Raw genomic sequence first — 70738 nt, forward strand, 5'->3', positions numbered from 1 at the left:
TGCACCTACCGGAGTCCTGTTTTATTGATTTTCAGTCCAAGTTATTTAGCAATGCCTGATTTATAGCTTCTTGAGCCAGGCTTGCTCTGATCCGGTGGAGCTTAATTGCGAGTGAGCCAACCTGTGTGAGCCTTTCTTTTTTGAACCTGAGCCTAAGCAAGCCCGAAGTTGAAAGGAAATTCTGCGTAAGGGGGGGGGGGGGGGGAAGGGGGAGTCAGGTGGAATTTTGTTTACTTTGTACAACTACGCAGCTGGTACGTGTAAGTCACTCAGATGTCCAAACAGGAAACCCGGAGAATATTGAGCTGAAGTCATTAAATGCAATAAATGGGAATAGTCGATTGCAAAAGTAATATCTTGGATTAATATCGTAAACTGTCCACGTAGAGCAAGCGCCGCCTCACAGTGCTGGCAAAATGCCCGGAGCCTGGCTTGTGTTCTTTTTGAAAGAGTAATTTAGTACCATACGCAGCTTCCAAGCATATCAATGTCTCTAGAGCCAGTGTAGAAGCAGTTGGTAAGGTGGTGGCGCGAAAACAGGTGCCAGTGTCGATAGGTACCTTCAAGTTCAGCCTCAACTGTCGCCAGAAAGCACTAAACGCAGGGGCCCGTTCACTTTGCTCCAATTCCTGGGCGTGTGGGACTGGGTAACACAGTAATATAGAACATGACATAGAACATAACACATAAGTTAACACAGTGCTTGTTTGTCACCAAAGGCCTCCCAGGCTGGAGTATATTAAAAGCCACATTGGAGCGTTCCTGAATTTCTTCACCCCAACTATGTGCGAGGCGATAATCATCCCCTGTATCTCTCAGAAAAAGCTACCGTTTCAATGTGGAATAAAACTATTTTTCCATAGCTCGCATCGATATGAAATCAAGTGCAGCATGACACGTGTCCGCTTCCAGCGATAGTGGCGATAGTGTCTGCCTACATTTGTTTTCGCCCTCTAGAGGGCTTAGAATATGAGTGAGAAATTAATACGCAAACAAGTCTTTTCACTTCATAAAAATTTGTGCCATGGGCGAAGAGATAGAAGGAGCTTTTCTTTCAGTTAAGGGCATCGTTCCAACTATGGTGTTTCATGACGGCCCACTATGCATGCTATAAAAGTTTAGACGAATGAAAGTGAACTCCACTAATTTGCCACTTTAGAACTTCTTAGCATAGAGTGAATAAGTTCGTGCGTGAGTGAGCGAGCCCGTCAGCCTGTGTGACTGACTCACTCTGTCTGTGTAACTGAGTTTGGCTCAGTCTTTGTAACTGACACTGTGTGTGTCATGGCATGTGCCGGATATTGCATAGATAACACTATATATATTAGAACTATGTGATATTTAAAGTTTTTGAGCAATTTATTAAGTCCTGTGGGGGCCATGATAACCTGTTTGCCACATTTTGAACTTGTGAAAAAAAATTATGAACACGCCTAAATGTTGCGTGTAGACGCATACAATTGTTTTTATTTTCATGCCATGCGACCTGCAAACGAAGGCGATATTTGAGCCCTGTCGAGCAAGGAAAGGTGAATAGGATGTGCAATGCAAGTTAGGACACATATCTAAACGTTCTAAGGCATTTATACCCACTAAGTTGTACTTACACATACCCATTCCGGGGGATTACTGAAGAATGGGCGCATGCCTAGTAACACAAAGACAGCGACTCAGCAATGAGATAATCAATATGTTTTTAATCACGGAATTCGTTGCATATCTTGCGTTACTCCGTTAAGAGTTCCATGTGTTTCATAGATACTTATTGTACATCGCATACGTGCGCATTCTCTCGATCTTTATTATTTTATTACGCAGAGCAGAGTAACAACCTCTGGCACTAATTTAGTCGTCGAAGTTAGAACGTATGACCTGGCCCAGAGCGAGCAAACAACTCGAGATCCGTCTGAAATATGCAAGGCAATAAATGTGCCCCGGTTTACGTTGAAATTTTGCCGTGATTGTGACTCGCATCGTCTCTTGTTGGAATAAACTTTTTTTAAGCACCCTGTTTAATATGTGGCCCTGACCAATTTCTTTGCACCAGAGAATGAAGTGTGTGCATACCTTTGAGTTCATCTGTGTTTGCACACGTTAAGCTGAAAGGACGAACTTTCATCATTGACGGATTGCTTTGATTTGGATTCCGTGTCTTTCCTGTGTTTCTTTTTTTACAATACGCTCTTCTAAGAAAGTTTGGTAGCGAATGCTGTAAACACGGGTGCTTTCGAGCATATTTTTAGTATTCCAGCAATTGCATATAGCATTACCAGGCGAATTATATGGCATATAAAAGAAAGAAGCTGGAAGTGCTCGAGGCAAGGTTGGTTTATTCAGCAGACCTACATGAGTGGCTCTCACGTTCAATATTGTAAAATACATTTTTTTTATTGAGAACATTTCATAGTCCAAATGCTCAACGGAATATCCGTGTCCAAAATATTCTGGAAAAAGGCTTCCAAGATGAAAATTAGGTAAGATAATGGTAAAGATATGTGTCTCATTAAACGCACTGCTCACTTTCTCACTGCTTTAAAACGAACACTGTTGACGTTGGGAAGTGCACGAAAACTGTGCTTACCATAACCTCGTTCGGTAGCGGCCAAGACACTTATACATGCCAGAACAATGCCCTTTACACTCATTTCAAAAGGGAATACACTGCACAGAAGTGAACTGGAACACACTGCGCGATCGAAGCGAAGAAAAGGCAGTTTGCGCACTCCTGTGGCGATCTGTTGCACCTACATACGCCATTGTTCGTAAACATTGACGCACACTTGTTCATTCGGGCTGGGCGGTGCAACGTCTGCACTTGCACAGCAACTGGGTAAGCACTTCGCTGCTGGAAAAGGAGGGAATCATTTTCTATACGCAATATATTACACTTTGCGCTGCATCGTCTTTCTTTTTTCTTTCAAGAGAAATACTGTTGACTACCCCACGCTGTGGGCAAGAAAAAATGAGCAAGAAGTTTAGCTTAAGGAAAAACTTGCGAGCGAAAACATGTCAGGCGAATAATGATCACTTCTTATGGTCCATGGCCGACGCTCTTTTACATTCGAAGCAGCTTATTCTCTCGCGATCACGACCTACGTAAAACAATTGAAAACAAGGGCACTGGCGTTTTCGTGGTCTGAATATGGATGTATAACGACATGTGGTAGGGGCTCGGGAACGGGCAGTGGTGTGAATTTGTTGTGGGCTTGAATTGAGCAGAATTGTGACTGCCTGAGGTAAACCTCGCTCCGCATTTATTTATGTAGTTTACAGCGGACACAAAAGCATATACAAATATGTGCATATAGATGGAAAGATAGGTGCGGGCTCGAGTGTAATCCCTCCGGCTACCCACGACACGGCACCAAAAACATGTCGTGGAGCATGTGCGAGGAAATACATATAGAAAAGAGACAAAGGAGAAGTAGGAAGCGCGCAGCAACTTATGTAATCCCTCACGCAGTCACGATATCCGGCAGCAACGCAACAATGGGTTGAAAGCCCTGCTGGCATTTGCCTGGACTCGTGTTCCACCATTCTTTAGGCCTCATGCGCAGCTGTTTGGAGCCGGCCATGTGGCGCTATCAGTGACAAGTGACGACGAAAGGCTTATGTTCTCAGCGCGCAGACACAAAACGTTTTACTCGGCGTCTCTTAAGAAAAATCGGAGGGCAGCGCAAATAAAAGGCGCTTCTCTGCTTTGTTGTGGTCTACGGATACCGCCCTATGGCGGCAGAAGGCGGACGTTGTTTTATCATTGTGGCTATAACGCATGCCTGCTAGAGTGCAGGATCAGAGCTGTCAGGAGCGTGCACTTCTAAGATGTAAATAACGGTTCGCACAAAAACTCACAAACAACTAAAGGGCACGAATAAACGTTTTTATAACTTTCAGCCAATTTAACTTTACGATCAGCACGCTGATTGCGCTGTTGAAATTTTCTTGGTGTGTTTATAAGTTTATTCATAAGAAAGCGTCAAATGCCACATTGAACGACAAAGCTGGCATGTGTAGTCTATAGCAGCCAAACGGCGCCTAAATTCTCATTGCCTGAGATGCCACGTCACGAGCATGCCTCGATGGAGCAAAGCAGGTGAAAGGAGACAACTGCTGGCCTAATGGCGCGCCAGCTGTTACGTGAGGGGAGAGGGCATCGCCACGACGCCACGTCACCATTGCTCTCGGAAGCTGGCGCACTGTTCTTACCTTCTCTTACCTCTCTCTCTGTCACCCCCGCTGAGCTTAGCTGCTGCGCTCGCCTGCCGGCCTTGATGGCCACTACTCCTTCATCTGCCTCTGGTCGCGTGGCACATGGGCGACATGCGGGGTTAGCACCGCAGGCAGCTGCTGCTTGCGGGTTCGGGCAGCCCGTACTGCTATGGCACATTACTCGTAGCGCAAAACTCGAGGGACCGCTCAGCGGCGTTCAATTGGATATTAATATTTTTTCGATCGCAACTCATAAGAAATGGCAAGGTGTCGTCGGTTTTTTTTTTTTTTCTTTGGCAGTCAGCTTGGTCAGCACCTACGTGATTGAGGAGTTTTAAACAGCACAAAGAGAAGGAAACAAAGAACCTACTTTAATGGTCATGTGTTTTGTTAGAACTTGCTTAACATCCCTGCCTTCTGCCTAATTCCGCCTTGAGAACGCATACAGCTTTCATCATTAGCTGATCGCGTTGCCGGCTAGGAGTAATGTTTACAAGATGTGATAAGATGTGATGAATTTTCGTAATATTGCCATTAGCTATAGCGAGCAAATGCTAAGAGAGAAGTTACGACTGAGACGCCTGGTCTGAAAGATGCGCATGCTTGCAAAGAAGTGAACACTGATGACGCAATGTTTAGGGGATGCACGCCATCTTGTCCAGCTCTCTGTGTTGCCGACGCTGTGAACATCTTGAATTGTAATTTTGTGATAATACAACACAGACTCGTAAACTACAGATAAGACTCCTTTGCCTCATTTGGATTAGGTCACTTGTAATGTGTTCGGTTTTTGTAATCGCGAAGAAAGCCTGAGTAGTTTGTCGTGCCGCTTAGAAACATCAGTGAGAAAATTCAATGCACTCCATTGTTCCCTTTTCTGAGTCACTAAGCTGATAACCAGCATGCAGGTCACCACCCTACACAAGAGCGCTTTGTGTACGTGAACTGTGCACTGGCGTAAGTTAATCGTCGCAGGTGGTCAAAATTCATTCGCCGTCCCCCACTTCGACGTGCCTCGCAACCATGTCGCCATCTTGGCACGTAAAATAGCATAATTTGGAGAAAAAAAACTTAGTGGCTGTTTACGCGTAGCTCGACAATATTGGCGTCATCAAACCAGCTACTCGCAGCTTGCCCGTGCTAGCCAAACCACGCATAGTAGTTTAGCAGATGCAGCGGGACATCAGCTGGCACTCTCCAAGCTGAGGCGCTAATTGTAATACGCTCGCTTCACGCTAAATATTGCTGTCGACTTTTTCTTGTTTTGTAAAGCAGTAGCTCGCGTTCCCACGCAGCCCTCCTAGTACGCACCGCGTGCATTTGCATTAAGCACGACTCGCCTGCCGGGTGGCGCGCAGCTTTAGGTGTCAGTGCCGCCTCTCTACTAACGCACAAGGCCTTATGGACAGTATGTTCAGCGCAGTCAGTGGCGCTTTCCTTGTACACACTGTTAATACCGGTGCCACAGAAGGTAATAAATTATTCGCAGTTGAATTTTAACACCAATGCTCACTGCCACTAGAGTGATAAATGAAGATACACGTGCTTGTTTACCTTTCTCGAGTGACCGCTTTTTCACCGGCCAACAGAGGTTAAATGTTATCGCTAAGCGCAGGACGCGTCTACGTGTATCGGAAGTTTCTCGAGCGTTATCGACGGTTATGTCCGCTGCCACCGGACCTTCTGTAATCTGTTGGTATGCGCGACGCGAATTGCGTCATACTTTCTGAAAGACACGCGGGCACCAGCGATTATTCTGGAACCGTCCGCGCGCGACTCACGCAGAAAAGCCGACGCGCTTGCCCTGCTGATAAAATTTCTGCGATCGCCGACTCTGTTCGACGCTGTCGTTCTGCTTTGAGCGTAACTTGCTTTTGTGGGCACAGGTTCGCCCAATAGGGAAGTTCGTTAACTCAGAGTTTATCCGCAGTGTTCTTCCCCCGTCACTACTGTGGGACAATATGGCCATCGCTTTGCCGCTCAAGCCACGGTGGCAGGCGGCAAAGTGTGCATTCAGCTCCTACGGACCCTGCAAGAAGACGGAGCTGCCACTGCGTATCCGGTACACAAAGACAGACGTCGGCCAGCGTTGTAAATCTCGGAGACCCACGGCAGAGTGCCAGCGAGTCACGCCCCGTTCACTGGATGTCGCCGAAGTTTTCATGTCGGATGGCCGAGCCAAAAGCCGCACCTAGCCCTCATCTTACCGCTTTGGCTTCTTCGGGGGATTGTTCTGTTCTTTTTAAATAAGGAGCCGCGAAGTAAGCCAAGAAAAGACTAAACGAAAGGTAAACCAGGTTTTCTTCTCTCAGATGTGGATTTTACTAAATGTTTGTACATATGTCTAAGAATTTTTTTTGCCGCCTCCTTACCGCTCCTTCAATCGGGCACCTTTAGTACTGTCACATGCAAGGAAAGCTACATTTGATAAGTGAGAAGCGTATTGTGGCGAAAGTAAGTCTCGCACTGCCGAAAGCGCCATTTCACCGCTTAGTTCTTGTGTGCTTTGCCCCAATGTTAGTCGCTTCACTGAAGCACCATGCACGGGAAAGTTAATTGCAGGAATTACGGTCGCGTTGTCTTCTACAAAAAGATCACTGTCTTGCGGCGATATTGTGCCAGTTATCTATAGAAGATACAAAACGCACCTTGGATCAGACATAGAAGCGGCAAGTAAACAAATTTTTACAGCGAAGAAGTTTATGCGGACCCTGTGCCGTTGTTGTTGGACCTCGCTAAAAAGGGGGAAAGGGGTTTGAGTGACCCGTTTCCCTTACCTTGGGTCCATTATACGGAGTTTTGGATTACGGGTTTTGCACATTCCATCCCTGCTACAACTATGGGAAGACCACGAGTAGTGTGTGCTCCTGAGGAAGAAGCTGCCTATTGTGAGCGTCAGCGAGAGTTGGCTCGTGAACGGGCTCGTCGTCTAGGGCCGACTCCGAGCTGCGTGCCAGCGATGAGTTTAAACAGCAGCGCTCCTAAAGCATGTTCTCCACGCGAAGCCCGCAACAGCGAAAATAAGGTGAACGAATGGTGAAACAAAAGGCTTACAATATAGACTGCTTGTGAAGTTTGATTTGCATGGTGTAGCACTCGGTGGCGACTGAAACAGCTTCGCTGTTCGACCGTTTTCACGGACTGCATAGAACGGGCGACGATTTTTTTTCTTTTCATCTCTCTCTATCTACGTGTGGTCTTGTTTCATATGTTCATTCGTGAGAATTACGCGTGCTAACGTGGACAGATTTTAGTCAGGTAGACCTCTCCTGGAGTACGTCACACTGGTCTCGCAACGTCCTAGCGCGACGTCACCGGCACACGTCTAGTGACCCTGTTTGACAGAACACCGCCTCCGCCAACTTTCGGCGAGGTGCAGTCGCGCTGTACATGGTGCGCGTGTGCGCCACGTGAACGCGATTTTTTTTTTGCTTAATTTTGTGAAATTCCACTCTTGTCAGAACGATTAGCAGTATTGTGTGCCGGTGAACGTCGGTGTATGGTAAAGGGCGTGATGTAAAACTAGACGCTGGCTTTCTTTAATTGCAGAATTTGTAACATGGTGGTTTATGGCGGACAGCGACATGAGCTTTTCTTCGGAAATGCACCACCTTTTTCTGGTGATAAACTTTGCGGCAATAAATAGCGACAGTATGAGCTCACCTTTGCGTAGGGAAGCGGAGCACATTGCTGTCTGGATGTAGGTGTGGTGTAATGCGCGATTGGTAATGCATAATGTTTGCGAAAATGTGGACGTGCTGACGTATACTAGTGGTAGTATTGGTGACCAGGCATCGGCAGAACTTCAGGACCCATCATTTTTGCACAGGCGGGAGTGAACGAGACGAGATTATCAGTGAGCGCGTTTATCGAAGTGCCGTCGGCGCTGTGTGAAGAAAAAAAAATTTTTTTTCAGAATAATCTGTCGGTCTAAAGCATGACTAAATGAGCTCCTGACATTTCTATTTTTGCCATTCCCGGAACAGCGTACGCCCTGCCAGAAAGAACTTACACCCGTGAGCAAAAGTATACGGACCACGGGGCGCGTGCCAAACTGCATCGACGCGGCGCCTGCTGTCGAGAGGGCCGCTAGAGCAGCGGTGCGCATGCGCGTCCCATCATATCTGCTGGCCTGACATGTAGCTTTGCCTGACGTCGCTGTGGTACTCGTAGACTAAACGTCCACTGGGCATGGTTTTCGCTGCTCCGTCGCATCTTGGCCATTGTTTTACGCAGCGGCTGCGGCTGGGCTGGCACGCGCGTCCGCGGCGCTTCGCTTTCATTCTTTCTTTGGGGGAATTATCGCACGCCTCATTGTCTTCTCTGACGCCTTTACATGACTCGCACAAAGTGGCCTTCTGCGGCTTTGTGTTATCTCGAACTGTTCCAATGCTTGCGGCCGCAGGTAGAAGCAAGGTTTTGCAATCGGTGTCCGCCGTCGCGTTAAGAAGTAGAACTGAGCTGCAGGGGCTACTATGTTCCTCAAGCAGCAGGATGCTAAAAGGAGAAATTAGCGGCACCGTAGTGCCTTTATTTCTTCAAACCCTTCAACAAGGCTTGAACAAGAAATGGACGCGAGGGTGCCACTACAGACAGCAGCGGCAACGCTGACACATGCGCGAGAATATACAATCAGCTGCAGCTGTGCGGTGCACGCTGCCGTGAAGTTCCTATTGCGGTTACCTTCATGCGAATCGGGTCGGGGTGACCGACCTGAATCACTGGTCGGGATCTCCTCATGGCATATACACCCGTGTACTTAGATTTAGGTGCACTTTAAAGAACCCCAGGTGGTCTAAATTTCCGGAGTCCTCCACTACGGCGTGCCTCATAATCAGAAAGTGGTTTTGGCACGTAAAACCCCATATGTTATTATTATTACTCCTCATGGCATCGCGTTACGAGCAGATACCACGGCTACTTCGAGGCGTCATCGCCGCCTATGGAAAATTGACAGCATAGTTAAATCATGCATACAGTTGTGAAAATTATAATCTACGAAAATAACAGCAACACGTTGGCTCGTCCTAAGTGCCCTCAAGACCGCAGTCTGTCGATGGTCACCCCGACCAGTGATTCAGATCAGTCACCCCGACCCGATTCGCAAGGAGGCAACCGCAATAGGAACTTCACGGCAGCGTGCACCGCACAGCTGCAGCTGATTGCTGCACAAAAGAATACGCCTCCATAGAATCCTGCGGCCCGTCCGCGGGAGCCCAGGAGGAATAGCGTGCCGTGCGCAGCCGGCGTGTGAGGAGAATCGAGGAGGAAAGCGCCGTGAGGAGGGGAGTGTCGCTACTTTCAAATTATCAAGGGGCTTTAGTTTGGCACTTGCTCCCGTGGTCCGTATACTTCTGCTCACGGGTGTACGTACTGTGCACTCGTCCACAAAATATCGCCGGTTGCCTGAGCGCGTGGCGAAACGACCCTCCTCCCCTTCTTGCGGCGAACCGCTGGTTTCGAGATCGACGCCTGCGCGCATGCGCGGCCCTCCGAGACTGCAAGCGTGCATGTTTCCGCGCTTCTTCCTTGCGCGCCGGCGATATCTGAATGTAGCCGCGAGGCTCCTGCGTTATTCGCTGTGGCGGCTTCGCCGAGCACAACTATGTGAAGCGTGTTTTGAAGCGTGAGTTTGCGCGCGCCGCTGCTGCCGCTTTTTGTCGAGTCACCGGCGATGTCGCAAAGGGCCCGGTGGCGAACGTAACAAGCTTCGGCGCTTCACCTTTTCGTGGCCAGTCTTCGTTGCTTCTTTCTTTTTACGAACGGTAGCGTTCTCACGCAGGACAGCGTGGCAGAAAACGTGCTCTGTACAAGTTGACAGGCAAGACGGAAATGAACTCATGATTTCCGTTGTATAAAGTAAGTTTGGCCCTTCGAAGACGCCACAGCGCAAATAACAAGAGGGGCACCTCGCGGCTACATTCGCATATCACCGGCGCGCATGGAGAAAGCGCGCAAACCTGCACGCTTGCAGTCTCGGAGGGACGCGCACGCGCGCAGGCGTCGGTCTCGACACCAGCGGTTCGCCGCGAGTAGGGGAGGAGTGTCGTTTCGCCACGCGCTCAGGCAACACGCAACATTAACGCGATAGCGTTAAGAAGCTCGCGTCGCAGAAAAGCCGGTGTCGTCGTTGGCGTTGGCCGTGAGCGATAAATCCCGGGAGGCATTTCATGAATAAAAAACAACTTGCAAGATGGGCTGTGTGGGAATCGTACCAGGGTCTCCGGAGTGTGAGACGGAGACGCTACCACTCAGCCACGAGTTCGGTGCTTCAAAGCAGTCCAAAAGCGCCTCTAGTGAATGCGGTGTTGCCTTAGAAAAGAGCTGTAGAATGTTATACTGCGGTTTATATCGGTAATTAGGAACATGTAACTTACAGAAGTCGCAGTTACACGAGTAGCGAGGTGCGTTTCCGATACATTTCTTCTGCGCTTTCCGCACACGCAGAGCCATCTTGCGGCAAACACAAAAGACCCCCCTCCCCCTCTCAATGTATGGCGCTGCCCCGACAGGTGGCGTGCCACGCGCGCATTGAGGCTGTGTGGGGACCGGTGCGAGGCGCGTCGCGGCCCGTACTCCCTCTCCCCTGACGACGCTTCGCCGTGCTCCCTCACGGGTTGCAGAATCAAGCGTCCTTCCTTTGTTTAGATCACTGTCTATCTCTCTTCCCGTGCCGCTCACGACGTTTCGCTGGCGTACATTGTTTCCCCCTCCGAGACACCGAGTTCTTTGGTTCGTTCCGCTTGCTCAGGCGCACGTTTCGTTGCCGAGCGGAACGCTGCGTTGCTCGACGCTCACCGCGTGATTGGTGGGTGCAAAGTCCGATGCAGGGCGCCTCGTAAGTGATCGCTGCGCCGTAGCGCATTGTCTTACACCACTTGGCGGGTCGACGGAAACGCTGTTGCGTTCCACTCTTGAAGGCGAAACTTAAGTGTCCTCGATTTTTTTATTGAGCGAGTGTACAGGCGCTTTAAGCATGTTTCTTGCATTGCCGAAGCTGCCTGTCTACGCTTCGCTACCGGGATTGCACAAAAGTCAACCCACTAACCTTACCGCGCTTTATAGCAGATATAATGGTTTTTAAGATAATGCAGTGAATTTTCTTGTTTAATTTTTTGTTCTTATACTTGTCTTTAGGACACAAAACTTATGCTGTGACGATGCATAAGAAGACGTAAAACTGGGTCTTCTAAAATTAAAACCAGCAAAGGGAGGCCGCAAGCAAGGCGAAGTTAACGCGCAACGAATTCAGTACGATCTATATAGGCTTCGTGCAATCGCATCCCGATTACTATGAGGTAAAAAAATTAAATTGTGGTGTTTAACATTCCCATTCAGCAGAGTGCCTTATGAAGAACGCTGTAAGCGAAAGCTCCGGATTAGTTTTGACGACTTGGGGTTTTTCACCGTGCGCCTAAAGCGCAGTAACGACTGTTTTTTGCCTTCCGCCCGCACCGGAATTTAGGCACAAAATTTTCGATCGTAGCCGCTTCGATACAGGCAGCGCTCCTATGCCGAAAGAACCGGTGGGCTGAACGTTTTTTGCGAACCAACGCCTACTTGTGAGGTGCGGCAGGTGGTAGGGGCGCCGTCAGTGACGTGACGCCGTTTGCAAACAGGAAGAGCTCGATTCTTCGGCGAGCTATTTGCGCGGGTGCGTCCGTTTGCATACACTGCTAAACCTCGCTGTTGTCTTTTTGTGAACACAGTGTTTATTGCGTCCTGGGACACTGGTTTGGCGGAACACAGTGCTTCTCACCCTTCCAGAACACTTTGTAGAATCCGGGCCAGCATACGCATTCGCCGTCGTCGCAAGTCATCGCACAGATGTCCTGTCGAGGTCCATTGCACGTGGGCGCACAGTTGGACGTGCACAGCTGGAAGTTGGAGTACCGCGGGCACTGTGGTGGGCATCCGGCTACGGGAACGCACGGTCTTTTGCCCCAGGGGTCACTGGAAGAGAAGGCAAGGACTTATGTGTGAGGATGCGTTCGCCGTGCTGCGTGAAACCAAGTCGGAAGTGCGGATGATCGCTAAGTCAGTGTATCCTACTTGCAAGTTAAGCCTGTGTGAGAACAGAAAATTTCACGTCTGTTTGTATCTGGCGACGTTAGATTCATCCAATGACATTGGGTTGGGCGTAGTGGTGCACGTCGGAAATTACATTATTTGCATGGAAGTTCAAAATTTCTCTGCAAACAATAAGGCGCTCAAGGCGCTCTTTTTGACTATCAATTACTTGATTCATAATCAAAATATATTTCCCCGTAACAGTGTAAACGAAATTGCGCAAAAAGCTTGGGAGAAAAAGGGCAAATAAAGAAGAAATTCAGTTGTTTCCTCTGTACCGAAACATTGCATTGCTTTTCTACAATAGGGTATTTGGGAGGGTATGGTAGAAGAGCAACAATAGATAGTCGATACATAGGTTTATATTGTCCGATCTGCCAGTAAACGCAGGCGAACTGGTCGTTCCACCGAATTGGCGGGAGACGTGTACGTTAGCGGCTTGACAATAGGTGTCACCTCGTGGCGCAGAGCCGAGCCAGACAAATGCAGAGCTGATATTACTTCGACCTAGAGTACTTTACTTTACTGCTTGTGTATATTTTGGTAGCAGCAAATTGTGACACAGTATTGCTGCTGCAAATATTAAGAACAGCAGCGAAAGAAAGAATACATTTGGTTACTGCCATTTTAGCCCTGTGTTTCAGGGATGGAGCTCTGCGCCACCGTATGGCTGCAACGCTCCGGCCACTTGCGTTTGCGTCTACGCCAATTGCGGTTATACTCCCAGTCCATCTGCGTTCACCGCAATACCAGATAAGCTAAAACTCTCTAATAAACTAGAAGTACTGACCCCATATAGGCGCACAACAATACAGGTTCTTGCGCTTGGAGGAGAGAGAGAGAGAGAGAAAGAAACAACTTTACAGAAATTATCATTGCGCTTGGTTACTGCGGGTGGAGACCCTCTTCCAGGGACCAACTTGCTATTGCAAGCGCGAGGATACCAACGTCACCCTTTGCATTTGGACAACCGATGAGGAAAACTTTGCGAAGGGTCCGCTCCGAAATATGTCATCAACGCAAGTAACATTGCTACGAGTCACTGTCTGTGTGCACTATGGTTAGAGCAGTCACAAATAATACATTCAAGATTCAAGTCAGCGTCGCGGTCCCTCGGATAAGAACGGCAGAAGACTTCAAAGCGGTTTCCATTAGCCACAGCCAACACTTGAAAAAACTTGCGCAATTTGGGGATTACCTTGACGCCGAACAATGGCCGTCATCTGTCTTATTGCCTTTCCTCTCCTTAACGCTATACTCGCCTGGTAATTCCACTTCACGAACAGCACGAGCGTTATCAGGGTGACACAGCATTCTTGATAGCAGAGCTTTACAGAAGTAAACGCAAACAAGACAGATGTTCATTTTTGCTTAGAGACAAGATACGCCATTAAAGGTGCAAACTTTTTTAGGGCGAACAAAAGACCATTTGTCTGCTTGTGGAGACAGATGTGGTAATCGATGGCAAAGCAACAATGGGTCCAGGGTGCCGCAATCTGTCGGGACTGAAAGGGATAACGTCATGATTCGTGCATGTTCACAGGAAGGTTTCTCCCTGCAATGCGTCCTTCAGTGCAGGATCGATCCCGGGGTCATCATTCGTGGTGAACGCTAAGCAAAATTACTCACAGTACGTATCCAGGTGCGCAGGCGCAGCCAACCACGCACTGCCTCGTACAGATCTGGGGTTCGGGTTTGCCACAGACCAGCGGACAAGCCGATGAGCAGCCGTTGAAGTCCGCATGACGGTCGCTCGCACAGCTGTTGCACTCGCGGTGGGAGATGCAGTCACCCCAGGCGTTACGGACGTAACCTTCTTTGCAGAGGCACCAGCGATGCTTGTACAGCTCAGTGGCCAGCGCGAGCCAAGGCTTGCAGAAGCGGTCGAGCCGAGGCACGTAGCTCCTTAGAAGTACTTCGTCGGAATTGCATTGAAAGCGGTACTCTGGAACAGAACCGGGCATTTTCTAAAGTAGAAACAAGGCGATGTCCAAAAATAATCTGCTGCGTTGTATTTTCCCAATTAACGAGGTAACTTGGAGGATCCTAAGCACAGAAGTTCCTTTATTGACGTGTTCAAATGAGTGCCGTAAAACCACGCATTGACTAGGCGCATTGTTTTCGGAACGTCGTACTTAACAGTTGTTCTTTATTAGATTTGCATAGTAAAGCTTTCATTACCTGAAGCGGCTTTCTTGCCTTCTCGGAGAAACTCAAATAAATGTTCTTTTTTATGCTGATGGATATTTGCTGACTGCCCTGAAATGCTGCTTTGCATACATATACGTGCTCCTGTGGCACGGGTGCTTCTACGAAGTTCCCTTCGTGAGGGATTGCACGCGGGAAATCAAAAAGATAAACAAGCATGTATGCTAATTGTTTTTCATTTAACCTCTTGCCTTCTCCAAACACCCTTGGAAAAATTGCAGAAGCAGGTCAAAACAACAGCTACTTGACTTTTATCCAGCGTATCAGGCATAGACCTCGGAATATCTCGTTTCGTTGATCTCCTCCTCATCTCTCTCTTTGAGCAGCTTTCTGTTTCGGTTTATTCACGGAACAACTGTACAACATGCGCATCATTCTGTGAACAAGGTATGAGTACACATGAGTGCATGGATAGTGTGTGAATCACCTTATGGACAAATGGTAAGCGAATGGATAGATAGACCAATGAATCATAAAAGGCTAGGCAAATGAATAAACGAGAAGAGAGGGGGTTAATCGAGGGTCCCGATTTTTATTAGTCATTAGTCATATCATAAGAAGCCAACAAACACTGACACCAAGGACAACATAGGGGAAATTACTTCTGTTTAATAAATGAAATAAAGAAACGATAAATTAGTGGAAATTAAAGTGGATAAAAACAACTTGCCGCAGGTTGGAAACGAACCAACCTTAATTTCCATTAATTTATCGTTTCTTTATTTCATTTATTAAGCACAAGTAATTTGCCCTGTGTTGTCCTTGGTGTCAGTGTTTGTTACCTTCTTATAATATAACTAATAAAATTGGGGACTCTTGGTTAACCCCCTCTCTCCTCGTTTGTTGCATAACGAGGGTCTTGAATCCGGCAACATTTATGCCTTCAAGTAGCATGTATGGGTTTATTGACCAATGGCCTTCACCCAAAAAGATGACGTTCTCGTGACGCCTACGGCAAAAAGGAATGTAGGTATGTGAGTGGTGACGCTGGCTAACACTCCCAGGGTTCTACTAGGACACATAAATATCCAAGAAAGTGAATAGGGAAACGGCGCCATGGTAGCTCAATTGGTAGAGCATCGCACGCGAAATACGAAGGTTGTGGGTTCGGTTCCCAGCTGCGGCAAGTTATTTTTTCATTCACTTTAATTTTTATTAATTTATCGTTTCTTTATTTCATTTATTAAGCACAAGTAAATTCCCCTATGTTGTCATTGGTGTCAGTGTTCGTTGGGTTCTGACGATAGACGAATGAATGAACGATAAAATAACTGGTAAATGGAGGATACCTGGATCAGCTGATGGACGAATGGAACATGGATGGATTGATTGATGGATTCTTGGTGCATAAATCTGCAGGTCCTCATTGTTTATAGCTTGTATGTGAATGTAAAGGACCCGAGAAAGCTAGGGCTTTGAAAAATATAAGTTTGGTCTTACACATGTATACAGCCAGACGTCAGGCTGCCAGGAAAATATATTTGGTGAAAAGTGTGCAGTGGTATAAGATACCTCAAAACCAAGTACATTGTGCATTCACCATCGAATAATAAGAATCTAATGTTTGACTACTGCGTCATATCTATGGCCCTTAGTCGAGCACTCCCTGCCCACGATCGCTGGTATAGCCCCATAAAAACGAAGCTCACTCCTATCCCTCGAATTTACCTATAAGCACAAATATAATCAATGTGAGAAGTATCGCCTACACTGCGTAGAAATAAAAGAAATTTCTTCGTAAAACACGGTGTGCTCACCCACGTACTGTGCGTCTACGGTGGCAAGAACCATTATTAGGAGCATGGGCTGCTTGCAATACAACTTGCACATGGTTTATCGATGCCGCAAAGTCGAGAATCACTTTAGTTTAAGTTCCCCGCTAAACACGGAGAAAAGTCTCTACGCACGCTTGAAATCTTCGAACAAAGAACAATAACTTTTCTTTGGACATCTCTTGAGAGCGTTATGACCGTTGGCCAGAAGGCGTTGCATTGTCGTGTCTGACAGATAATCCGAGTGCAATGGAGGGACCAGCAAGCTTACACAGGTACAGCGTTCCCTTCGTGATCCCAGTTTTTGTATTTTTAAATCAGTGACACCTGCTACACTATTCAGAAGGAGCAAAAAGAAAAATAATGTTGACGTCACAGGACAGAACAATGTATCGAACATTCTCGTCGTAATCGCTCCGTGGAAAATTTTCGGAGAATCAGAGGCGTGAACGAAAGCAGCAGCAACTGTAGCGAGGAGAGCGACTACAACGACGCAACTACAGAGCGCGACAAGGAAGACAGTGGCGCGATGACACCAACGACGATACGACGGTAGCAACCGCGACGACGGCACGACGCCCCACTCGTCGCTTATTGGGCATCCAATTCATTTTTTTTTTCTTCGACCACACCTAACGTTTACGCCAAACCACAACAGATGATCATCCTTATCGTCACAATAACATAAATCCAGGAGACAATGAGGCCTAGCCTCATTTTATATTGGCTTTATGCAAAAGCGCTCTTGTCATTTCCAACGGACATCTAGCAGTTTCCTGTCTAAACAGTGTTGTATAACACCAGGCACGTGTCATAGCGAATACGCAGCCTAAAAGATATTCTGCCCGTGATAGCAGCCGCTTGAGAGACAACATATGACTAATTCTCTGGGTAGCGACGCGTCATGCGCATTCGCCTAGAAACGTGCTAGGCTGCAATTTATATATTGAAATATGTACTCGCTTCCCTCTAAACCAAACAGAGCACTTAAGAGTAAGGCTGTGGCTTGACGACGTCTTCGCATGTATAAAAGAGCACTGTACGTGTAGCCTTCCGGGACCCGAGCCAGTCCCGAACACGAAAGTGCCATGCGCTGGCCCACCTGGACCTGGCCAGATGATTTCAAACCGGGCTCGTATCCGGCACTGTCCTCTTCGGTTCGACCCACCAGACCTTTAGCATAAACAAATCTTGCTGGAATTCTTGGTTATTCGGAGAGTAGTAGCCGCAAACAGAGAATAATATTGGATTATTCTATATAAAAATTACACGTTACAATCGACAGAGGCAAACAGGGAGCCGGCTGGCAATCGCACATGCAAGGGCACAAAGCCTGCCCACTTTTGGTGGAGGAGAGAAAAGGAAAAGTTGTTGAATCTTACTTGGGTAGGCAGGTTTCAATGCGTTAATTATTTCACTAAAGTTGCTCCTGAAACAGAAAAGATAAAACGCAAAACAATTTACATCCTCTGTTTAGTACATGCGTTGTGTGATATGAACGCTCAGACTGCACCTTAGAAATAGCTATACAGCAATATAAGTGAAGGCGTAGGTGTATACTCGCGTACATAGTGCCAGCCATTCCACCTTAATTTTGAGTCTCAAACAACCATTGCAATTAACAAGGATCAAATTCGAGGCAGCCGTCTTGGCTCGATTGTAAACCTAAATATGCTGCTCTAATGGTAATCCGGATACCGTGAAATTCTGTCATTAGCAGTTATTTTAACTGCATTAGATATAAATTGGCTACACGGTTGTATAACGCTCATGTGCCATCATATTCTCAAACCGAGCCTGTAAGTTTGTTGCTTTATTATGTTTCAATTGAATGGCGTTAATAGTGCAGTCGACTTTATATTCGCTTCAGGATGTAGACCCATATGCATACATGTTCAGCACACACCACCTATTTCTTTGCCATCAAATTGGGATAGGATGCTTGTTTTGATCATGTAAATCCAGAGAACCTGCGTATTGCAACAAAAAAAAAAGAAACAAGTAAAAGGCTGTTACACGGGGGATTAACCTCTTAATGTGTGAAAATAGGATTGAACACAAAAATACACTGAGCGAATAGAATACTTTGTCTTCTGTTTTATGTTCCACAACCCAGTCAACAACCTTCTCAAATATCGCGTCATGCATGGAGGTTTTCAGTGGTTACCTCAGGACCATGACTACTTGAATATTCAACTTTATTTAGTTTAACTGATTATACGACAAAGTACGGCGGAATATTCAACTCGTCTAAAAAATAATGAGGAAATAAGAGGAAACCAATAGCGAGTTGGGGGGCACCGTGATCTAAATGCAATTTAATTGCAGGATGAATGTTCCGTAATTTCTTTTCCTCAACTTTAATTATTCTGAGAAAGCGTTTAAAAGTTGTTTGTTTTTGTTTTCTCTTTAGAATGATCAAGTACAAGGCCATGCGAAGTGGTACATTAAGTACTCTCGCAGAAAATCAAAATTTAGGTATTTTTATGCAGCAGCAAGTCTTTTTGACAACACTACACTTTGGAAAGTTTTCTCCTCTTCAAAAGTGTAAAGAGTTTACGGAAGTTTTTTTCTTCTGCATTGATTCCTCTTCTGGCTGATAAGAAATGAATGTTTGGGACACCTAAAGGCCGTCTCAAGGATTTTATTACTAGTATTTTTACAGTAAGTTTCCCGCCCTTCAACCCATAACCTATCTCTTCAACGCGTTGAGAATGAAATATTCGTCTAATTCATCGTCATTGTCATCCGACTCTGTGGCGCATTACCGCTCTTGAAGTTGGTCCTTCTGCGCCCACTCCCGACCCCGATAGTGCCGTCCTCCTTAGTGACAGTCAGGATCACTCATATTCAACGCGCCAGCTGCACTCGGACTTCGAGTCGTCCGTGTCTTGTCTGAGCAAGATCACCTGAGCGCGAATGTGGTTTTGCGAGAAAGAGCTCTCGGGTGCACGGGCTGCGGCTCGTGACGCACGTGACCATTCGTTAATAGAACTAGCGTTGGCACAGGAGACGTATGCGTGTGGTTGTGGCATAATGGTTAGAGCATTGACCTCTTGGGATGCATGGCAGAAGTTCAGCCAACTTTATGCTATTTTTTGCGTGAGCCATTTGCGATGACAGCAGCATCTAGCAGCAGCAGCCATGGTCAGGAAACTCAACTTCTTCATATTCCACGTGAATGTCGTTGAGCAATGTTGGCACTTAAATAAATTTATTCTTGTTTTGCGTCATCAGTTCGGCATTTATGCACTGTTATTCTTTGTGCACGAATTGCCTATCTACTGCTGTGTACTAGTACTGTGTACGATGTGCTGCTGCCACAGCGGGCAAAAGCTAGAAACTTAGTTTGCTGTTGCCATCATCCGGCCTTTTCCATTACTGCCAGCACGAGCGCCGCATCGTCACATTGTATTGTCTTATCCCATCTTCGCCCCGCGACGTCCTTGTTGCTATGCCGTTGTCATAGGGCTAAGAAAAAAACAGCATAAAATCTCCATTTGCGTCAGCTATACTTTTATGTGTTTGTAAGAAGCGAAATGCACTTTGTGGAGATAATGGAGAGTTATAGATGGTTTTCAGCAGTGGCGCACGGGCGCGGTCATGTTTGATCACGTGATCTCGCCGGCATTATTGGCCTTGGGCTGAAGACAAGCAAAGCGGCCGCACAGCTGTAGGCATGAGCAACGGTGCGGCAAGCGCCGTTGTTTCTGGTCCACCAATGGACAGCGGCTGGATCAACCACACAAAGCTCTCATGGTTCAACGAAAATGTAAGTGAACCATTGCTTGTCATATTGTTGTATGTGTTCGCGATGGATTGCTCTGACACTCGATCATCGTGTATGCGTGTCCCTCCTTCGCGCCGAGCGATTCAGGGTCATGAAAGTTTTATTCTGCGCCATTCACGTCAGTTAGCTCGTCAGTTACAGCTCTCTGTATGTGCCTACTAAGGCGTAATTAAATCACGATCAGTTTGAGGTGTTTGCCCAGCCTATCACGCTTTGCTTGATGGTCTCGAATTTGTACGTTTGAGTGCTGAGTGAAAAATCGTGTCCGCTTGTATGTTGACGTCGCTGGTATTTGAGCTTCGCACATATCTTAAGGTAAGCGTTTGCCTCGTTACAGGTGCAAGGACCTCTGCGGAATTGACCAGTGTGGCGGGACGCAGTAGTTCCGCGTAGTCGAGTTCAGTGCTGCAGATTGTGTTTGCCGGAGTAACTGGCTGGCCCCAAGCAGTTGTTATGTCATAGTAAAACGTGTGTCACACGGGCACTTTCGATCCCGATCGAGCCACCATCTGAATCCAGTCGGTCGTGATCCGCAATTCGTGATCGAACTGCCCAATTAGATTGGAGCCTTATGTAAGCAGCTTCTAGCTCAGTGTACTAGAAAACTAGGTACAACGAGAAAGAATGAAAACGAAGCGATAACTCTCTAAAAGGGCCCTTTTCACCAACAGTGGAAATAAACAGACATCGTTATTTTCGCATAATTTACCAAATCTCCGCCTGCAGCTTCGACATCATGCCTGTAGCTGTGAGAGTTGCAGATGATCAGAATCGGCGGACGTAGCAGCTCTTTTACCTAAAATAACGAGTTGTTTTTCTGCGAAAGGTTTTGTAAAAGTGCCTCTACTGCCTATTAAGCACGTTTATTATTTCCTTCGGACTCAGTTGCACTTTAAGCGTCAGATCCCAAACACGATCCTCATTCTTGGACTGTGTAGTAGCGACCATCTTCTATCGTGATCGAGGCTTGATCATGATCGATTGTGCCCGTGTGACAGGTGCATTACTTTGGCTGTAACTTAAGCATTTGATAAATGAGAGCTGCCGTTTCAACCTGTCTAACTCTTCTTAAGATAGCAACACCATCTCTCAATCTTATCAATGTTTATTAAATATTGGCAGTCTACACTTGCAAGTTAAAAATCTGAATGATCAGTTTAACATACGAGACAGCATCTATCTTGTTATTTCAGTTCTTTCAAACATCCGCAGATGTCTCGAGGACTAAATAAAAATCAGATTTCAGTAGCTGCTTTTCTTTTTTCATTACAAAATACATACAAGATTTTCTCGCCTGTTTCAGCTGTCTACGAAGACATGGTCAAGGTTGTCGACGGAGATGGAAAGCCCACACCGAAATTGCCTTGGACATGAGCAGTCCTAATTCAACAGCGGCGCGTGGATTTCGCACGCTGACGTATTCCACTGCCTATTGTCTCCATCAGGGTTCTTGCATCCGACCCCAGCGCAAGTTCCTCCTCTACGACTCCACACTGTGCAGAATGTTGTTCGATGTCCCCAGACAGCAAATAGCGTTTAGCAAACGGCGCTTGTCAGAGGCTGCCGGCTACGCTTTCGCGACGGAGCAATGATACTTTCGTTCTCGCGTCTAAGGCCAGGGATGTCCAAAATGCGCGTTGCGCTGGTGGCGCCACCTGATTTCAGTTGCACAAACCGGCTTCTGCAAAGTGTCTGTAGAGTCTCTTTATAAGAAGCCAACAAGCAATGATACCGAGCACAGCACAGCGGAAATTATCTGCTGTTCTTGATTAAATTTAAGAAAGAAATATAAATACATGGAAAAGAAATGGGGATGAAAAAACAACTGGCTGCAGGTTGAATACGAATCCACGTCATTGCTATACGCGTGTGATGCTCTTACCAATTGAGCTACCTCGGCTTTCGTTTTTTTTTCTTTTCATGGTATTTATTCCTGTACCATTCAACCCAACATTCCCCAGTTGTGCATAGTCAGAGAATGGAGGGCACAACGAAAGTCACACAAAGAAAAGGCAGCCTTCATACTGTGGGGGTAAATGTTGGTTCCGCTTTAGAAGGGTGGTAAGAATAGGTACCTTATCAAAATGGGGTACCAGTCCGGTCGCATGTCGAGTCCATCATAAACATGTTTTAGGTGTAATCTGGATGAAATGTACCCTTGTAGGAACAGACGGGAAAGTGGCGCCGTGGTAGTTCAATAGCGTGACGTCGCTCAGTAATGATAAGCGACGCCACGCTATTGAGCTACCGCGGCACCGTTTTCCCATCCACTTTCTGGGGCATTTACGTTATTTATGGGTATTTATGTTTATTTATAACCCTGGCAGTGTTTGCCAGCGCAACGACTCGCGGCCTTTCTGGCGGATGGGCAACATCCCCTCTCCTACGGGTGTCACGCAGTACGTGATCTTTTTCGGTGAAAGCAACTGCAGCATAACGAGGGTCTCGAATTCGCCAGCTTTGATGCATTGAAACAGCATGTGTGGGTTTATAAATTGACAAGTTGTTTTGCCGGGCACGCTAAAAGTACATAGTGGCTTTCTTACCGAGTTACCTCACTTTTACTTGTTGGGTACCTGGGCTTCTGGCCTTCTTCGTGGGCTGTTCTGGAAGCCACTGTAGTCTTAAATGTGTCGGCGGATCCCGAAGGTGGCGCAGCCTAACAAAGCCGCCTTCCAACTTATTCTTTGCAATAATGAACATGTGCGATTGCGAATTTCATTGTAAGGTTTCTTCTAGTCTTCTATGGGGACTGTGATAAATCACTTGTTTGCGCAACGCCCAAGGTATCCGGTCTTCTGGTCTTAATATTTGCATTATTTAAGCGACACAGGCTTCACCAAGATAAACAACACATTGCCATCACCATCGAGATTCGAATTTATGTCCCTGCCGATATGTGCAGCCGGCAGCTGGGCGCATTAACGACTGCTCCATCTCGCAGCTTCTCGCTTCCTGATCTGTGCTTGACTATACATGACACAGCAACTGGCAGAATCGTGGTATCTTACCAACTATTTCGGAAGCCACAACAGGCCACACGTTTCGAATGAGGAGGTGCAACGCAGAGGAGTTAAGTTCGAACTGTCAGCTGCGAAGGGCTGCTGCTGTCGCAGTAAATGTTTCAGAGCCGGGAAAAAAACATTGAAGGAATTTGTTGATTTGCTTTATTGAGCCACAAACGGTAGAGCTGTTCCACGAGCTGTTCTCTTTGCACAAACAAGACAGAACCGGCATATCTGGCACGGACTTCTTGTAGTGCGCGTGTGGTAAGCCGCCTTCATTCCTCGACTGGACATTGGAACGGAGGCACGCAGTACTCCTCGCCTTTCCATACCGCCTTGACAAACTTGGGCCAGCAGACGCAGTTGCCGTTGTGGCACTTCGTGCGGCACTCGCGTGGTTTGGGCCGGTCGCACGTTTGCTCGCAGACCGGCGAGCACGTCTCGAAAGTCGAGAAGCGCGGACACTGCGGTGGACACTGGATGGCTGGCACGCATACGCTGGTGTGGGAGGGGTGACTGAGAAGAGAAAAAAAAAGAAAGTTGTGTAGCACATGTTATCTTTAAGCTGGAGCAATCATGTCTCTGGCGTTCTCATTCACTGCGGCCTCCCTTTTTCAGCTACACCATTGAAAAATCACTCGTCTCGTTTTATTGTTTGCAGCGTCACTGCTATCGAATTTCAGCGTCGATTCCAATAACGGAAGCGAAGTTTCCCGACTGCCTATTCCAGGGGGGTATCCTGTAAGTATCCAACAAGTGGATGGCTCATTTAGGCTGCCGCTGGTTGGTGTCAGCTGTACCAATAATGAGGGAGACTAGCTCCGGTCGCCTTTCTCCTGCTCGCTGGTACCCCAACCCAGGCAATCAGCACTTCGGGAGAAGCCGAAATGGACAGTCCGCTATAGGTGAGCACTTGCAAAATACACCGCCCCTCCGCACCCATCGAACACATACTTTCCTATTGAGAACTTAAAATGTGATCATTGTTTTGTCTTCTTGCATTCCTCCCGCAATAATCACCTCCTAAACGTCTGCATTCTATGTCCACCTACCCGTTTCTTCATAATGTTCACCAAATACTCCTTCGTACTTAAATTTCATACATGCATTTATTGTAGAGGTATCATTTAGAGCACGTGCATAACCACTAATCTGTGTGATGCCAAGGATGTTCTGAGAATATTTAAAGCGATAGCTAAATAAATAAATAAATAATACAGGGTCACAATATGAGTCACTTTATAAAATAAAGAACCTTCCTGGCATGATTCAGGCTCAGAGGCCGCTGCAATTTTCTTTCATTGCGATTGCAATGACTTGCAGACTTCCGGCAAATATACGGGGTCTGCGAATATCTTCCAAACGGTGAACTTTCCATAGTGTAGTTAAACATTGCTATCGCTATGAATCCGTTGTCTTTCACGCGAGACTGCGACCTTTTTTTATAAATTTCTTCTGCATCATTCTAATTGATGTCAGCCAAATTATGTCCACAAAGGGACAGAGAGTTTGCTCACGGACCTCTAACTACCCGGCATTACGTCAGCTGAGTTCGTTCGATCCATAAAAATTGCCTGCGATCGTTGTACTTCTCAATCCTCTGCTCTTTTCGGTATTCTATGTTTTCGCGGTATTCATTCTACCACTCCACCAGCCCCTCTCTTATGTGTTCTTACATACATGGCCTGCTCTGTTCATTTTTCTCTTTTTATCCTTTAGAACAGGTGTAGGTGAAGGGAACATATCCTCTTACTGAGCGGACGCTGGAAAGACGTAGATAACAGTTTATCTTAACTAGTAAAACGCTGGAATTGAGCATGCCATGTCATGCAAATGAGTTATAATGGCATATCAGTTCTTTTAATGTGATTGTTCCAAGAGAAGCAATATAAATGGATGCAGAGGACAATATTCAGTGGCAAAATTACAAGAAAACGCGCGCGTATTTAAACGACCTTCATGTTGTGCAGTAATGTTGGCCCTCTGGCGGGTTAAAAACAACTTAGTGAGGATGACAATAGGTCTACTTGCAACCTTTTACTCTTGCTTCGGAGAAGCGTGCAATAATTGCATCCTACAAGCGCCAACATGCGGGGTGGAAACTCTCAGCTCTAGAAAGAAGCTTGAGAATGGGCTACGAACTGCCGTTCAGTGCGAAAAATGATGCGCGCAACGTTAAGAGATGGGAAAACAGGGATGTGGACTGGAGAACAAACGGGGATGCCTCTTGTTTCGGTTTATATCACGACACGAATATATTCAGTTGGTCAGGTCGTTTGATCTGTAGAGCAGATGACCGGTGGGGTCTCAAAAGTTGTAGTATGACTGGCGCTGCCGAGGAGGACCGATAACATGGTGTTGGGATGAAATTGAGAAATTGTCAGGTTTAGGACGGCATCAGCTGGCGCGGTACAATGGCATAATAGGAAATCACTAGGGGACGCGTTTGTCCTGCAGTGGACATATGTGCTGCCGACATCGACGGCGGTTCCTTTTTGGTAGTGATTACATGTGCGCCATACTCACCGAACGTAACCCGGGGCACAGGCACATCCTGCGGTGCATTTCAACTCGCACTCCTTCGGCACTGGTTTGCCGCAGACGATGGGACACGCAGAAACGCAGAGGTCGAAGTCCTGGTTAGGTTGGTGGGAGCAGCTGAAGCACTCGCTCAGCTTGACGCAGCTTCCCCAAGCATTGCGAACGTAACCTTCTTTGCAGACACACCAGTGTATTTTGTTCAACTCGGTGGGCAGCGCGAGCCAGGGCTTGCAAAACACGTCGTGCCGGGGCCAGTATCCCTTCACGAATTCTTCATTTGCTCTGCACTTTCGTTTGCGTCCTGGAAACGAAACGCCTAAAGTGTTACATTCGAGCCTCTCTTTAAAGCGCTTGATTCGACATCACCATTAGATATATTAGAAGCGAATACGCTCCCAAGAGAATGTGCCGGAAAAATAAACCGAAACATCTCAGTTTCTCATTAAAATCATTTATTCGCATCCTTCTGTTATTTCTGCTTTAGACGTTGTGTTCACTTTAAGAGCGTTTCAAATTGGCGTTGCGTTATTTTAAGAATAAAACGCGAACTGTGGAATTTACATGACCACCCCTGTGGCTTAATAATTGAGACGTTAGTAAAAGTTTCATATCAACTAAAGGGAACTAAACTTTGTGTGCTTCACGAAGTCTTCAGGCCAAAGAGGCATAATCATACTTTTTTCCACGGGAGCTTAAAGGCTATCTTACGCATGTGTCTAAACACAGAAGCAGCAAAATTGACTTCAGGCGAGAAAACGAAAAGGCTGTAATGTTCCATGCTACGCATCATACATGCACTGGTAGTGAATTCGTGTGCCCTGATTACGAACGCTGAAGAAATTTGAACTATGAGACCATAGTAGAAATCTTGAAAGCTTGAACAGAACAGAGAGATATACGAAACATTCAAAATTTTCTCGCTAAGGAGCCCTGTGGAAGTCGTGATAGGTAGCAGAGCAAAGAGGGATCTGCAAAAAAAAATGGCAGAACATAATGTCAAACTTAGGTGTGGCTCACTATTTTACACGTGTGGTTTCATTTCTCTTCAAGCTATACAATCATGGCCAAAAAAAAAACACCACAGGTTCAAATTTTTTTCACCGCTGTCTCCCAATACAGGCTGAAATTTAGTGACGCATTATACGTGTGCCAGTTCGACTACAACAATCCACAGAGATAATTATGCGTTGAACGACCGTTTTTTAAAAGAAACTAATTTCTAAGTTTAATAGTGGTATTATCTGGAACGCAGCCATATTAGGTCAAGTAGCGGCTTTGGAAAGCCAACTTACGGAGTTTTGCATATCCCATATTTGGTATTAAATTTGGGGCTAAATTTTTGCATCAATAATAAACACCAATCGCATTTCAAAATAAATTTCACGCAATTCAGTGCTAAAGTCTAGCGTCATCGGAATTACGTGACGTTCTGACACCGACAAAAAAATCTCTCGCGTCTAACAGATACGTTAGGTATAATAAATTTAGCGAAAAAATATTAAAGAAGGCCCGTGTCTTTACTGGCTGCACTCTTGCGTGTCAGCCGCAGGAATCAAGGAAAACGCAGCGCGATATACCATCACGTCTCGACACATTCATTTTCTGGATAGCGAAACTTAATGCAGCTTGTAGAAAAAGAAACATCTTGAAATATTTAGAGCGTTCAGGCACGTCCCAGTATCTTTTTCTTAATTGTACGATCCGTACCTTAACTTCATGCATTTAAGAAAAGTTAAAAAGTCATGAACTTGAAAAGGACGCCATGTTTTAGGAAGAGTTGTGTCTAAGAAAGAACGAACACATGAAAAAATCTAGGTAGAGGGAAAAGCGCAAACTATCAACTGAGTTATTTGTGTCGAATCTGCATATATAGGCAATGTTCACACGTGACAAGAAAGGAAGCGGCGAATGAGGAGGAGAGGGCTAATCACGCCAAGCTCAAGTCAACACAAGCTGCGCAGGAAATTGTGTTCAGCATGATCTTAGGTAACAGAAGTGTCACTTACGCACTCTTCCTTGATCTGAAAACCTTCTAAGAGCCCACGGCTAGGTTATTCTTGCTTCTGCCTAGAATTATATCTTTGTTGAACAGTGGTCTGCATCCTTTACAGGCAATGAAATGAGCGGGCCAGTGTGCTCCATTTCTTTTCCTAATTAACTATGCGTGTTCCCCTGCCCTTTCCTGCTCGCAGCGCCCTGTTTGGCCCAGATATACTATTCCATATTTTAGCTGGATTCGACATATCACGCCCATGGCACAGTTCACGAAAGTTTCGGCATGCTTTATCCCGCAACAGCTTCGTGTGCCTCCTTCTACTCTTATCCTTGGGCATAACCCAGCGAGCTTATTTGGGGCAGAAAGAAAACGACAGATACGTGGTGCCTTTTTGGCACTTCTTTTAATGTTGTAGGCAACTTTGTTCATATGTGGCAGAACCGTGGGTTTTTTCCTGAGCAAGCACACAGTGCTGCTGCCACTTTTTCTTTTTCTACCTTCTTAAGACTGTTCTCGGCCACTGCTGTGATGACCTCGCAGGAGAAGCTGATTTAAAGCAGACTGTTAATTTCATTATGGAAGCTGTCTTGCATTGCAGGCGGGCATGATTTCGTAAGAGCAGATTCCAGGCATGAACTTGCAATCGCCCTCTTAACTGTCTTCAAATGCGCAGACTCATACGATAAATGCTCTTTCTGTGCTCGTCGTGCATTACGCCAGCAGATATGAGGCAAGCCAAACTGAAATTTCAGATCTAAAAAGTGTAACGAGCCGTTCATACGTGAAAGCCAAACCCTTTCCATATTGTCTGAAAAGGGTTAAAATACTGCTCACTGAATCAGTGCAGGTCAGGTTACTTTGTTTGGATACAACACTTAAAAAGTCAACATATCTAAAAGCTTTAAGTACCCCCTGGTTAGAAAACTCATGATTCAGGGAGCGGTCGATGTGAGCTAAAGGAAAAGGATGTGCGCACAAGGAAAAGGCGTTAGACATCGACGGACGCTGGACTTCCACCCGCTAATGTTCGCTAATGCGTCCTTAAGGCGCGCTAATGCACATTAAATATCATTCCACAACTCTGCTAAATTTGTCATTTTGCTGACTTGCGGCAAGTCGAGTGGTGGTCCTGTCCTAAAATCGAAAATTGGTTCAGCTTGTCTTGCATAACAGGAAGACTACATTACTTAGACGGAAGGGAAATGCACGTAAATGAGGCTTCTATTCCTCTCTGGTATAGTTTCCGGTTATGCTACGCGAAATTACCGAGAGTTTTGGAAGTGAAACACTTATTTCAATAAAACGCAATGCAGACTGTGAAAGATGTGCTTGCACAGGTGGTTAGTGCGCTTTGGTGAACGCAGCTTTCACGAACGATTAGAGCCACAAAAGATAACAATCAAAACGTTTTTATTACCCTGTTTAAGATCAACATTATGGTACATGTCAATACGTGACATATTAGAGCAATAGTACTTGAAGACAAATTCATTTTTATTTGAATCTCCTAGGGCGTAGCTGCTCCGAGTTATCAAATTCCACACTCAGTCAATCTAATTTCGCATTCAGGGGCGTGGATTTCAATGCAACGGCAAACCATGCGATTACGCTGTATCGCACGTGAGGGAAAGGGAAAAAGCCAGTCGTTGCTTGTTTGCGGAGCGCTGGCGTTAGGAGCTTCGCCCAGCTTTCAAACGCTACGTCACATGCGACAAGCCACGTCACAATGGGGGCTTGACTTTCTGCTGAGATCCACGCCCCCGAATTCGAAAATAACACAGCGAGTGTGCAATTTGAGCATCAATCTCTCGGAGCGCAAGCGCTCAAAAAGAAGCAAACAAAATGAATGTTTGTTTCAAATATGATTGCCTCGGGCGTTTTAACCATAAACACAGGTCATAAGCGTGTTTGATAACTAATTTGTCGCGAAAATTGGGTCCGCCTGAGCACATAAACCACTTGTGGGTGCACATTATTGTGTAGCTAACACAGTGCTTTCATTGTAATTACTGTTAGTTAAGCGTTGAATTCCGGGTATATAGGTCTACTGGAAAGTCGAGCGCAGACAATTAGCGGAACAGAAATGCAGCACGAAGGCTAGCGTGACTCGCCAACTATGAACCAACTGAACCAGATTTGGTGAGAAACGCGCGAGCACTCCTTGTGCTGCGCATTTTGGTATGCGCGTATTGGTTCCACTGTATCGGTGCGCAATTCAAGGCAGCTTCCATAATCAAATTAACAGGCTGCTTTCAGCCGGCTTCTCCTGCGAGGTCATCACAGCATTGGCCGAGAACATTCTTAAGAAGGTAAAACAAGAAAAAAAAAAACGTTGCAGCAGCACCAAGTGCTTACTCAGAAAGAAACCCACGGTTGTGCCACATATGCCCACAACATTAATATAATTAAAGTTTTGTGTGCGCGTTTTAAGCCTCCAATGTATTGGTTCGTTCTTTCTGGCAGTTTCTCTCACTGTACTTGACTGGAACACTTCATTCTGGGCCCGCCGGACGCTCTTAGCGCGTAGCGGGCGTGTCCCACGTAGGGGCCAACAGGGAGTACCTGGTGGCCGCTTCGCGGGCCTGCTTGGCCTCCCACTGCTGGTCGGCGAGTAGTGAGCTTCTGAGGGACTTTTCCCGCTGTTCCGAGGCAGAGTCGCGAAAAGCGTTTCTACACTACAGATAACGTGTGCGAGTGTCACCGTGCCTCCGCATGAGGGGCACATGTCACTATGGTATACGCGTCTGGATAGAGAACGTGTAATTTATCAAGGTTTGGGTATATGTGCCTCTCCAATAAGCGTAGTGTTAGCACCTGCGGCCTGTTAAATTTGGGGTGTGCCGGCGGAAAGATGCGACGTAGCTCCTTTTGCGTGTTTTTTTGTGTCAGGGCTTGTCCATAGTGAGGCGATGGATCGACATTATGCCGCGTCTAGCAGGTGTGCATTGAAAAACCGAAAAATTGAGCGTACCTCCGAGGAAATGAGATAAATTATAACGCGCAGCAGTGGGAGGCACAACACGCCAGGTTGGACCCGAAGGTGCAGCTAGCACTTCTGGGTCATGTCCGGCGGACTGCTAAGACAAGTAGGGCCCTGGACAAAGGGCCCCACCCCTAATACTCCACGCCCCCTCCCCCTCTTCCCCCTTCTTTTTAAATAGTTTTCTTCTCCTCTTTATTGATGTCGCAGTCAGAGTTGACTATACCTTAGTTTTGTGTTGCTCCTTTGTCCGTGCGCTGTAATTCATCCGCTATAAATCTATGCAGCAAACTACATTTATTACATTGTTGTAATAGCTTTGTTCCCTCCTATAGTGCAGTTTCTTCAGGACTACAAATCGCAAGCGCAAGCCAGCTATCGCATCATCTATATGGCAAGCTATGTTCAAGTAAATAAAAAATGGTACAGATACAAATCTTACCCTGTGACTGCACGCCTACAATGGCAATGCCCACGAGCAGGAGCGCGAACACTTCCCTGTACATTTTAGGAATATATTTCTGGAAGGCACGAGGTCGAGGATAAGCAGTCTCGATTTCCTGCCGCAAGTTGTGCAAAGCTGCAGTCTGTATTTGCATCGCATGAACAAAGAATGGTCTCTCTAGCACGTCAGTGTTTCCATTTGCGCACAACGCGAGGTCGCTTTTCGCGGGATGCACACATTATTTGTCAGACAATGCCGGTATAGGCCTGCGAACGCAGGCGGGTCTACAACGATTCTGTTCGATCACGCTTGCTTGGTCGAGGCGGCTTATTGTTCGTCCCGCCAAAATATCAGTGGGAAATTGCATGCGCACTGAAGAAGAGCAACGTTAGAGCTGTGACGATCTGCAAGAGGCCACTATAACTCATTGTTGAGAATTAGCGCAGTGATCTAAAGAGAGCTGACGCTTAGTCAAATTGGTGTGTGTGTGTGTGTGTGTGTGTGTGTGTGTGTGTGTGTGTGTGTGTGTGTGTGTGTGTGTGTGTGTGTGTGTGTGTGTGTGTGTGTGTGTGTGTGTGTGTGTGTGTGTGTGTGTGTGTGTGTGTGTGTGTGTGTGTGTGTGTGTGTGTGTGAACTTTATTTGTCAGGGTCACGTTTGAAGGATATGCCATGTAACTGCCTAAGATGAGTTTAAAATATGACAGTGAAGGCATTGTTAAGACAGCGGACATACGAATCTTTAATGACGAGCACCACTCGTTCGTTTCCCGCAAAGCATGCGCGCGATCGTTTGTTTGTTTATTTGTTTGTTTGGTGGTGTGTTTGCGTATGTGCGTGTGCGTGCGTATGTGTTACCCTTTGGGTACACACTGCACTGTTTATGTAGACCGCATGTGCAATTCTTACTTGATAAGTTTTCACTCTGCCCAGTCTTCTAGTACCTACACGTCCGTCAGAAATTCAGGGCGTAGGTGTGAAACAACCGCAAGCGTGAACAGAATACCTTTCTCGTACGGACTCCCAGTTAACCAGAAAAAGTGTGTGTTGTCTTCATTTAAAGCGGGAATTGTAACCGTGCGGCAAGATATTCTAGGAAGGACAGGTAACTTTTGAATCAAAGGCAAGTATTTTTTTTTCTTTATCAAGAAATAACTTCTTACTGTCATTCGTAGAGCACCACTGCTACACTGCCATAACGTAGACTATCATAAGCAAAACAATTATTGTATTGATTTTAATGTATTCTATTGATATTTGTACTTTTTTGTCGGATCATTCATTGCATCGATCATCGTATTATCGCATTTATTTGGTTAAGACCCGCAGTTGCTTTCCTCAATTTTTACCATTACTGAGCATGCGCAGGTGAGTTTTGTGTCTTTTTTCTTTTTTCGCCTCAGTGCTCCCTTCAGTTGATAGTCGGCGTTCGTGTTGTCCACTTCTCTACACTTGTGTCCTGTCTGCACGCCTCACTTATATTTTGCATAATGAATCGTACAAGAACGTTTGCTGCTTTCCTGATACCACAACCTTTGATGAAAGGACAAAATGTCTGGAACGAGCATTCATACAGAGCTAAGTATGCATTTCCTATTAGCAGGTCTTCCGTCTACTTTATAGAATTACACGTGGCACAGATTCTATGGAAGCTTGTAAAGATCGGTCGCAATAGTTTTTACTAAATGAAATGATTTCACACAAAGACTCTGCGCGGTTGAGCAGCAGAAGCAAAAACGTAAAAATTACCGAGACGGTCAGCGGAGCCGCCGTAACGCGTGGCAGCTAGCGTTCAAAACGGGTGCTCGCAAAACCGAAAACTGAAGTGTGGTTCAAGTCCTGAACTACTGTTAATCGACGTGAAGAAAGGCATTTGAAGTGAAAATAGGCCATTTCAGAAATGCTTTGCCTCAAAACGTACTTCAATGCGTTCAGCAGAAGCGGAGTTACCTTCAATCAAACTCGACCTTCGCTGTGCTCGCGCTTCTTCATCAATGCCTTTCTCTGCGAACGCTACAGCGCAGTTGGGTGTGCCACGGGCGTGCCTACAACGCTCCGCCTTCTAAATGTCACCGTGGCGCGCATTTCAAGTTCAATTTGGATGATAACGCAGACGCCACGAGTTTCCCCTTTGGTGCCGACGACGCGCTAAACATAAGCCAAACGCGGTTCTCCTCGGCGAGCCGCAGTGCGCTTAGCCACTGGACTCGTGGCGGTCCCCTGCGGCGGCCGCCGTATCTACACCACCTGGCCGACCGCAGCTCTCTGTCAGCTATCGGCCAATAGCAGCTGTCTAAGGAAATGACGAACTAAAGCGTCCAAAAGATTGTGACAAGACGTTCATTCGAGGGATCGCGAACCGTATGTGCGCAGGCGCGAGTAAGAGTGGGTGCGAGAGAGAAAATATGGAGGATGTTGCTTCTTGAATATATGACTCTGCCTAGGCACTACGGAGGAGGAGGTTTCTCAGCGCGTATTGTAGGCGTTTGCCTCCTAGGCTTGACGGCATACCGGAGTGGGGTCGAGTTTGTTTACGCTCGGACCCTGGCTGCGGGGCGGCAAAATTGGTGCGGTTGAACGCAAGTGGCTGAAAGACCGCCTGTGACGATCAGTGACGATAACTGACAGCAACAGCACCGCAGGTGCTCTTCTGACTGGTATTGCCGAAGTTGCGGGGCCTGGTAGTACTGAGCTTAGCGTCACAAGTTGGTGGCTGGACATAATTGAACTTATTCAATAGTGTTTTTACTAATTGTAACGCGTTATTATTTCGCATTATTGGCGGCGCCTCCAGGGCACCAAAGCGGCAACGGGGACGAAAACCTGGAAGCAGGGCGGCCCGTGGATTGGGGCTCGCTGGGTCGGAGCGTTCGAGGGGGTATTCACATAAAAATCTGACTTTCCGCGATGGCGAACAGCCGATCTTATACACCGCTGGCACCCCTTGGGTGCCCTGGAAATCCTGCGCCGCCTGCTTTACTATAACCTCAGGTGCTCTCATGTGGCCTCCGTTTGCCAGTTACATGTGCTTTCCTGTAGCAGTGCTTGTAAAAAATCCAATCTATCCGCTCGACGAAAAAAAGCGAAACGCGACTTATACAACGCGAATCAGAACTTTGCCCCTTCAGACAGCGATCACCAAATCGAGCGTCCGTGCCCTCTGCCTCAGCACGTTGGCAGCCAGCGGCGGAGCGTAAACAAACTCGACCGCACGCAATGCAGGCATGTCTAGGGGACAAACGCATACAACACATGCGAAGAAATTTCCCCCGTAGTGCCTAGGCAGAGTCATAATTGAAGGAGCAAAAGCCCCAAGGTCTTCTCTCTCACGCCCGCTCTTACTCGCGCCTGCGCACAAACGGCTGGCGATCCCTCAAATGAACGTACTGTGAAGATTGTGAGGACAGGGCCTTCTGTTGAAGAGAGGGCGTTTGAGAGAAAGGTGACTGCGCGATCCGTTTGCGAGCTCCACGCACCGTGTACGACAGCAAAACTTGGCTGAGAATTTCGCTGCAGCGCACGCTACCCGCGGACTATGTTATTTCACCAAGCTGGAGAGGTGGTTCAGGTCCACAGACATCCCATCCGGTTGGTGGGTTACAGTCAATTCGGCCGCTGGGCTCTATGGGAGTGTCCGCTTTTGTTGAATGTCTTTCTCTACGACAGCGTTTCGACAGCAAGTGTCCGCGCTCATCGAGTGCGATGTGGTCACGTTTGCTTGTGCGCGCTGCACCGCGCTTCTTAATTCAGTTAGCTTACGAATGTTTCCAGGTTTATACGACCGATAGAGCTACTATTCTTTCTTCCTGTAGCTATCTAATAATTTGCTATCGCAGTCAATACTTTGGCTTTCGGGCGAAACTGCGACATCTTTCTCTCTACTCCCCTATGGCCCCGATAGCAAATAATCTTATTAATATTATTATTATTAATACTATTCTGAAACTAAAAAATAGGGACTCGTTCATGTTACTATATACGAGGTGCAATTTTCCTTAATCAGTACTATCTACTGTCGGCATTAGTCAGCAGGTTAAGCTCTCTAAATGTCAGTAAGAATACTGCGTTGCCGATAGAGACCTGCAATCCCGTCAAAATTGCCTTTTGCAGGTTGATAGCTGTAATTCTTTGCAACGTACGAAGTCATTTGCCCGTTAAGGAATTAGCTCTTGCTTTTTAACAGAGCCAGTATGAGACGCCGTGAGTGAAGTGTCTGAATTCATGGAAAGGTTTTGTAGAAAAAAAGAAAATTCTTTCTTCTAAAACTGTGCCACGGGCAAGAAATTTCCTGCTGTTCTGCTTCAGCAACAACTGAATTTCAGCGAAAAAAAAAAACGGAAAAGTCACGAAATAGAGGTTTCGAAAGGATATACTGGTAACTAGAAAGAAGAGCTTGCTGTGTGACCCTCAAAAAATAAGACACAAGGTACCATTGTGTAGGGTTAAATAAAACTTCAAGATTTATGCTTCCTTTTTAGATGCACCAACTTTTTCTTGAAGCCACCTCTCTCTAACCGATGTCATGCATTAGTTTGTTGCCTGCGGTTGAAGTTGCTGCGCAGGCTATGTTGTTAGCATTTCGCTTAATGGAGTAAGTAATCTAATCACGGCAAGTTTCACCAAGAGAGATTGTATGAGTTAGCGCTATGGAGTTTTACACGTGACTGCAATACGTAGAAACACGTAGTCTGATCCGAAGTTGTTTCTTTAGAAATAAAGGCGAATATGTTGTACAACGAAATGAAGTTTCGCTGTAACTCAACGGACCAGAGCATAGGGGCGTCAGGTTCCACAAATAAGCGTTTATTCTGCTCTCTGCGTACACTGGTTCAAGCGTACGCAGATTTCCTTTCCTTCACTATACGTCTTGTAGAATCCAGGCAAGCAAACGCATTCACCTTCATGGCACCGAATTTTGCAGCCGCTTGGTCGAGGGCCAAGGCACGTTGGTGCGCAAGTTGATGCGCATATCTGGAAGCGAGAATTGCGTGGACAGCGGGGAACACACCCGCTAGCTGGAACGCAGGTCTTCTGCCCGAAGGGGTCTCTGAAATCAGTAGTAATACATCCGAATTACATCCGAAAAATAACAGCCGACTCTTTCGAAGGCAATGACGAGGTTGTATTTGAAGAGAAAAAGAGCATGAAAGAGACCCATGTGGAAAAGGAGCTGGTGCTGACAAATTTCAACTGCAATGAAGCCGAAGAGAAAATTTTGAAGCGCACAGCCATATGGCTAGACGAGGTTCCCGTTAGGATAATTAATGAACTCGGACCAAGAAGTAAGGAAGCTTTGTTGAAAGCAGTGGAGAAACCTTTAAAAGATGGACCAATACCATACAGTTGGCGACAAAGTAGAATGAATTTCATTTATAAAGGTAAGGGGGAGAAATATGGAATTCACTCGTATAGACCGTTGACCATTACATCGGTAATAGACAGGCTTGCAATGCAGGCAATACAATTAAAGCATCAAGCATGGGCAGAGAATAATGGCGTTTTGGGAGAACTTCAGAATGGTTTCAGAATAGGTAGGCGTTTAGATAACTTATTTGTCTTACTCGGTGTATTAAAATTTGAAAAGTAGAAAGTAGACCGTTATATCTGGCCTTTTTTAGACATTACAGGAGCATATGACAACGTATACCGCGAGATTTTGTGGGATATTCTGGAAGGGGAAGGCTAAGGTGCCGATTGTCTGCAGCCTTAGAGCGATATTTACCTAGAAAATACCGTTTCCGTTGAATGGGAAGGGATGAGGAGTGAGGAGAAAGTTGATATCAACAAGGGACTGAGGCAGGGGTGCCCTTTTTCTCCACTGCTGTTTATGATGTACATGGTGAGGATGGAGAGGGCGCTAGAAGGAAGTAATATAGGATTTAATCTCTCATACAAACAGGCGGTCACAGTAGTAGAGCAGAAGCTTCCAGGTTTATTTTATGCGGGCGACATTGTGTTGCTAGCTAACAAGAAAAGTGATTTGAAACGTCTGGCTAATATTTGTGGACAAGAAGGCGACAATTTAGGTTTAAAATTTAGTGTTAGAAAATCAGGTGTTATGGTATTCAACGATAACAGTGTACAGTGACGATACAGGTCCAGGAAATATCTCGGGTAACAGAATATAAATACCTTTATATATGGATAAACGAAGGCAATAGATATATGGAAACACAGGAAAAAACAATCACAGTGAAGGGGAAAAGAAATGCAGCCACATAGAAGCACAGAGCGCTATGAGGATACAATAGGTACGAGGTCCTCCGAGGTATGTGAAAAGGTGTAATGGTTCCAGGACTTAATTTTGGAAATGCGGTTGTTTTCTTTAAATCAGGGGTACAATCAGGACTCGATAAGAACCAAAGGTCAGTGGGTCGCCTCGCATTGGGTGCTCACGGGAAGACTACAAATGAAGCTGTGCATGGTGATATGGGCTGGACTAGTTTTGAAGTGAAGAAAGCTCGCAGTAAAATTGAATACGAACAACGACTGAGTAATACGGAAGAAAGTAAATGGGCTGGGAGAGTGTTTAGGTATCTGTACAGGAAAAACTTATTCACAGTGAAGAACTCGGTAGCTTAAAAGTAAGTATGCGGCCTGTAGGGTGGGCAACACACCAACAAAGAACGTCAAGCGGAAAGTCAGAAAGAATAAGTAATCTCATGTGTGGCGGCAATAGCAAACAAACCTGCCATGAGTAACTACCTAAGACGAAAAAACAAAATCAGGAAAGGAACAATTTATGATAACTCAAAGGGAACCTCATCACTTTTCGAAGCGGGATCGGGATGATGCCTTAGAACGCGCACCTATAAAGCGAGATATAAGAAGGAAAAAGAAGCATGGTGCTTGCTGCGGTAAAGGTAGGGAAACTATAGAGCATGTTTTATTAGAATGTGAAGACGTCTACCCAGCGGTCAATTTAGGCACCACTGGCCTCCTTGAAGCTCTTGGGTTCAGCGAGATCAGTGGAAAGTAAACATGTCCACAACAGGGGATTAGTAAGAGGCGATTGAAGGATTGGTGGAAGAGTAGTAGGGAAACAACAAAAAGCGGAGACGTACAAAAGCACAGTTCGCAACAAGGTATCAGAAAATTTTGTCGAGGGAGTTCATAGTGTTTCTTTTTCTATTTCTTTTTTCGTTTAACCCAGGTAGGACATTAGCCATTATAATAGCAAGAGCATGGCGGCGAAACCCACCGCCCCGTTCCAACGGGGACGCTCATAACATCCATGCATCCATCCATTCATACCGATTACTTTATTCAGATTCATCAAACTTTGTTACCGACACATAAGGATGCAAGAGCGTAATGTTTGTGCATGACACACGGGCATGCGGACCCAAACCGGGTCCCACATTTATACTCGGGAATGCTCGATGGGTCTGTAGGGGCTGGTGGCAAGGATGAGAGGAGGTGAGATGAGAGGAGAGTGACGAGGCTGTCACAGTCTGGGTTAATGATTTAATATAAGGTGATGGTGTTGTGATGAGCAAGGTTAGGTTCATCACGTGCCATCGCTCTAGAAGTTTCATTTGCTAGCAAAAAAAAAATCTGTAGATCAACGTACCGTTTTTCCACGCAGTGAAGATCCCATGATGCTTCTAGCGATGACTAATTTATTAGCATCATCTACTGAAAATACATACAGAAGGCATACGCGATCACTTTTAAGATAAACTTTCCTACGTCGTTGGGATTCTTTTGTATGTATTACGAGCGTCAAGCACCTGCTCCCGCCGAAAAAAATAATGAATGAACTGCCTGTTCATTCTAAGAACTCTACAAGATATTGTGCATACTGCTTCTTAAATATCTCTCTTTTTTCGCTGCAAGATTGCATTTCTTTCACTTCGCGTTTGAATAAATCCCTGGCATTTGCTATTAGGTGGTTAACTGTAGTAATCTGCCTACAGACGGGCGATGAAATAGGTTCATATCTCTGAAGCAACTTGCTCCTTTTGGGCGTCATTTGCATATAAAGGTGACTTCCTTTCTTACGTCCGCATCAATTTGCAAGAAGCAAACACGAAACCGTCTTTTGACGATGGGGTATTTTGTGGCGCAGGGGCCCGATATGGACAAATAGCGGCATGCAAGTATCTTCTTCTAAAACTATTGGCATAAATGTAAAATTCACTGTACCTACAGACTGTGAGATGGTAATTAAGAGAGTCAGTGCAACTGACTCGATGCATAGGGCCATGATTAAGTTTCACCTGGTTTAATCCACAGAGAAGAACGAGTGTGCTTTTTAAAGAGATCAGGCGGATTTCTTGTCAAATCCAAAGCAAGCATTAGTTGATTTCTTCAGCGTACGCCATCAACAGAAACAAGTGTCAAGTATGGATACTCTCTAACCTCACCTTAGCCCTGCTCTCGCCTTTTGTTAAGGTACCATGAACGTACGCTGCCTATATTCAATCACAATGCTACCGCTTTTCCAGTAAAGAATGAGGCCGCTCTCTCTGGAACAAGAAATCACGTCCTTCAAGCCGAAGCAAATTATAAAGGAAGTCTTCGATAAAGAATGTGACACAACTGAACAGGGATGAACACTACTGCCACTCGTGGTACTGCTATTCGCTGAAAGATATTTCTAACGACGCTTTCCGAACATGTACAGGCGCGATTTTACCAGAAGGGGGTCCTTGGAAACTTTGAGCAGGCGAATTGTGTTTGTGCAGCAGAGGACACTTAGGAAACGAAAGCAACACAAAAATGTGGAGTTCCCCAGTTTCTATTTTCGTTCGTGAGCAGTAAGCGAGGTTAGTCACGAGTAATTTTAAGCATTAAAGACATTCCTGTGACTTTTTTTTATATTCCTGTGCCCCTTTGCGTTTATGAAAGCTGCAATGACTGCCACGTACCGAAACCTGCAGGAAGTACTCACAGGACGAATCCAGGGGGGCAGGCGCACCCAACCACGCATTGATCTGTGCAGATCGTGGGGACACGTTTTCCGCAGACCACAGGACAGGCGAACGAGCACTGGTTGAAGTCCATGTTATCCCTGTGCCAGCAGCTGCCGCATTGCCTTTCCTCGATGCATTGTTCCCAGGCGTTGCGTATGTAACCCGCTTTGCATAGGCACCAGCGTCGCTCATACAGCTTAGCGGGGAGCGTGAGCCAAGGCTTGCAGAAACGGTCCCTCTGAGGGGCGTAGCCTCTCACTGGCACCTCCAAATAGCTGCACTTATTTTGGCCATCTAAAAAGGAACGAATCAAAATCGCATCCCTAACTGTAAGAGTTTCTATGAGCCCGATCATTTGCAGTGCACGAGGGCTAAAGTACAAGGCATCCAAAGCACCTATGACATTTTGTCACCAATTGTTTCGACACCTTTTATTTCGTACCAATGCTTCCTGTGCAAATGATGCCTTTGTCTCAATCTACGAGGACATTGTTTTATACATTGCGTACGTATACATTGAAAATGAGAACTGGGCCACGTTTAACATGTATTCTTGTGTCTCCCGATAATTCTTTCCTGCACGATGAGCCCGAAACTATTAAGACCTCCTTTATAAGCTGCAGCGATATAACTCTCTTTGACATTTGTTTGAGCCTACTCCGAAAACGGCTTTGGTATAAATCTTCGCACTTTGCAATATTTACAACGAACTGGTACTGATGATTCGCCGCCACCCATGTTTTTACTTACGTGCAGGCGGAATTCGTGGAAGGCACGCATATTAGGCCAAAACGCCGAATCAATGAGTTCTGCGCGATACATTACACTCGCATTTTTATTCCGTGACAGTTTCTAGGGTATGGTGTGAAAAACTTCATTTAGGTCCTGAGGGATCAGTCTGGGACTGATGCTGGCCGCTCCCACGTCGGGACAGAGAGGCCGAGCCCCCCTGCCCTCACACGGGCCATCTGGACAGCCCTGAGTTGGTCCGCCAGCACTTCACTGTGCAGCATCCGCTGCCACCACTGTCCACCTGTCCACCACTGTCCGCCACTGTCCACCACTGTCCGCTGTCCACTGTCCAACGCCAAGCAGCGCCCAAGCATGTGTTGTGTATCGAGCAAACCCACACACTTACAATAGACTGAAACCCCGCAGTCTGGATTAATTTTATTCATGACGACCGGGTTTGGGTACGTTCGTGTCTGCAGAAGCATTAATGTAACCGCCTATATCATCAAGTTTATTTACCCAGACTGTAAATTGTTTTGTTAAAGCGTCTATCATGGGCGCCATCTTAACATTACCCAAGTGAAATTTTAACATAACCTCTGCGCCATATGCCAATGATGAGGCGTGATGTTTCTGGTGTTGTTTTTATGCGTTATTTGCTTTCTTAACGATAATACTGGTATCAGCTTGCAGGTAAATGTATGCTTCCTGCACCTGCTATTCTTCGAGGTAATGAACGCCCTTAGGAAAATAGGTAAGGAACAGCCGCAGCGAAGTACTTCGTACTTGGTTAATATTTTTTCCGACAACAATTCAACGTTTCTGACAATATTACACACGTGCTTCACACGGTAAGGACGATCGCTGTTCAGATATGAAACGCACGATTAACATCTGAGAGCGTCTCTCATTTCATGAATCCTTTCTAGGTCCTCGCCTTTCTCTCTCTCTCTCTCTCTCTCTCTCTCTCTCTATATATATATATATATATATATATATATATATATATATATATATATATATATATATAGAGAGAGAGAGAGAGAGAGAGAGAGAGAGTGAGAGAGAGAGAAAATTGTCATTCGCCCGAATGGAGCGTGAAGCTACATGAAGAATTTGGTCAACTGAGAAGTGTTCTTTCGGACAAATTCGTTGGGGCTCCCTGCGTGCTCTGTTCTGATGAATGATAACTTTTCCTTTCATATACACGCTCCGTATACATACGTATCTTTTTTCCAACAGTGCTTCTTTTTAGAAAACACGACCTTACTACTAGTAAGGTCGTGTTTGCGGAGCCAAGCCTTGTGGCCCACGCCGCATAACGTCATAAGGCTCTATAACTCGACAGTAGTTACGATAAATACGTACGTTGGACATTTTACTTACTTGCAAGTTCCAAGCCAAGGAAAACGACGCCTATAAGCAGAAGCCTCAGTCCTGGCGTCTGCATACCTATTACAGTTTTAACCCTACGAGACAGATGTGCTACGTGGCCCTTACTGAAGCACTGCTGGAAAACGAGGTATTTTTATATGGTAACAAGACTAGTATAACTAACAAATTTAACGCTTGAGCCAGATAATAAGACTTTATATAGCAGCACGGGGACATTTCAGTTTATTTCTCCTAGTTCACTACAATGGCCGACTATCCTAAACAATGGAGCCAAGAATTTTTTTTGAACGAATGTAAAAAAAATATCTGCAGATGGAGCACGGCCCTATGGGTACAGCGCTAGAGCAATACGAAGGACCTCAAGAATAGACTGTTGTAATTTTTTTTTTCTTTTTTCAGTGCAGGCATCAGAATAAACTGGTGGTTGGAACTCATTTGAGTGTTGTCACTAAGCCAGGCTTAGCACTTATTGCAGCGCACGAGTTTGGTACCCGGACAGATTAGACGGTAATAAAATCGATAATTGTGTGAAACTTCCCTCGGGGACTTCCTAAAAAGGGAGGTACCCTAACGCTGTTCCTCAGGACCATTAGTAAAGTTCTTTGTCTGTCTGTCTGTCTGTCCCTCGGATGGGAAATATACCCAGTTCTCACAGCGTTTATAGTGGGGCAGTTAGTGCTTCACTGACGCTGCTTTTCACTCACGTGCTTCACTGACACTGTTCTTAAAACATTTGACGATGCTGTGCTTTATCGGACACAAGGTAAACACCGTAAACTGCGTCGTCGACGCCCTATTCAGATTTCTACCCGTTCAGTGACAAAGTACCAAACTCCCCTTCTAAACACTTGAATACCGAGCTGAGCCCCACTACCGCGTTCCTCGAAATGGTGCATCTTTGGCAAGTGCAGGTGCTATACGTAAAGTTGTGGGCTGTAACGTAAGTCTATTCCAAACTTTTCTATTCCTATTCCGCAACAAGCCCTCCGCGATTGGTCAAAAAGTTTTTTGGACCACCCCCACACCGCCTGTCTGTCACGCGATGTCACGAAAACCGCGATGGCTACCCATTTGATGTGAGGTTACACACTGATAATGCATGTTTGGACTGAACAAAAAAAAATAGTTATTTCCGATTCGGCGCCTTTTCTCCATTAGACCTTCGCTATTGTTCAAAAGTTTTAGGGCTGCACCCACTTCACCTGCTTGTGGCGCGACGTCGCAAAACCGCGAAAACTCACTGTGTCAGAGTGAAGTGTACGCGTCAAAGATGCATTAATATGCCTAACAGAACTGAATTTTTTTTAATTAACCGCAGACTGCCCAGTTCCGAAAGGAATAAAAGAAGGCTGCCGCCTATCGCTCAGGCACTGGCTAGTCGCACCTGCCGTAGAGCATGAGTTTATTTGCGTATAATAAAACACTTTGCGTGGCTGTGTAACGTGCTCGAGCACTTTCAGCACGTTGGCGACCTCGTTCTGCCAACTATTCTTTCCTGAGGATCCGTTTTAGTGGCACTCTTAAGCTTCCGTTGCATGCCGCCGCGATTTTCAACCAGCCACGGCAAGCTGAGTAAAGGAAAGCGGACATGTTCCCAGGGGTGGGCAGCGCAACCCGGACGAAACACAAAAGCGAGTACACGATACGAGCGTAGACTAACAACCGGTTTATTTTTTCAGACAAGTGACTAAAATGTAAAGAAAGCGTAAACACGTGTAAAGTGACGCTTACAAGGGTGAAAGGGTGTTAGCCTACCTTGCCTTTAAAAAACTGAGTTTCTTTATCCTACAGAGCGATATGAGTCTGGCTGACGCATGCGCCTCAGTTCACATGCAGGATGTAGGCTTCCACAATCTCAAGGTTGATTTGATTCATAATTTTCTAAAATATTTCGATTTGTTCAAAGGAAGGTTTGTATAAGCAATTTCTACAATGAACGGCCAGATTCGAGCCTGTAGCGTTCCTGATCTCACCTTGGGGCACCCTAAGGCGAACGTTAAAGCAGCGTCCCGTCTGCCTAAAGTACTTTTTGCCACACGAAGGTGGAATGACGTCGACCACTCCCACCCAGCATGGCACGAGCTGCCCCAAGTATAACAAAACATAATGCTGTACCTACCAATTGTCGACCTTAAAGTCGGCCTAGCACGCCCTGATGGCAAATGGATTGTATTCTTCCTCTTGTAACGATTTGGAATTGAGTGCTATACGGACGTCAATATGCCGACCACGCGTCACCGTTCGTGTATCAGCAGTGCTGGCGTTCACCATTATGCCAGCCGTTGTTAGACGTTTCGTAGCTGACACGGCGCTGCCACTTCTGTAAGCAGCAGTCGCCTGATGCGTCGCGCCAAAACGTGGCACTTGTGTGCGCTTTGAACACTGTCCAAGTAGTCAATGCACAAAGCTGAAGATTGCTCTCGTTGTGAATGGTTCGCTCTTCGGGCGAAATGGCCAGTTTTCTTAATGAATAGATAAATGAAATTGTCGACGATCGGATTCGATTGAGGACCTCCAGCCCAGAAGCCCGATACTGTAACTTTTACGCCACGTACGCTTTTCCCGCACAACAGCGTGCCCTGTAATCACATCGTAGTTTCTGGCACGTAAAACTCTGGAAATTATGTACCCAGTCGTCATGCGTCAAAATGTGGTCCGATTTCGACACTAGCGCAGACTAAAACTGCAACGCTTTCCCGAACATAGCGGAATCTAAAAAAAAATTGCCGACGATTACGTTACTTCCTAATGCGAAATTTGAGCGCAGCAAATAAGCTGTTTCACCTTTTCGATAGATTGAGGCAAAGAAATCGAGCAACACATGTATGCGCTATCACAGAATTTTTTTTTATTTTTCACACGTATTCCTTTAACAAAGACTCCACTAACAGTTCTTGACAGTCATGAAGGAAGCTTTGTGGTCGGAGAAATAGACTGATATATGTTCGACTTGGTACACCAATGCTTGATTCTCAAAGACGAGATCTATACAAGTGCCTCGCGAGGTTGTCACAGCCGTGGGACGCGTTACGAGCGAGAGGAACGGGATGTTCTCCCGCATAAGTGTTAGGAAATTGCTGTTTGTCTTTATGTCAAGCCGCCACCGATCTAGCTCTCTGATTGCCACCGCACAGGGCGAACGGCAGCGGCAATTTCGGCTCGGGCGGTGCACATATACAGATCCGCCGCCACCGATCTGGCTCTCTGATTGCCACCGCACAGGGGTTGCATTGGAGGAGGAGCGAAGAAAGGAATTAAGTTCGAGCCGGCGCTTTGACAACCGGAGACTCGCAGGAAGAGGGGGGAGGGGGGCGGCGTGTACACCCAGCGGCAAACGATGGGGGCAGAAGCGCGCGCAGCAAGCGGACAACACGATAAAGGGAGGAGGGAAGAGATAGCAGCGACTGACTGATGCCGCTGACGCCGATAGTGAGTCAACCCCAGCTGCGGAGTTGGTTTCAGGGACAACGAATAACCGGCGCGTCGGCAACTGAAGAGCACCCTATCCGCCACACAAGAACAGGGGGGGGGGACCCTTTCCTCCTCTTTCTGCATGGCGGCGACGGTGTTCTATGCAGTCACGTTATCTTGACTCTCTAGCGGCGTCAGCGGCATCCAGCGGTATCAGTCGGTCGCTGCTAGCGCTGGGGGGATGAAAGGGGGGCGGAGCTGGTTACGAGGCCGACGACGACGCCGACGCGAAACCCAGGAACGGACGCCAAAGAGCTGCGCTCTAAAATGCGTGCCGATTCCGAAGATGGTGAGCGACCTGGCCTATTCATCACGATTGCAAACGGGGCAAGCAGGTCAGAGTAAAACCACCTGAATTGAACTACAATAATAAGACTTAAAGCAGGGAGCGCCCCCTTCCTTCCTGTATTCTCGTGCTCGTCCCTACCGACCACGGTAGCTTAGTGCCCATGGCATTGGCTTGTTGAGCTCGAAGTCACAGTTTCAACAGCGGCTGCGGAAGCTGCAACCGACAAGGGCAAAATGGAAAAACGCTTTCGTACTCATATTTATGATGCCGTTAATCAATTCCAGGTGGTCAAAACATTCCCGTAGTCCCTCGCTAAGGTGTACTTTACAGTAAGCTCGTGATTGTGGCATGTAGTACTGCGAGGTATAATTTGTCAATTTAGTTGTGTGTAAGTGGTACTGGTGACCGCATGGCCCATGTCTTTTCTATTAACATTAAAGTCACAGTCCGTCTTTTTGTTGTATCTTCGTAAAATTGTGATCTAGAAATGTCGTGAATGGTAACGGGTCGTGCCTTATACGGGTATACCACGGTGTGCTTCTGAACGGGATCGAAAGGGAACATGTTATATCGGTAATACAAAGGCGGATCATCCAACAAAACAGGCCGAGTGATCTTTGATAAATCACATAATGCAACCATGATATCACCCCTCTTCTGTACGCGTAAGAAATCGGCTCTCGTAGCTAGCAGGATCGACGCCACCAGTGTCTGCCTTATCTGCAAATATCTTTTGCACGTTGCAAAAATATTTCTCTGAAATGTGTGTCCAGTTATATAACTTAGGAACCAAGGCGTTGCAGAAGTATTTGTTGTTTGCGGCAAAAGAAAATGCCAACAAAATCAATTGGGAGAGGTCATACGATCACCGCTAGCCTAACCATGAGTAAGACTACACTAATTTAAGGGCATTTAGTTGCATTTATTCCAAGGGCATAAGGAGTGTATTCAAGAGCTCCATTTGAAACCAAATGCACGTGTTGGTTAGAGTGAACTGAACTTTTGGATAACGTATGATTGTATATTATATATCTGGACAAACAGAAGCATGCATGAGTATAACATATGCTGTTAAACTACTTCAAAATTGTGGCCAGGTAGGTTATACCGCTCTGTCGCTGCTTTCGCAATTTTCTTGGCCGAGTTCGTGCGATGTTCGTTTTATCGAACGCTCAAAAGCCATTGACTTTCTTGCTCTGCCAATTGTTTGTGACAGAAGAGAGATTTCATCATATACATGGCAATGGAGCAGTAAAAGCGGTGTTTCGTCGTTGCTCGCCATACTAGCACACTAGCTACAGCATTACGCTGCTAAGTTCGACGTCGCGGATGCCATCCTGGACGTTGCGGCAGCATTCCGGCGAAGGTGGAAGGCATAAATGCCGTGCGTTTCTCTCAGTTGTATGCACATTAGAGAACTGCAGGTGGTGAAAATAATTCCGGAAGCTTCCCATTACTGTTCACTAGCCATTGTCCCGTGCTTTCGGGACGCAATACCATGGAATTTCCTCTCCTGTGCATCTAATCATTTCCAGCACTTTCTCAGGAAGAGGAACGGTACCAAACAGTTCCATCGTGCGTTGCGTGGCCAGTTCGCACGTCCAGCTGAGCTATCGTTTCTGCCGCTGTGCTTCAGGCTGTCGCTTGACGACTCCAATAAACCTCGTCAAAGATTTTAATTTTAACGCGGTACCGCCAAGCGCCCCGTATCACAGTAAATACGGTATCGGCGGTCGGCGTCGGACGTCGCATCCGCAAAAACATTTTCGAACCACACATACCTAGGCCCTCCATGTGACGCAATGAAGTTACTGAACTATGTGAAATTCTCAAGTTAAAACACGTAGAAAAATCGTAAACTACGACTTACACAGAGGCTGCAGATATAGCATGGGACTGTAATTTGACTATACGGAAAAATATAATTCGGTTACGCGAAAACTCAAGGAAACCCCTTTTCTAGCGTTTCTACCTTTCATTACCGGCCACGGCGTCTACCACTTGAGCGCTACGGCGCGCGAGTATCTCGGGGGCCACGGAGCGGCGTGCCCGATTTCTTGCATTACTTTGAGATTGCACCTGCCTCTACTACATCATGGCGCACGCAAGAGTCCACGTTTCTACCAGAAATCACGCCTTCATGCATAACGTTAGCGGCTAGCGTTTCCCGGTAAACATTACGGTTACATGCGCTCCTGCGGCCGGCAAGCGTGAGAAGCAGCCAGGAATCTTTGAATGCTATCGCGTTCCACTCTTAAAGGCGAAGCTTAGGCGGCCTCCAAATTTTTGTCATTTTGCAAGTGAATGTAATGGTATTCAAGCGTTCACTTCTGATCCACGAGTTCAGTACACTCCAATCAAGAGGTATCAATAATGAAAGCACTGGAATTGAATTTTACACTCTTTAAATCAGTGCCTGTCATGGACAAACTAGCCTTTAGCCAAAATCTATGTTCTTTAGAAATCGTATGTTGTATTTTCTTCACGAAGAACAGGTGCGCCAAGTTCCTATCGGCCAGTGTACCAGACATAACAAGCAGCCCGCTTTCTTTGCTGGCCAGTGAAATTAGGGAAAAACAAAGTTTATGAAAATCATTATCAAAAAGTACATTCACTTGCTTTTCTCCATTTTACAAGCTGGCAGCTTGCTTAGCATATCGATACAGGGAAAGGAACTTTGGAATAAAACGCTACAAAAGCTAGCTTGACTGTGTCCAATACACGCCAGTGCCTCAATCGGAAATATCAACATCCATTCATACAAGTTTCTAGTCCACTTTAATATCCAGAAATTTCATGTTGCTTTCAATATTGCATTTCAATAAAGTACAGTGTTTCAGCGAATGCCATGCGAAATTAACGCAGTACCTCTTACGCGAAATTTGAATGGTTCCACTGCGACTACTTTTCAATAATGACCAACCAGTCCTTAATGATAGCAGAATGACATGTGACAGTTTCGTTTAACGAGCAACAAGACCTCAGCGGTATGTATACTGGAATTCAACAGCCATTTTTATGAGAGTTAACAGCAGCATGTCCGCTGCGAAAAGCCTAACAACCCCGGCGTTTGGAAGGGCTTCACGCTGCCGTGATGAAGAACGCCGGCCGTGCTGTTGCACGCGTCGCCCATCGAAGATGCAGGAGAGGAGACCACGGCTGAGAAGGAGAGAAAGAGGAGAAACCGTCGGCGTTGTTAAGAGAACGGGCCAAGCCTCTCCACGCGTTTGAAGGCAGGAAAATGCTTCACCTCCGAATAATATTGTGTTCTTTTATGTTAAATTATTTGCGGCACGAGTATTAACACTCTTAAAGGAAACATTGCTGCTGTACCTGATTGGTCAAAATATTGCTTATGATCTAAATTTTAGTAAACTCCACGTTAAGCGTGTCGTTCACGATACCAACATTCTGCCAAAAAATCTATCAGTAGTATTCCTTTGAGTCCTTTACTTCATGTAAGTACTTTGGTGTTCGTATATTAACTTAAATTGGACAAGTCACACATAATAGATATGCTAGGCGTATCCTCAATGTTACTTGCACAGCAACTTTTCCGCCGTTACCCCCTGATTAAGACTACTACTTTGCGAATTCCTCGTGCAAACAAAGCTTGATAACGAAGCTTTAGTTTGCGACCCAGCGTATGTTATTCTAACTTTGACGTTGTATTCTTGCTCAACAATTTCGTTAGTAATAATACGATTAGCATTCCTTGCCTAGTTTGAGCATTTTAGATCTGTCTGTCTGTCTGTCTGTCTGTCTGTCTGTCTGTCTGTCTGTCTGTCTGTCTGTCTGTCTGTCTGTCTGTCTGTCTGTCTGTCTGTCTGTCTGTCTGTCTGTCTGGCTGGCTGGCTGGCTGGCTGGCTGGCTGGCTGGCTGGCTGGCTGGCTGGCTGGCTGGCTGGCTGGCTGGCTGGCTGGCTGGCTGGCTGGCTGGCTGGCTGGCTGGCTGGCTGGCTGGCTGGCTGGCTGGCTGGCTGGCTGGCTGGCTGGCTGGCTGGCTGGCTGGCTGGCTGGCTGGCTGGCTGGCTGGCTGGCTGGCTGGCTGGCTGGCTGGCTGGCTGGCTGGCTGGCTGGCTGGCTGGCTGGCTGGCTGGCTGGCTGGCTGGCTGGCTGGCTGGCTGGCTGGCTGGCTGGCTGGCTGGCTGGCTGGCTGGCTGGCTGGCTGGCTGGCTGGCTGGCTGGCTGGCTGGCTGGCTGGCTGGCTGGCTGGCTGGCTGGCTGGCTGGCTGGCTGGCTGGCTGGCTGGCTGGCTGGCTGGCTGGCTGGCTGGCTGGCTGGCTGGCTGGCTGGCTGGCTGGCTGGCTGGCTGGCTGGCTGGCTGGCTGGCTGGCTGGCTGGCTGGCTGGCTGGCTGGCTGGCTGGCTGGCTGGCTGGCTGGCTGGCTGGCTGGCTGGCTGGCTGGCTGGCTGGCTGGCTGGCTGGCTGGCTGGCTGGCTGGCTGGCTGGCTGGCTGGCTGGCTGGCTGGCTGGCTGGCTGGCTGGCTGGCTGGCTGGCTGGCTGGCTGGCTGGCTGGCTGGCTGGCTGGCTGGCTGGCTGGCTGGCTGGCTGGCTGGCTGGCTGGCTGGCTGGCTGGCTGGCTGGCTGGCTGGCTGGCTGGCTGGCTGGCTGGCTGGCTGGCTGGCTGGCTGGCTGGCTGGCTGGCTGGCTGGCTGGCTGGCTGGCTGGCTGGCTGGCTGGCTGGCTGGCTGGCTGGCTGGCTGGCTGGCTGGCTGGCTGGCTGGCTGGCTGGCTGGCTGGCTGGCTGGCTGGCTGGCTGGCTGGCTGGCTGGCTGGCTGGCTGGCTGGCTGGCTGGCTGGCTGGCTGGCTGGCTGGCTGGCTGGCTGGCTGGCTGGCTGGCTGGCTGGCTGGCTGGCTGGCTGGCTGGCTGGCTGGCTGGCTGGCTGGCTGGCTGGCTGGCTGGCTGGCTGGCTGGCTGGCTGGCTGGCTGGCTGGCTGGCTGGCTGGCTGGCTGGCTGGCTGGCTGGCTGGCTGGCTGGCTGGCTGGCTGGCTGGCTGGCTGGCTGGCTGGCTGGCTGGCTGGCTGGCTGGCTGGCTGGCTGGCTGGCTGGCTGGCTGGCTGGCTGGCTGGCTGGCTGGCTGGCTGGCTGGCTGGCTGGCTGGCTGGCTGGCTGGCTGGCTGGCTGGCTGGCTGGCTGGCTGGCTGGCTGGCTGGCTGGCTGGCTGGCTGGCTGGCTGGCTGGCTGGCTGGCTGGCTGGCTGGCTGGCTGGCTGGCTGGCTGGCTGGCTGGCTGGCTGGCTGGCTGGCTGGCTGGCTGGCTGGCTGGCTGGCTGGCTGGCTGGCTGGCTGGCTGGCTGGCTGGCTGGCTGGCTGGCTGGCTGGCTGGCTGGCTGGCTGGCTGGCTGGCTGGCTGGCTGGCTGGCTGGCTGGCTGGCTGGCTGGCTGGCTGGCTGGCTGGCTGGCTGGCTGGCTGGCTGGCTGGCTGGCTGGCTGGCTGGCTGGCTGGCTGGCTGTCTGTCTGTCTGTCTGTCTGTCTGTCTGTCTGTCTGTCTGTCTGTCTGTCTGTCTGTCTGTCTGTCTGTCTGTCTGTCTGTCTGTCTGTCTGTCTGTCTGTCTGTCTGTCTGTCTGTCTGTCTGTCTGTCTGTCTGTCTGTCTGTCTGTCTGTCTGTCTGTCTGTCTGTCTGTCTGTCTGTCTGTCTGTCTGTCTGTCTGTCTGTCTGTCTGTCTGTCTGTCTGTCTGTCTGTCTGTCTGTCTGATTTCGCCAGCCGAGGCACCAAAGTTGTCTACCAGCTTGGGCCGGTCCATCACCATCACGCCGCTGTTGTCATGCCATTGTCGACACTGCGTTGTCGTTATACGTTCATCATGCTGAATATGTTGTCATATCTTCATTGAGAAACCGTCATAGTTGTTCCGTCATCATGGATCCAGCTTTGTCATCCGACTCTCTCCTCGTGTTTACGTCGTCACACCACCGTCGTCATACAGTCGTCTTCATGCACTCATCATGCTTCCATCATTATACCATAGTCATCATTTGAAAAAATCACATTGTCATCATTACTTCGGGGTAATACCATATTCCGTAGTTTCATACCGCCTTAGCGCTCCACAGTCGTCATTGCTACTTAATTCCACCATCGTCATTGGGTCATCTTCATGCTGCCATCGTTATGCCGTCATAATCACCGTCGACGCTGGCCAGCTAGTGCTGTCAAAGTGGGCTGACACTAGCTGTCCTACACATGGACAATGTGTCGCATACTGCTCAGGCAATGGAAACTTCAAAATGACTACTACAGGTTATATATAAGAGTGTCTTCAGCAACATGGTGAGTCGATACAATGTTTGATGGTAATCGCATCCCGTCAATAGTCACCGTGTCGTGAGTACTGCCGCAATGTTTTGTCCTCTGTAAGTATAGCAGTACTGGTAGCATAACGGACATGAATGGTAGCTTTTCCTTACCTTCTTTATCATCTCGTCGAAGACGTTTATTTATGAATTTAGTTAATTGATTATACCATTATATCCATACTCACGACAGCTGGAACGGCTTATTCAATAGGCGTTAAATAATGGACCTAAATTATTCAAAATGCATACTTACTGCTTGCTACCTGTGTTCCAGCCCTATCCGCCATGCCCATCGGGTGCGCCGATGCATTGTTTAAGTAGCACCGTTTCGTTATGTGGCGCTTTAGGGAGCCATTGTAAGAGGGTCGCGTCCCTAATTGAAAGAATACATAAGCTGCCAATTGTGCTGTGTAGCACGCACTCATATTTATTAAATCCTGAAAAAGAAAAGTGAGGAACACAGTAACTTCATTTTTCGAGCACCAATGTATGAGTTGTGAAAGCTTCATGAAAATGAGTGCAAACTTCTTCCGTTATAGACATAGTACAGGGTTAAGGAAACCAGTCTTCATGGCAGGCATGTATGTTGTTTACAAACACGTTACGTAACGGCAGAATTTTGTTTATTTAGTAAATTGACAAAGAGTACTCCAAAATCATAATTTGCTTTAATGTTGACCGCCTATTAATTGCGTGCAAATAGGATGTCCACTGTTAGCCGTGACAACGTTACAAACGCAGCGCGGGTTAAATTTATTCCGAAAAATGTTGAGCAAGGAACTGTTAAACATTCAGTAGATAGGTTTCCTCAAAGCCTTCACAGCGGGTTCTTGAACTGTGGCACCCGGTACCATTGGCGTCCCAACCACTGGGTAGCCTGCATGACCGGAAATCATGGTGGCTCCTGGATATACTGGTGCACCTGGTATACCACTTGGTCCTAAGACTGGGAACCCACCCGCCGAAGGGTATCCTGGTTGAGCCGGCACCATTGGTGCTGTATACGCCGGGACGCTTGGTTGCATGCTTGGTGTTGGCACAATTGGTTGAGATGAAACTGCGGGTGCTTCTGGTCTTACAGGTGCACTTGGTGGGATACTTGGTAGTATCGCAGGACCTTCGGGGTGTGAAGGCCGGCTTGGCAGAGTCGGCGTAGCGGGAACTGTCGGACCTTCTGGAACACCAGGCAATTGACTTGGGGGTGGCTTTGGTAACGCAGGCAGAGGCGGCAAGGCCGGTGGAGGCGGCTGCTCGGCTGGCTCTCCTGGAAACGCCATGCCACCCGGACCCACGCTTGCAGTCGTAGTTGGCAAGTTTGGTTGTGCGGGCCTTTCGGGGCCCTCGGGAAAAAGTAGCCCACCTGGCCCCACGCTCGAATTTGTAATCGCCTCTGACAGTGTTGCAATCAGCTCCGGATTAGCGGCGTTGGCAATGTCAAAGCATTGTCGCGGCTTGACGCACGTGAGTGGTTTCTCCCGCAGCATTACAGTTCCCTTCTTGCATTCGCAGCCTACGCCGGCGCATGTTGCTGGACAGGCGCGAGCTTTCGAATCCCAGCAAGTAAGAGGGCACGGAGACTTGCAATTTGAGTAGACTTGGTTAACACCAGGGCAACGTTCGGGCGTGGCCGGACATTCAGTGGCGCGGACGCAGTGAAGGGGTGTCTCTCGCAGCATGACATAACCTCTCTTACAGACACATCCTTCTCCGGCACACTCGTACGTGCACGCACCAGGTTCCTTGTTCGTGCAAGTGGCCGGGCAGCGCGATTTACAGGTGGTGTACACCTGGTTGGAAACTGGGCAGACCTTTGGCTTAAACGGGCATTGCTCTCGGCGAACGCAAGTCAGTGGCTCCGCCTTCAATTGTACGTATCCATCCTTGCACACACATCCATGGCCCCCACATTTACTGCTGCAATAGCGAGGACCGTCGTCTGAGCACGTTTCAGGACAGAGGGATTTGCAAAGCGAGAACATCTGGTTCGTACCATTGCACACCTGGTAGGAGCTATCGCAAGTTTCTTCAGTAACACACAGAAGCGGTTTCTTTTGCAGCCGGAAATAGCCTGGTTTGCAAACGCATCCGTCGCCTGCGCAGTCAGCCCCACAAGCCTGGGGTACTTTATCGGAACATGTGGGAGGACACCGGGATCGGCAAGTCGTGTACACCTGATTGGCTCGCTTGCACTTCTTTTGCCGGGCCGGGCATTCCTTCCTGCGGACGCAGATGAGCGGTTGCGCTTGTAACTGGACGTAACCTTCCTCGCAGACACACCCTTGGCCTCCGCACTCATCAGCGCACTCGGGAGTATCATCGTCCGCACAAGTCTCAGGACAGAGCGATTTGCAAGGCGTGTACACCTGATGTTCACCAGGACACCACTGCTGCGCCATGACGGCACATATTTCTTCCGTCACGCATATAAGGGGCCTTCTTTGTAGCTGCAAGAAGCCTTTCTTGCAAGCGCATCCTTCACCATCGCACTCTGTACTGCAAGTGTTGGGACCTTTACCTGAGCAAGTGGCCGGGCAGCCCGGTCTACACGACGTGTACTCTTGGTTGGCGCGTTTACACTGCTTTGGCTTCTCCGGGCACTCGGCTCGCCGCACACAGACCAATGGCTCAGCCTTTAACTGCACGTAGCCTTGCCGGCAAACGCATCCTTGGCCAGCACAGTCAGCACTGCAGACGCGAGGACCCTTGTCTGAACAATTTTCAGGACACTTAGACTTGCATAAGGTGAACACTTGGTTTGGACCTGGACAACGTTCAGGTCTGGCGGGGCATTGGTCGCGGCGCACGCAAATCAGTGGTCTGCGTTGCAGTTCGACGAATCCTTCTTTGCAGACGCATCCTTTCCCCGCGCATTCACGGTCGCACTCGCGAGGACCGTAATCTGAGCAAGTAGCAGGACACTGCGACTTGCAAGGCGTGTACACCTGGTTTGCTCCTGCACAGTGCTTCGGGTTTGCAGGGCAATTGTCCCGCCGGACGCAGACCAGCGGCTCTGCTTGTAATTGCACGAAACCTTTTTTGCACACACATCCTTTACCTGCACATTTGTTAGTGCACAAGGCACTTTCCTCATCAGAACACGTGGCAGGGCAGCTCGATTTGCATGAAGTGTATACCTGGTTCTCACCGGGACACCACTGCTCGGCCATAGCATCGCAAATTTCGTGACTGACGCAGATAAGCGGCTTGGCTTGTAGCTGGAAATAACCTTTTTTGCAGACGCACCCTTGGCCGGCGCAGCCGTCACCGCATTCACGAGGAGCCTTGTCCGTACATGTGGCGGGACAGCGTGACCTGCACGTCGTGTACACCTGGTTAGCACCTGTGCACTGTTTTGGTCTGGCCGGGCACTGTTCCGAGCGAACGCAAATAAGCGGATTCTCCTGTAGTTGAACATACCCTTCCTTGCAGACGCATCCTTCACCTGCGCAGTCACGGGTACACACACGTGGTCCACTATCTGAGCATGTTCGAGGGCAGCGCGATTTGCAAGTTGTGTACACCTGGTTAGCACCCACACATTGCTCTGGCTTGGACGGGCATTGTTCGCGGAGAACGCAAATAAGTGGGTTGGCTTGTAGCTCGACATAACCTTCCTTGCAGACGCATCCCTGGCCAACACAGTTGGCAGTACACACACGGGGACCAACTTCTGCGCAAGTTTCAGGGCAGCTAGATTTGCAAGACGTGTATACCTGGTTGGCGCCTGCGCACTGCTCTTGCCTCGCTGGGCACTTGTCGCGGCGGACGCATATAAGCGGGTGTTCGTGTAGCTGGACAAACCCTCGCTTGCAGACACACCCTTCGCCTGCGCAATCCCTGGTGCACGAGCGGGGGCCAGGTTCATCGCACGTTTCAGGACACCGCGATTTGCAAGTCGTGTACTCCTGGCTTTCATCTGCACACTGTTGTGGCGCGACCATGCACTGATCGCGGCGGACGCATTTCAGAGGCACCTCTTGTAGCATAACGAATCCTTCCTTGCAGACACATCCTTGGCCTGCGCAATGATTGCCGCAGACACGAGGAACGCCTCGGTCAGCGCAAGTAGCAGGGCAAGCCGATTTGCAAGACGTGAACACCTGGTTCTCTCCTGAACACTGTTTCTGGGACATGATGGCGCACACTTCCTCTGTGACGCACACAAGTGGTTCCGCTTGTAGCTGGAAATAACCTTTCCTGCACGCGCATCCTTGGCCTGCACATTCATTGCTACATACACTACGTCCACCGTTCAAGCACGTGGCAGGGCAGCGCGACTTACAGGGGGTGTACACCTGATGTGCGCCGGAACATGTGACTGGCGGAGCTGGGCATTTGTCGCGCCGAACGCAGACCAAGGGTCTATCTTGCAGCTGCACGAAACCTTCCCGACACACGCACCCTTCGCCGGCACAGTCAGCAGTGCAGCTTCTAGGTTCACTGTCCCAGCAGGTGGGTGGGCAGCGTGATTTGCAAGTCGTAAATACCTCTCCGGGGCCGGGGCACTTGTTTGGAGTGCCCATGGCTGGGCAGTCCTTTCGGCGCACACAAATGAGTGGATTCTCTTGCAAGATGACAAAACCTTGCCTGCAGACACACCCTTCGCCGGCGCATTCTGCAAGGCAGATGCGGGTACGGTTGATAGCACAAGTAGCGGGACAGTGGGACTTACAAGTTGTGTACTTCTGGTTGCGGCCAGGACATCGCCGTTCACGGCCGGGACACTCGTCTATACGAACGCATGAGAGTGGGCTGAGCTGTAGAGCAACATATCCAGGTGCGCAAACGCAGTGCTGGTTTCCGCAGGCGGCTGGACAGCTCCTAGGCGGGTTGTTGAGGTTAGCACAAGTAATGGGACACGGTGACGAACAGGCTGTGTACACTTGGTGGGGACCGGGGCATGTGATTGGACTTGGGAGTGGAGCACCGCTGGGGCACTGGTTGGGGGCGACGCACGGTCCGTGCGGATAGGCCCTGGAAAATAGTTAGAAGCATCACGTTTTTAAATTCCACCAGAATGATCGCGACAGGCGTGTGGCCTGCAAGCCTGGGCGAACAATCTAGTTCGTAATTAGGGCATCGACAAAAAAAATTGCGAATTGGAGTAAAAAGGGGAGAGGTTCGCGCCAGTTACATTCGTAGTTCATTCGTTTAGTGTTTTGTTGAAGGTAATATTTAGTTCAAACATATAGAGAGAGATTTGTATAAAACAAATATGGCGCTAATTAGTTCTGTATAGTAAGTAAGTCCAAGTGTATGATGAGTGAACCACAGACGGCCGACCAAACAGGCTGCGCACCATTTGCCTTGTGTTTGCGGGTGTCACCTGTCTAATGAGTAGTTTGCCTATTACGAGATTTCACATAGCTTGAAGATGGCTGTACGACGCTTTCGTTGGATAGGCTGCAGCGGCTTCGGAAGTGTTCAACCTAGACGGCACTTTCTAGCAATTCGGGACATTTTTACACACAAAACAAGCTGCTGTGGCAAGCTGCTCACAAAAGAAATCACCAAGTGCTTCCCGTTTCCGATGTATAGCTACGGGAGGACAAAAGAAAGGCTTGGTGCTAAAGCTGCTTTTTACTAATTACACTATTTCAAGCAGGACATCCCTTCTTGCAATAGCAACTCACAATATGTGTTGCTTTAATGCGTTTCTACAGCGTTAGAAAGTGAGAACACATTTCCTCGCCCCGATAACTTACTCGCGTTCCTGGGCAACAAACTCTGAATACCTCTCTTGTCTTAGAAGTTCGCAACATGTCAGTGAACGAATCGCTTGATAACATTACGGTATGCAGCTTCGTTGAATCATTCCGTGACGTTATTCCTAAACACGGCTTTATTCGAAGTTTTTCCTCTATCCTTTATGATGGCTATGCCCTTGCGCAAAAAAAAACAATAATCGTCATCTGTGATGGCTATCAAGATGACAATAATATAAGCACCCCCTTGTAACTTTGCTGCAGATGCCGCTATCTGCTCCTGCCTCATTTCCCCTGCATCCTCACCATTAAACAGGTTTATCGCCTACTCATGGCTAAGTTATACAAAGCAAGGTTGCATTTATTGCATCTTTTAGACTTTGCTCCACAGGTCTTCCAGTCGTATCTTAGTGATTTCCATCGCAGATCCGTTTAATATTTCCGAACTATTCTTAAAAACCAGGAACTAGGGCTCAAAATAAGCCCTGGATGGACGTTAAGGCGCACTAACTACCATTCTACACGTGGAATTTTTCAAGCGCTGCTTCCATTCATTTACTTGGAAATATTCAGCAGGTCCTGACGCATGCTGGAGCCTATGCACGGGCAAGCTTTAGTGAAGCGGTTAAATAAATGTTGTATAACTACCGTCGATGTGTACGATTGTATTTACGTTCATCTTCCGGTGAACGTTCATCCGCCGTTTTACGTGTTTCCCAGTAATCGACGTAACATAGTTTGATCACGAGTGCAAGTGGAGGGGCGTGGCGGTCTGTCTCAAAAACGCGGCGCTATGCGCGTTCGCCAGTAAATAGCTTAAAATCGGCGGCGCCCTCCAAGTAATCACTACGTCATATTTTGCAACACAATGGCGCAAAACTGAGACTGACATCGAGTTAGATTACAGCCACCTATCTCCTTCTCTTATAGGCGACGCATTATTCCTGGATCGCAAACCCGAGCAGTGAGAGAGGTCACTCTAGCCTTCACGGCGACGCGTACTGTGCACGAAACGAAGTATAAGGACCATTTAGCGCAACCTAGCCGCGCAGACTGCAATACGCACGCAGTGCGGGGCCACCGACCTCCAATATCCCGGGGCACAGGCGCAGCCCCTAACGCAGAGTCGGCTGCAGTCCTTGTTCTCAGGCACACCGCAGGTCTTCGGGCAGGACGACGAACAATGATTGAAGTCCATGTTGGCTGCTCGGCGGCAGCTGCAGCAGTCTTCCTTCCTTATGCAGTGGCCCCAAGCGTTGCGAACGTAACCCGGTTTGCATACACAAACGCGCAGCCTGTTTACTTCGTTCTGGCATGTTACCGATGGCTTGCAAAAGTGGTCCTGAGCCCGCGTCCCTGCTGGGGTGGGTACCTCCAAAGGCCCGCACGTGGTTGTACCTGGGAAGAAAGCAGCTGTTGAGTTAGGTGACGATGTAAATAAAGTCAGTGTCTACTGCTGTAGAATTGTGACGTGCTCGCAGTCATTTCTTTTCCGGACTTGTATCTCATGCAGCAGCCTGCATCTGAGATTAGTGAGGACCCGTGATCTCTTTTTCTTTTAAGAGCCCCCCACCGGGCCCCATAGCAATCTTTTTTTTATCAGCTGGATGTTGTTACGTGTCATCTAGGGTAGCGTTCTGCCTAAAAAATTTCAACTCGGCTCATTAATAGCCGAGATAGAAATATTTCAGTTCCGCGAACCATGATTTCAGCAGGCGGGCTCCACTGCATAGCGTGACTCTGTCTCTACTCGCCCCGTCTCGCCTTCACAAGCTAAATTCCTTCCCTGCGTTCTCCCATGCCGGACCTCGAGGATCGCGTGGCACATACGTCACGGGTCCCGCCTTCACTTATTTTCACCTCGCTTCTCTTTTTCGGCGATTCGCACTTCCGCTGGTTTATCCGCTGTTATCGTTTCACGCAGCGCACGATTTTGCGCGCTGTGCACAAGGACATATGACTAGCGGTATAATCCATTGCTGCACGAATACTAAGACAGAATAAGCGGATCGCAGAGCATGATCACGCGCCGGACCGCGGTTGAAAATGGTATGGTTTCGATACCTGCGCACGTGACTCACGACCGTGGGAACGAGCAGACGAAACGGAAGTACATCGCTCTTTCTTCGGCGCAAAGTAAAACAAAAAAAAACCATGCAGACACTCCGTTTGTTTTGTTATTTCTCTAAACCTCAATTCGTCAATTCAAGCAACGGATCACACAAATTCAAGCAACCGATCGGACGAATAACGGATGTTTACTTGAATCATTCTCGAAGTCACGTGTCACCACGAGCTACGTCACACTGAGGACACGATTACTAGGCGCACGAGCCGTATTACGTCCCGCCCTTCTCCGGGTGGATTCGCCGCGAGTGAAGAGGGAAATGGGGTTCGGATTGAAATTTCAAGCCTTTTCGCGGCGCATAGCGATGTAATTCTTTTCAAACACGATCGTTGGCGCACATTGTATGCTCTGCGCGTGTCAGCTCAAAATGGCCAGACCTGATGGGGGGCCCTTTAAGAGGAAGCTTTAGCTCGGATGCTCCTATCAAAATACACGTAAAAGGAGAATTAGTTTTTTTCGGCAACTACTCCACCAAATTTGACGAGGTTTGTTGAATTCAAAAGAAAACTTAGAACCTACTGACTGTTGTTTTCGAATTTTTGATTTAGGTCGTGAAATTCTTATTGAAAATTTGCAGAAATCAAATTTTCTTAGCATGCGAGGCTATCAAGTTTACAACTATAACTCGGCAATGAAAAGGATGCCACAATTCTGCGGATTGCGTCTAATAGGACATCTAAAGCAGACAAAATTGGTTTATTACACATGAATGTCATTGTACCAATATGGAAATACAGCTTTTGCAGAACCGGTGTATACGATGTAACAAATTCACATAATATATAATTTGACATATCGAATTTACCCGCTTTCAATGATCTAATGGATGCCGTTTATGGAACCGAGATATCTCTTCTTCATGTAGAGCTCTTAGTACGCTTCGTGCTTCTATATATTTTAGAACTTTAACATTTGTGAAAAATTTCTGTAACAAGCTTCCTTATTCAATAATTCGCTTCAATCAGTCACTAGAATTTAACTTTCGCACTTAAATGCAGCAAATTTTATCAAAATCGGTCCAGCGTTTCTCAGAAAAACTTTTTTGCGTTTTACATGTATTCGTATAGTCCGCGTCGGAGTTCGGCCTGAGGTAGAGCTTCCTCTTAAAAGTGTTTTGGTGAGCATGAACAAGTGCTATAATTTCCCTTTTCCTGTTTCTTTTTTTTTTGTGCAAATTGCACCTAACGAATGGCTCATATTTTACTAGGATCTTGGAATACATACATGCACCGACAATTAGATATGTGTGATTTCTTTCATAGTTGCTTTAAGGGCGCAGTTCACTTTTGAATGCTATTTTGTATATTGCATTCTGGTTTGATGTATTTACCCCACCCCTCTCTAAATTAGGGCTTGTCCTTCGATATATTATATACAGGCCGGTAAACACACACATACTTTATATATATATATATATATATATATATATATATATATATATATATATATATATATATATATATATTTATATTTATATATATAATATGCATATGAATGTACATATCGAGAAGAAAGGAAACAGGGGCCATATTTTTATGTCGTCAACAAGGATATGGGAACGTTGGTGAATTGTCCTTGGCGTCATTGTTTGCTACTTCTTGTGATACGGCTACATCTATAAAACACACACTTATATATATAAAGTCCGGCACTCATCGAGTATGCAAACCTTTGCAGAGAGGTCGCAAAGGCCTTACTAGTGAGACATGCGGCACAGCAGTGCGCTGACAGCGCGACAATCTGGCTTTATCTCGCTCGCTCTTTGCAAGCAACACGCCTGGACAGTGCGTCCGTTTCTGCTGGAGCGCTATCCAAGAGATTATCAAATTCTGCAGCATTGTCGAGCGCAGCTGTGGCGGCATTTTGAGCCAATCGCGCGGCGCTATTCACATGGCTGTGTCACCAGGGGTGTGAATAGCGCCCCTCCATTTTCAATTTTACACTCTCGCCGCTAACACACCTTCAGTCGTCGTCTCACCCACCCACCTTATCCCCTCTTCCGTTTAGCAGAGCCCTGATTATATATACTGTGCCGAAGAAAGCATATGTCACCTTGAAAAAGACAAGTGCACTTGTCGAAACGTTGGCCCCCGCTTGTTCTCGTTTTGCTCATCAAGGAAAGAAAAACGGCATTGGGGGTCCCAAAAGATACCTTGAACAAAGAGACTCGGCTTATATATACGATAGATCTGGTTTGAAGACAGATTGGGCGGGAAGTTTTTGTTGATTCGTTGAGCATCAAAATTTTATTAAATAGCCTTAGTGTACTTGTCGCCCATTCTTCCCAGCTCCGAATCGTACAAATTGAACAAATATAGTAATCAACTGTAGCTTCAGTTACTTCCTTCAAAAATAGAATTGACTGCGGTGACCAATCGCTACCCCACTACAGTGAATGAGCAATTACTAAAATGTACTGGGCGAGAAGAAATAGGGTTAACAGAGGGGCCCGATTTCTATTAGTCATATCATAAGAAGTCAACAAACACTGACACCAAGGGCAACATAGGGGAAATGAATTGTGCTTAATAAATGGAATAAAGAAATGATAAATTAATGCAAATGAAAGTGGAGGAAGGAACTTGCCGCTGGTGTGGTACGATCCCACAACCTTAGCATTGCGAAGGTTTGGCTCGGCGGCCATAATATGATGAAACGTTAAGGTGAGGAAGCACTGTGCTTGACGTTTTTCCTCTCTGAACATGCATCCACAGGGCTTCTTCATGACATGACCGCGGAGGTGTGTTGTCTTAGTTGCCCTGGTGGAATGTAATTTGTTAAGTACAACTTTGTCCAAATGCACGCGTCCCTCTGAACTTCCTTTATTTAGTCTACGAAAACAAACATTTGACACTATTCACTGAAAGAGTTTGGATAAAGCCCGTATGACCACAGTTCAGTTGCTTAGTGCGTTATGGCTAATTACTCTTGATATCTTTTTATCACTACTCATTAGGAAGGTCGATGAAGTGGAATTAACAACACTTTGGAAACACAAGTTATCCAACATCGTTTCCTGCTCACCTAACCGCCGTTACCTGTCCCGTCGAATCTTCATATTCTAGCCGCCCAAACCAAGCAAACTACTGAAAGTGTTACTTGAGGTGAAGTGTTTATCAGTTTACTGCTGCCGTTGGTTGGTTTTCATCTCACGGCTTGGTTGTACACGTTGTGAAATAATAATTTCATCTACCGTTTCACGTTGCTATAAGAAGAAACACGGTTACGTCATCATCATCATCATCATCATCAGCCTGGTTACGCCCACTGCAGGGCAAAGGCCTCTCCCATACTTCTCCAACAACCCCGGTCATGTACTAATTGTCGCCATGCCGTCCCTGCAAACTTCTTAATCTCATCCGCCCACCTAACTTTCTGCCGCCCCCCGCTACGCTTCCCTTCCCTTGGGATCCAGTCCGTAACCCTTAATGACCATCGGTTATCTTCCCTCCTCATTACATGTCCTGCCCATGCCCATTTCTTTTTCTTGATTTCAACTAAGATGTCATTAACTCGCGTTTGTTCCCTCACCCAATCTGCTCGTTTCTTATCCCTTAACGTTACACCTATCATTCTTCTTTCCATAGCTCGTTGTGTCGTCCTCAATTTGAGTAGAACCCTTTTCGTAAGCCTCCAGGTTTCTGCCCCGTAGGTGAGTACTGGTAAGACACAGCTATTATATACTTTTCTCTTGAGGGATAACGGCAACCTGCTGTTCATGATTTGGGAATGCCTGCCAAACGCACTCCAGCCCATTCTTATTCTTCTGATTATTTCCGTCTCATGATCCGGATCCGCCGTCACTACCTGCCCTAAGTAGATGTATTCCCTTACGACTTCCAGTGCCTCGCTGGCTATTGTAAATTGCTGTTCTCTCCCGAGACTGTTAAGCATTACTTTAGTTTTCTGCATATTAATTTTTAGACCCACTCTTCTGCTTTGCCTCTCCAGGTCAGTGAGCATGCATTGCAATTGGTCCCCTGAGTTACTAAGCAAGGCAATATCATCAGCGAATCGCAAGTTACTAAGGTATTCTCCATTAACTTTTATCCCCAATTCTTCCCAATCCAGGTCTCTGAATACCTCCTGTAAACACGCTGTGAATAGCACTGGAGATATCGTATCTCCCTGCCCGACGCCTTTCTTTATTGAGATTGTGTTGCTTGCTTTATGGAGGACTACGGTGGCTGTGGAGCCGCTATAGATATCTTCCAGTATTTTTACATATGGCTCATCTACACCCTGATTCCGTAATGCCTCCATGACTGCTGAGGTTTCGACTGAATCAAACGCTTTCTCGTAATCAATGAAAGCTATATATAAGGGTTGGTTATCTTCTGCACATTTCTCTATCACTTGATTGATAGTGTGAATATGGTCTATTGTTGAGTAGCCTTTACGGAATCCTGCCTGGTCCTTTGGTTGACAGAAGTCTAAAGTGTTCCTGATTCTATTTGCAATTACCTTAGTAAATACTTTGTAGACAACGGACAGTAAGCTGATCGGTCCATAATTTTTCAAGTCTTTGGCGTCCCCTTTCTTATGGATTAGGATTATGTTAGCGTTCTTCCAAGATTCCGGTACGCTCGAGGTTATGAGGCATTGCGTATACAGGGTGGCCAGTTTCTCTAGAACAATCTGTCCAGCATCCTTCAACAAACCTGCTGTTACCTGATCCTCCCCAGCTGCCTTCCCCCTTTGCATATCTCCTAAGGCTTTCGTTGCTTCTTCCGGCGTTACCTTCGGGATTTCGAATTCCTCTAGACTATTTTCTCCTCCATTATCGTCGTGGGTGCCACTGGTTACGTACTGGGAGTCAATGTGCCATGATATGGCCGCTAGTGGGTATAGCGTCAAAGAAACCCATGTATTGCTACTTTATTCAACAACCATATTTGTTAGGTGCGTAGAAGGTGCGCTTTGTCTGTATTTTTACCTGTTGAGCTAACGCGAGTGTACAAAACAAAAAGAGCAGCATGATCAGTCTTATAAACCACATCGACTCAACCTTCATCAAGCAATTTCGTTTGTGTGGATTAGGGAAACTACGCAAAAAATCATTCCTCTGTTAGAAATATCGGATAACGCTACGCAACCGATAAAGCATAGTAAAGGAGAATGATTGAAGCAAGATGGAATTATATGTATGAAAATAAAATTCCTGTAAATTTTTCTAGCAGCGATATTCCTGAAATGATCTAGAACTTCTTGTAGTGTTCGGAAAATAATGTGCCACGCATCCCTTACTGAAAATATTTTTCTCGATTTAGGAGAACAATAAACACCTAGAATGAATTTATTCACTTGCTGTCTATACCCCGGCACTTTAGTATGCTAAGATACAGCTTAGTTTTGGGGGAAATTGCGTCTGAAATGCCCACACAATATTCCGGCAGTTCAAAACGTTTGTCTAGTTACAGATGTTGCCACCCATTTCTGAGATCAGACACTCAGGCATTTCAGTCAATAGCCTGAACAGAAACAGACCAGTATACTACCACAGAAAACATTGAGAGAGCGTTTTGCAAAATGCAAAACTAGCGTGTTCTTCACTGAGGAAACCTTACGAAGTTCTACTTTCTGTCATGTTGTAATGCTGCAAAACTACCTTTACTACACCGACGGCTTACTAGAATGTGTCACATTTAGGCTGGACCACCGCCGTGGCACCGTGGTCAAGACCACGTGGGCTGGATGCATTATGTCATAAGAGCTGGCGCTGTCGGTTGCGTTGCCAATACTGCCCTACGTTGGCGTCAACTAAACAAAACTCCATCGTTGCTATATGCTAAGCTTCGTGCTTCTGGAACATGCCTTCATCACTTCAAGTAGTCTAATTATTTGCTCGTGCTTGTCTATCTGTCTGTGTATGCGTGTTCTAAACGCTGTTTCATCGTTTCAGTGTGCGACGTATTGGGCATTATGCGAGAACTTCTCGCAAAATAGTAATAACCAATATTTACCGCACGTGTGGAAACATGTATTCAGCTGTCGTGAGGACATATGGCTCAGCTGGCTGCTGGCGTACGAGAAGTTCGCCTCATACGAATTTGTGCACACCTTCGCAGCTTCGAGTTTTTGTGTGAACCACTTAAAAAATCGAATCGAGTACAAAATGATTATCGACTCCAAATGCCTTCATTTCTGTTTTACCCGATGGCTGCAAAATTCGGCAGAACCCGTCTCACCATAAGTGTCGCCGGTAATGCATTTAGCATTGAACCAATTCGGGGTTAACATTTTTCTGTTTACCGGAATTTAAAATATTGCCTCTGGCAGGTATCACAATTGCCGTCCATGAACTCGATTATGCAGTTACGCGGACATGAGGAGCACGAGAAATCGAAAGCCATATGGAAGGATATAACATAAGTGCACTAATTAAGGTCTTAACTTTGTACATCAAGGTAGATATTGCAATTTACGAATGGTAGCTGGTGATTGTGCAAGACGCATTTATCTGAAATTAATTTACAGGAGGAAAGCAGCTCGGAGATATTATTTCTCAAGTTGTGGGCCAAAATGCATGAGTGTTGCAGTACCATTAGTGCTTCAATTCATAAAAGACTTTTTTGTTAATGAAGTGAAACAACAGTTGCATCTTTTACGGTAAGTATACTGGCGTAAATCTTCAAACTGGTGTTATTCTGGAAATTCATTCCAAGTGGATACGCCTTACCATCCCACCGGTTGCAAATCGTAAATTGCAATACGTGTAGAAAATATTATGCTTCGACATTAATTTGTGAATTTTGAAAACTATTTGAATATATGATGCGATTTCTCAGCCAACTAATATCCGCTTCCCTCAATCAGCTCAAGAACTGTAATTATGTTATTTACAACACGTTATTTGCAATAGCAACTCGGGTTGGTGGGAAAACTTTTAGACAGACGGACAGATAACATACACGCAGAGTGACGATAGATAGATAGATAGATAGATAGATAGATAGATAGATAGATAGATAGATAGAGAGATAGATAGATAGATAGATAGATAGATAGATAGATAGATAGATAGATAGATAGATAGATAGATAGATAGATAGATAGATAGATAGATAGATAGATAGATAGATAGATAGATAGATAGATAGATTCCCTAACGACTGTATTTATCGCGGCATTTCTAGAAGACAAATTCAACTCATGTGCATGCTGTGCAAATTGTCTGCAAGAAAGCTTTGCTTTCTACCGGTGAACTGTATTTCTTTTTTATTAATATTTGATAGGTGAAGAAGTCGAAAGCCATAAAATTCTTTTTTGCCTGGCAAATCTTTAACGAATTTTCCTTGTTACTTATTTTATCGCACTAATACTCTTGACAATATGTCAGTCACACCTCGTGCTTAATTTGACTGCACGTTTTGATCGTGTGATGCTTCAATTAGATTTTAATTCGCCAACCAGCATTTGTGAGTAGATTTCTCTGTCACTAAATTATAACCATTATTGTCCAAAAGTGTTTTCTCTCTCTTGCCTACAACATCCTGCCTGTTATTACCATACAATATGTGCCAGCATAAATATGCACAAATAATTTGTAGATGTTTAGAGGCCTGTGCTTATTGAGGCTATCATGTAATGCTCATTTATTCTTGAATGCTCAAGTATCCTTTCAAATCAAATCATCAAATCAAACGGGAATTTTATTACACGATCATGTGAAAAGTGCGTACAAAGATATTTGTTTCCACAGCCTAATGCGGCTAGTGTTGGGTCGAATACAAATAATGTATTTCGTTAATTAGCAATCTTATACAAACAAAATAGCGAAAGTATCATACATAAGCGGTAAATACTATATATAATCACAGAACTGCGCTAAACACGAACAAACAAACAAAAAGAACGAATTGCCACACACATTATTTCTTAAGTATAAAAATCTTAAGAACGTGCTTGGTAAGATAAGAAGTGGCATTTGCATGTAATGTCAAAATTTCTTGCGAGTTTTATTTCAAGGGGCAAATTATTCCACATCTTAACACCAGAGAATTGAATTAATCTTTCGCCGTACACATTCGAACATAAAGGGTGATTAAGATTACCGTTGCGTGCATGCCGTGTGTTTAACGACGGAAACGTGAAAATGGTACGCGGTAGAGGTGTGCGTGTGTTATTATTTTACTCCCTAAGCAGGAAATCTTGTAGTCCCGCATGTCAGTAAACGGCAGTATACGCAGCCTCCGAAATAGAATATTAGAGGGATGACGCACCGAGGAGAAAGTAATCGCACCAACAGCTCATTTTTGTAATCGGAATAAGGGAGTAATGTATGTTATGTACGTTTGGCCGCACGACTCGCTACAATAGCTAAGGTGGCAGTGAAATAGGCTAAAATATACCTATCGCACACTTCCGGAAAAATCAGATTTACGCTAATTTGAAGCGTGTGGTAATTTTGTGTTCAATATTAAGAAATAATCCAAACTAGGTTGGGGACACGAGGACGCATGTAGGCATTAAGCAAAAAAGAGGTGAGGCGCGCAGACTGGACACAAGAGTAGAGAAGTGGACAACACGAACGCCGACTATCAACTGAAGGCAGCACTGAGGCGAAAAAAGAAATAAGACGCAAAATTCATCTGCGCAAGCTCGGGAATGGTAACACCACGTGTCAGTCGGGTACATGTGCCGGTCTCCGTGAGAGATAACTGTTAAGCCTCCCCTCTATTTTGCATAATGAATCCTTACCAACTAGCTCAGCTTTCTGTCGTTCTAAGCGCCTGTAGACATTGGGTAAAGTACCAGGAAATGTAGTAATGCCCAGCTTTTGCACATTTTCATCTAAGTATTTAAACGCCGTATAATTGCTATGGCAAGACAACAACAAAAAGACCCCTGCAAGTACGCTACTCACATGTCGTGCATGGCCTAGTGCATGTACTTGTGGCCTGGTCAACATAAATAAATAATGCCACTATGCATGTGGCTGTAAATGCAGCAAGCTGCATCTTCACCGTGTCAAAAATTCCAGGACGCGGCTCTTGGTTAAATGAATTTCAGTCCGTCTGCGTCTGGTGTACTCGTGGCAAACTGCAAGTTCCATGTAACCTGTCCTGGATATGACGTTCTCCCGTCTCACCGCAGATTGATGTCAAGGAAAGTGCTAAAGACAATGGTGGCGAGCGCGTCATGGGCCGAAGGCCGTCTGCACAGAATCGATTCAACCATGACCAGAACCTTGCAGAGATGTATGAACAAAAGGTAGCAAAGCGCTAACAATGACTTCCGTGGCGTACAGCTGTGTGCAACGTGTTCATCGTCATCTATTGTGCTGTTCTGGACGCTTGGGCGAAAAATACGATCCAGTAGTTTAAGCGCCGAAATGATTTCTCCGGCGCAGTTGTTTTAAGCACTGACGTTCTTCATGACGTATGTTCAGCGGAAGGCTTTGCTGAGACCAAAATGTAGACCACGGACAGCTAGGGGAAAAAAGACATTCCTACGACATAAAGCTGGGTCTGTTGCGAACCTAAAGATCACTAGAAGTCGTATTCGAAGCCCACAAAAAACACAGTGTTCACTTAAACTTCAGTTCACGTCTAGCGAGTTCGTGTCACAACCACGTACATATCTCATCCCAGAAGCCCCGGCAGTACTTCAACAATCAGGTCGCCAATATGGTGGCCAAGCATTCCCTAAGAAAGGATGGCTAAAACAAAGTCGCAGTTAGGACCCAAGGCACTGATAGCAACGCCAAAGTGTTAGTCCACAAGACGAAGTAAAGTTCGTAGTTAACTCGGTCGTATAAATTGAAGTAAACGTTCACTGACTAATTCAACTACGAAGCATGATGTCTAGCGCACGGGCCAACGTGAGCAGACCTCCAAATGTCACCAACCTAAGAACAAAGCCCATCTTGAAAAGCTAGAATTGCGACGCAAAGTCGCTCGACTAATCTTTTTGCACAAATTCTTCCATTCTTTGTCTGACGCATCTGTTTTCATGCCCACACATCGCAGATCTTCCCGTAACCACCAAAACGCCGTTTATCCTGCGCATGCCGCACAACTGCACATCTTCGCTCACTTTTTTTGTTCGCAAAGCCAAGGACTGGAATGACCTTCCGCCCAACGTCGTGCACCACTCCAGCCCCACTCTGTTCAAAGCGCACATCGAACAAACCCTGTACGAATGCCCACCCCTCATGTAACGCCCCTGCAGTGGCGTATTTGAGCTATAATAAATAAATAAGTAAACAAACAAATAAATAAATAAATAAATAAATAAAAGCGGCTCCATTGAACTGCCGTTGTCCGAGTGAACCTCCCTTTATAGCTTAGAAGAGAGGTGCTTAACCGAGGGGCCCGATTTTTATTAGTCATATCATAAGAAGTGTTTGGATCGGACTGCTGGTACGATCTGTTGGGAACTCGGCGCTGACGCCCGTGGTTGTACCTGGGTCGCAAGCCCCAAGGGTAGCGTTGGCCTGGCGGCCTGGGGTACAACTCGAAGCATCCGAAGGTCCCGGCAAAGCATGAGTCGACTGGTAACAACGAAACAACTTGTTTATTTTAACATCGCAAAGAGTTGGCGGTCAGGTTTGACCGTAGTAGAGAGACGGGAGAGCACTTCACTCAACAGAAGAAATCGGAGCCCTCCTTTTGGCGTCCGGGGGCAGCTGTTTTTATACTCTCGCAGTTGAGGGCAAGAAGGAACCCCTCAAAAGACGAGCACGTGAATGTACAATGGGCTAATGGTGACGCACACTGTCGTGGCGCTGCGCACGATCTCGTAGCACCCTGTCGTGGCGCTGCGCACGATCTCGTAGCA

The 70738-nt window shown here is 46.8% G+C and overlaps 4 protein-coding genes and 1 long non-coding RNA gene across 5 annotated transcripts; 1 reads left to right on the top strand and 4 right to left on the bottom strand.

Moving 5' to 3' along the window:
- Positions 1 to 11733: 11733 nt before the first annotated feature.
- Positions 11734 to 16402, bottom strand: LOC142563947 (serine protease inhibitor swm-1-like). The gene is made up of 3 exons (XM_075674702.1): positions 16245 to 16402; positions 13909 to 14224; positions 11734 to 12162 (listed from the first exon to the last, which is right to left on the bottom strand). The coding sequence occupies exons 1-3, from the start codon at positions 16315 to 16317 to the stop codon at positions 11922 to 11924; spliced, it is 630 nt and encodes a 209-aa protein (XP_075530817.1). The 5' UTR covers positions 16318 to 16402; the 3' UTR covers positions 11734 to 11921.
- Positions 16403 to 19635: 3233 nt separating this feature from the next.
- LOC142563949 (uncharacterized) lies at positions 19636 to 21874 on the top strand. The gene is made up of 2 exons (XR_012824447.1): positions 19636 to 20031; positions 21353 to 21874. It is a non-coding gene; the product is annotated as an uncharacterized LOC142563949 (long non-coding RNA).
- Positions 21875 to 23199: 1325 nt separating this feature from the next.
- Positions 23200 to 31259, bottom strand: LOC142563945 (uncharacterized). Its single transcript, XM_075674696.1, has 3 exons — positions 31014 to 31259; positions 25581 to 25896; positions 23200 to 23570 (listed from the first exon to the last, which is right to left on the bottom strand). Exons 1-3 carry the CDS (start codon positions 31168 to 31170, stop codon positions 23330 to 23332), a joined length of 714 nt encoding a protein of 237 aa, XP_075530811.1. The 5' UTR covers positions 31171 to 31259; the 3' UTR covers positions 23200 to 23329.
- Positions 31260 to 35795: 4536 nt separating this feature from the next.
- Positions 35796 to 42206, bottom strand: LOC142563948 (mucin-5AC-like). The gene is made up of 3 exons (XM_075674703.1): positions 42050 to 42206; positions 39910 to 40225; positions 35796 to 36060 (listed from the first exon to the last, which is right to left on the bottom strand). Exons 1-3 carry the CDS (start codon positions 42111 to 42113, stop codon positions 35817 to 35819), a joined length of 624 nt encoding a protein of 207 aa, XP_075530818.1. The 5' UTR covers positions 42114 to 42206; the 3' UTR covers positions 35796 to 35816.
- A 10566-nt stretch (positions 42207 to 52772) lies between these two features.
- On the bottom strand, positions 52773 to 69105 carry LOC142563940 (zonadhesin-like). The gene is made up of 3 exons (XM_075674684.1): positions 68823 to 69105; positions 58914 to 59226; positions 52773 to 57097 (listed from the first exon to the last, which is right to left on the bottom strand). The coding sequence occupies exons 1-3, from the start codon at positions 68914 to 68916 to the stop codon at positions 52915 to 52917; spliced, it is 4590 nt and encodes a 1529-aa protein (XP_075530799.1). The 5' UTR covers positions 68917 to 69105; the 3' UTR covers positions 52773 to 52914.
- Positions 69106 to 70738: the final 1633 nt, after the last annotated feature.

The sequence above is a fragment of the Dermacentor variabilis genome, chromosome 11, assembly GCF_050947875.1.
Source record: "Dermacentor variabilis isolate Ectoservices chromosome 11, ASM5094787v1, whole genome shotgun sequence".
Taxonomy (NCBI): Eukaryota; Metazoa; Arthropoda; class Arachnida; order Ixodida; family Ixodidae; genus Dermacentor; species Dermacentor variabilis.

Bases quoted from the DNA above. Each gene is read 5' to 3' on its own strand.
- LOC142563947 (XM_075674702.1), bottom strand. From the start codon at position 16,317: ATGTGCAAGTTGTATTGCAAGCAGCCCATGCTCCTAATAATGGTTCTT. The intron at 14,225-16,244 runs GTGAGCACACCG...GTTCTGTTCCAG, and splicing joins CGTAGACGCACAGTACGTGG to AGTACCGCTTTCAATGCAAT. The intron at 12,163-13,908 runs GTGAGTAATTTT...CTTCTCTTCCAG, and splicing joins TGCGCACCTGGATACGTACT to TGACCCCTGGGGCAAAAGAC.
- LOC142563945 (XM_075674696.1), bottom strand. From the start codon at position 31,170: ATGCAAATACAGACTGCAGCTTTGCACAACTTGCGGCAGGAAATCGAG. The intron at 25,897-31,013 runs GTAAGATTTGTA...TTTCGTTTCCAG, and splicing joins TGTAGGCGTGCAGTCACAGG to GACGCAAACGAAAGTGCAGA. The intron at 23,571-25,580 runs GTGAGTATGGCG...TTCTCTTCTCAG, and splicing joins TGTGCCCCGGGTTACGTTCG to TCACCCCTCCCACACCAGCG.
- LOC142563948 (XM_075674703.1), bottom strand. From the start codon at position 42,113: ATGCAGACGCCAGGACTGAGGCTTCTGCTTATAGGCGTCGTTTTCCTT. The intron at 40,226-42,049 runs GTAAGTAAAATG...GTTCCTTTTTAG, and splicing joins CCTTGGCTTGGAACTTGCAA to ATGGCCAAAATAAGTGCAGC. The intron at 36,061-39,909 runs GTGAGTACTTCC...TACTGATTTCAG, and splicing joins TGCCCCCCTGGATTCGTCCT to AGACCCCTTCGGGCAGAAGA.
- LOC142563940 (XM_075674684.1), bottom strand. From the start codon at position 68,916: ATGCAGCTTGCTGCATTTACAGCCACATGCATAGTGGCATTATTTATT. The intron at 59,227-68,822 runs GTGAGTAGCGTA...CTTTCTTCCCAG, and splicing joins CACTAGGCCATGCACGACAT to GTACAACCACGTGCGGGCCT. The intron at 57,098-58,913 runs GTCGGTGGCCCC...ACTATTTTCCAG, and splicing joins TGTGCCCCGGGATATTGGAG to GGCCTATCCGCACGGACCGT.